Below are 72,089 nucleotides of genomic sequence, written 5' to 3'. Positions count from 1 at the left end.
AAGTACTTACCTCCTAACTTACAGCTGCGTAGCGTAAATGGGGCCGGCGTAAGCGCGCCTAATTCAAATGAGGATGGGGGGGCGTGTTTTATGTTAATGTTTGGTGACCCGGCGTGATTAGCATGCGCCGTCCGTGTACATATCCCAGTGTGCATTGCTTCAAAGTACGCCGCAAGGACGTATTGGTTTCGACGTGAACGTAAATTACGTCCAGCCCCATTCACGACGACTTACGCAAACGACGTAAAATTTTCAAATTTCGACGCGGGAACGATGGCCATACTTAACATTGGCTAGGCCAGAAAAAGCCATACGTAAACGACGTAAAAAAAATGCGCCGGGTGCACGTACGTTCGCTCGCTTGCCCCCACCCCCTTTCCTGACCTGCCGGGCTGTGTGCTCTGGTATGGATTTTGAGGGGGACCCCACGCATTTTTTTTCGGCGTGGGGTTACTCCTTAAAATCCATACGAGACCAAAGGGCCTGGTATACTCTTGAAGGGGGAACCCATGCCTTTTTTTTATTTTTATTTGGCATGGAGTTCCTGTTAAAGATCATCAGAGCACAAGTCGCATGCCAAAGTCGGATTAGTTAAGACGATGATCCGACTTTGATCCAACTTCAGCAATATTCATTGGGCTGATGTAGCATCAAAGTCGGACCAAATTAGTGCAGAGAACATTTTCAAAGTCGGACCGAATTGTGTCAGACCAGTTAAGACGGCTCTCATCTATCTATCTACATGTACATGTGAAAAACGTTATTTATACGCACACATGCGTATGAGTTCACACATATGTGTAAAGTAACACAGAAGTGGGTTTTCTTTTTTCTACAAAGTTTTAATAAATGCCACACTGAAAGTGGAAGTCTCTCTGTCCCCTTTTGCTTTTTTTTTTGCTTTTACTTTCGTGACCACTGGAGGGACTGCCACCTACTGGACATCCTACAGAATATCTGAAGAATTGCTGTTTTTAATCATTCCTATGTGAGTGCATCACCTTTTTTTTAATCCTATGTGGTTTAACATATGCTACACTTGGACTCCCCTGAAAGGTGCCAAATGTGACACCGGAGGGGGGGGGGGAGGGTTCCGAAAAGTGGAATTTCCATTTTTGGGTGGAACTCTGCTTTAAAAAACATCAATACACATGGACAGATACCAAAAAAAAAACTTCAGTTGGCACACGGACACTCAGGATCAGGTAGAGGTGGAAATCACAACGTTCTGGAGTAAAAACCCTTTATCACATGAGATCCACCTTTACCTGATCCTGAGTATCCGCCTTCTCTCTGTCAATACATCCGTTATCCGGTGATGATGATGTTTTATATCACCGTTTAAGCCTTAGGCCTCGTACACACGGGCAAACATGTCCGATGAAAACGGTCCGCCGGACCGTTTTCAGTGGTCATGTCCGCCCAGAGATTTCTGTATGATACAGAAATCCACGTGTACACGATACGCTGTGACGAGGCCGCACCGTCGCCACGACGATGACGCAGCGACGTGCGCGGTCCTGGAAGTTCAATGCTTTCACGCATGCGTCAAAGTGATTTGACGCATGCGAGGGAATGGCGGCCGCTCGGACATGTACGGTAAGGCCCCGTACACACGACCGAACATGTCTGCTGAAACTGGTCCGCGGACCAGTTTCAGCAGATATGTTCGGTCGTGTGTAGGCCCGAGCGGACAGGATTCCAGCGTACATTTGCGCGCTGGGCCTTTTTCCAGCGGGCAAATATTTCTGAACTTGTTTTAAAACAGCCCGCTGGAATCCTGTCCGCTCGGACATGTTCGGTCGTCTGTACAGACCTACCGTACATGTCCGAGCGCCCGCCATCCCTCGCATGCGTCGAATGACTTTGACGCATGCGTGGAAGCATTGAACTGGCAGGGCCGCCCACGTCGCCGCGTCATCGTCGCGGCGACGGCGCGGCCACGCCCCGCGTATTGTTTACGCGCGGATTTCTGTATGATGGTGAGTACAGCCACCATACAGAAATCCCCGGGCAGACATGTACGGTGAAAACGGTCCGGCGGACCGGTTTCATCATACATGTTTGCTCGTCTGTACACGGCCTAAGTCTGTACAGACGACCGAACATGTCCGACGGACAGGATTCCAGCGGGCATGTTTCTTAGCATGCTAAGAAACATTTGTCCGCTCGAAAACTGTCGGGCGGACAAATGTATGCTGGAAACCTGTCCGATCGGCCGTACACACAACCGAACATGTCTGCTGAAACTGGTCCACGGACCAGTTTCAGCAGACATGTTCGGTCGTGTGTACAGGGCCTTATGCGATAGGGCAAAATCCTCTGGCATGCATTGTATGTAATAGTAGACATGCAAAATGGGAGACAACTAAAGAGTCAGATTTTTCCTATTACTTGATTAGATCCTCAGTGTCCAGGCTTAATCCACAGTGTATGGGCCATTTGGGGGAGTTAATCTCTCATCAGTCAAACACAGAATAAATAAAAAGATGCCCATGTACCATCAAGGGTGTTTGGAAATGTGTGCACAATATGGCCATCTCCATATAATAGGTGGTTCCCATAAACATTTTTAAAAATAAGCAGATGATACTAGAAGAGGAGATCGGTTTTAACACCATATTACTGGAAGGAACAATGATGATTGGATTACCTTTTACAACCTACCTAATTAGTTCCTTGGCTCTTAGATGTGTGTGGAACTTGGCAAAAACAGGTCTATGGGTAGCTTAAAGGATATGGCCTACACATGGGCATGCAGCTTATACAACTGTGGGCCCAATAGCCATCCATAGAATATAATAAGCAACCTTCAGAGTAGAAACATACTGTGAACCAGGGGCGGCCCATCCATTAAGGGCTCACCGGCACCTCCTCCCCTTTCCATCGTCGCTGCCACCCCCTATTCATGTGTCTGGCCCCTTTCAGGGCATCAGGCACATGATCTACAGCGGCATGTTTTTTTTTTAAGCACCTGATTAGAGCCAGAGGCTTTAATAGGCTTCAAAATAGGGTGGGCTCCAGATGCAGAGCATTGTGTTCAGAGCCCACCCATGTGTGTTAGAATAGCAAATTTAATATTTGTGCGTTTCCTGATTGGCCGAAAGGAGAAGCCTTCTGATTGGCCCCCAAGGAGGAGGGAGGAGACGGAAGCCAACGAGCAGGGGAAGAAGAAGCCCGCTCGTGATGCCCTTGAAGGAGAGCTGGGGAAGCCGTCCCTGATTGAGGTAAGTCGACCGGCCGACCCGGGGGCTGTGGCGGGTGTACGGTTTGCTGCCTCCCCAAAAACATTACCATCAGCCACCACTGAACACTCCCCAGGGAAACAACCATTATGTAATTCAGAAGTTTATATTTCAATTGAACTTTTTGATAAGGAGATACTGTACATGAATTGTGGGACAATTGGTTAAACTGCACTTATCTTCTAAAATGTGGGCATGGATGCTATTTTTCGCTAAAGACTGTTTTATTTTATACTGTTTATTGTTTTAAGATCTAACAATATGTTTTATCTCATATTCTTTACAGTCGAAGACCTCCTCCATCACCCACACGTCTGGCTATTATTCGCCCAGCAGACTCAGCCATGATGATAGAATAAGACAGACTGGCCATCACCGCTCTGCATAGGAATGTCCTATATTCTTCAAACTCTGATTTTATTATCATCATAGATGTTTGTATGGACATGTTAAAATTGAAACACTGCTACAACATTTGTTACTTGTCTTTGCTGGGCTGTCGCTATATAACAAAGATATTTCCTAACGCTAGCTTCTGTGTTACCATGTAATGTGTATTGCAGATTTTAATTTATCTGATATCGTAAAACCACTTAAAGGGGTTGTAAAGGTACAATTTGTTTTCCTAAATAGCTTCTCTTTCCTTAGTGCAGTCCTCCTTCACTTACCTCATCCTTCCATTTTGCTTTTAAATGTCCTTATTTCTTCTGAGAAATCCTCACTTCCTGTTCTTCTGTCTGTAACTCCACACAGTAATGCAAGGCTTTCGCCCTGGTGTGGAGTGTCGTGCTCGCCCCCTCCCTTGCACTACAGGAGAGTCAGGATGCCCACTAAAACACAGCTCCTTTCTCTATCTGCAACGTAGAGAGCGTCCTAAATCTCCGAACTCCAGGCAAACGGCTAAGGGCCGGATTCACGTAGCACTTACACCGACGTATCTACAGATACGCCGCGTAAGTGTCAATGTGCGCCGTCGTATCTATTTGCCGTGCCCATAGAACTAGATACACCTGAAAATAGGCTTCATCCGACCGACGTAAGTTTCCTACGCCGTCGTATCGTGGGCGCATATTTACGCTGGCCGCAAGGGGCGCTTCCATTGATTTACAAATCGAATATGCAAATGAGGGAGATACGCCGATTCACGGACGTACTTGCGCCCGGCGCATTCATATACGCGGTTTACGTAAGTCGTACGTCCGGCGTAAAGTTAAGCCTCATAAAGCAGGGGTAAGTCATGTTAAGGTATGGACCAGGGAACAGCCGTCGTATTACGTAGTAGTATGTGAATAGGGCTGGGCGTAGGTTACGTCACGTCGTAGGCAGTGATTCGACATATCTTATGGAGTATTTTAGACCTGATTCTGAGCATGCGCACTGGGATGCATCCACGGTACGGCGCATGCGCTGTTCGTTCGGCCCATCATTTGCATGGGGTCACGCTTCATTTAAATGGATCACGCCCACCTTCCAGCTACTTTGAATTAGGCGGGCTTACGCCGACGAAATTACGTTACGCCGGCGCAACGTTGGGAGCATTTGCATTGTGAATTCGGTGCTTGGCTCTCTGCTTTACGTCGACGTAGCGCATATGAGATGCGCTACGCCTGCCTAAAAATGCACCGATCTACCTGAATCCGGCCCCAAATGTACAATTGAAATACAGATATGGAAGCTGTAAATAGATTTGTATTTTTCACAGTCCTGTCCTCACATTTACACGGCACAGCCAGCCAGGTGACCTAACGATTCTCTTCTGCAGGTAAGAAACACAGTAGATCTTCCTGCCCCCAGCTTGTGTTTGGTCGCCATCTCTCTGTTCTCTTCCCTAAAAGCATGCTCTTTATTAGAATATGCAAATGCAGCACACAGCATTGGCATCAAGTACTGCTGAAGAGGGGATTACAAGAGGCTAAAATCAAGTCGGCTGGGTTCACACTCGTGCGGGAACCCTGTGAATCCACTGCGATTCCCGCATCGCATGGCAGTTCACACTGGGAACTGCTGGGGGGAGTATCAATACATTGTTAATGACACACCCATTTCAGCTCGCATATCACACTGCAAACTGTCAGTTCGGACATGAATCGGGTCGCTTAGGTGTGAACACCCATGCGATCCGATTCTGGTGCGGACCAAAAAAATGGTACTGTGCGAATTTAGTCCAAATGCGATGCGATTTCAGCCATACTATCTATATGGCTGAAATCGCATTGAACGGACATCGCATGTGATTCGCACTGCAGTGCGGTGCGAATCACATGCGATTTTGCACCAAGCACCAGTGTGAACCGGCCCTTATTCAGATATGTGTGCTAGTGGCATTTACAATTCAGTTACCTTTTTGTTTTAAAACGTACATCATTTTATTCATTGGTGGGGTTTTTTCTGCCTGAAATTCCGCTTTAATGCATCTGGATTTGAAAAATCTATTTTCTATCTGCATTGCATGCCTATAGTGTCTATGTACAGATTTCCATTTTATGTACTGTAGTTCACAGTGTGTTTTTAAACTTAAATAAAGATGATAAAAAGTAGCATCAAATCTACTAACTGGTTATAAACGTTCATATATAAAAAATGAAACCACTTTGTTTTAAAGAGAATGGCCCAGATTCTCGTAGATGGGCGTAATACTGCGGCGGCGTAACGTATGTCATTTACGTTACGCCGCCGCAAGTTTTACAGGCAAGTGCTTTATTCACAAATAACTTGCCTGTAAAGTTGCGGCGGCGTAGCGTAAATCCCCCGGCTCAAGCCCGCCTAATTCAAATGAGCCGGGTAGGGGGCGTGGAGCATTTAAATTAGGCTCGTTCCCGCGCTGAACGTACTGCGCATGCGCCGTCCCTAAAATTTCCCGACGTGCATTTCGCTAAATGACGTCGCAAGGACGTCATTGGTTTCGACGTGAACGTAAATGGCGTCCAGCCCCATTCACGGACGACTTACGCAAACGACGTAAATTTTTAAATTTCGACTCGGGAATGACGGCCATACTTAATATTGGTTGCCCCTCATATGGCAGGGGCAACTTTACGCGTCACAAATCTAACGTAAACGCCGTAACTTCACTGCGTCGACCGCGCGTACGTTCGGGAATTCGCGTATTTTGCTAATTTACATACTTGACGGGGAAACCGACGGAGGCGACACCTAGCGGCGAAAAAAAATTGCATTTAAGATCCGACAGCGTAAGAGCCTTACGCCTGTCGGATCTAATGGTTATCTATGCGTAACTGATTCTAAGAATCAGTCGCATAGATACGACGGCCAAGATTAGGACTTACGATGGCGCACATTGCGTTGCGCCGTCGTAAGCCCTTTGAGAATCTGGGCCAATGTCTACTTTGATTGCGACCGCCGGGCACGCGCGCGGGAGTCAGGAGCGAGCGCGCCCCTAGTGTCCGCTTTGCGAGGTGACGTTATACTATGTGCTCTCTTCATTATCTTTTCGTAAAAAAAAATATTTTTTTTTTTTTCAAATCTCCCTATTTATCCCAAAATGCTATGAACTTTTCTTAGGCCATTCATGGTCTACTGGATCAAACTGTTACTATTTTAGATCCATACCAGAAGAGGTTTAGAGGCTTGCTTTCCTACCTTTTCACAAGAACGGTGAAATTTAGCCCATTCTGTACCCCAAGGCTGTAAACTGGTCTGCACACAATCAAAAGATCCAGGTGGAAACAATTTACTCAGTTATGGCCTCTTTTCCTAATTAAATCAAGTTGCTGCAAATAATTCTCAACAGCCATCTCCTGCTGTGGTATTTTGAATCATTCTGTTACTTCCTAGGAGACCAAGGCCGAGGAAAAAAACAGGTCAAGCAGTGAACCTGCTGTTCTGTAAAGAAATCTTGATAGAGATATCTGCATCTTGTCAATTTAGGTCCTTAAAAGAAGAAACATGCATGACAGTAAAGTCACCTTATTATGGTGATTGACCAGTAGGTCCTCCAAGGGTGGAGTGGTCCAATTCCTAGTATGGACTTCAGCAAAGGGACACAAAAACAACACACACCTGGGAACATGCAAAGGGCAGTCTGGATCTCTTAATACCTTGGCAAATAACTCCACAAAAGAAGGATGAATCTGAAAAAACGTTGCTGATCACTTCGATTTTTGAGATCTTAGTGAAACTGCCTTGCCTTCCAATGAATGGAAGTGAACGGGAGCCGTCTTGATGTACACTACTGAAGTCGCTCCGACTTCAGAAAAGGTTCCTGTGCTACTTCAATCCGACTTCTAGGCAACTTGTACCCATTGATTTCAATGGAAGTTGTGACGGAATTAGAATATCCCCGTCAAAGATTCCCTTCTTCCATACGAACATCACCCAATATTCCACGAGGAGGAATATTCCTGTGATCGCCCAATAAGCCACACATGAGTCAGAGCCTTCTAATGGAACAAGACAGACTTTAATGGTACAACACACAGCTTATATGTAATTTACAAAACTGTTACAATGACAATCTCCGCCCCCTCACACAGTGGGGGCTCCCATACAGATGATAGGTAGACACTTCGGAGTCGACCCTGAAAACATTTCTTTAGATAATGACATCAGTGAAGGTAATTACTAGTTGTAACAGAATACATTATCTAGACAGCCTGGCCCCGCATATAGAAGAGATAATTACCACAATGAAGCAATCAGAATAATTAACATGAGCCACTTCTAATCACAGTAAACAGTAAACGCAGGTCTCCTTCACACACACAATAGATCAATTCCCCTTTGAACTAGGGAGCTGGCTGAAGAAGGGTCATTAACATCTCAACAGCCTGTTAGCAGAGGAGTGAGTCCCACCTGAAATCACCTTCCCTCTAACACACACACACAGCATTAAACTGGCAGGGAGAATTACACTGAAGCATATCCTTCACAGAAGTCGCCTCAGAAGTCGGATCACTGTCTTAACTGAAGCAACAATACAGGAAGATAACATACATTTATCAGGTAAACCCCTCCCTCTCACAGAGCTGATTGTTGTTTGATTGGCCACTGGAAAGCCCCCTGTCCTGGAGGCGACTTGAAGTTGCCTTGTACTGTACTGGAGGCGACTTGAAGTTGCCTGATGATTCATACTCAAGTCGTGTCCAAGTTGCCTCCCAAAGTCGTGCTGGAAGTCGTGTTGCCCCTGTGTGAATGGGCTCTCAGCCTAATAGATACAACTCCCCAAAGACTGTTTAATAATAAAAGTCATCTGAAAGTTCAACATAACTCATGAATTGAGAAGATTTCGACAAAGAATGCTGAATAACAGGCAGTTAGGAGGACAGTTTGGGTGACCACAGAACAGGGTACTAGGGCAGATAGGCTGTGTAAATACCCACTAAGGTTCCAAGCAGTTAAGAGAAGTTAGCAGCATTATGCAAAGAGTGCAGTGTTGCAGTCCATAACCAGTGAAGCATGCTAGAGGTGATTCTTAGATTGCCACCTTTTGACTAAGTAAAAATTAAACAGAGGTGGGCTTATGGCATGGCATGGCATAAAGTTCCCCGTAAAACTAGCCATTGGTGGCACAAGGTCTTGAACCAGACAGCAGCTTAAAAAAACTGGACTGCCCAGATGGCAACACTGGAGGAAACCTACCAACTTCCTGTAAGGGTTCTAGTATCCAGGAGGAACAACAGATTGAAGGCATGAAGTGAGTGCAAAGATCTTACCAAGATGGTGGCCAGAAGCATGTTGAAAATTGGCCTAGAGCTGCTGACCACGGACAAAAAAAGGGCCTTTAAGTTACACTAAACTCTATTTTCTTTTTCATAATTTGATGTAAAATATCAAGTATATCATGACTCTGTTAAAAAATAAAATGAATGTTATTGTCAGGAAACTAATATCGGTACAGCTAATGCTCGTGCACAGCATAGATGGACCCTGGCCAGTGACCAATGTGCACTGACACGTTAGCTCATCTGTGTGCGCCTGTGCACATCTTTGTGTGCATTGATGCACTCCCGTACATGCCCAATGGTGCCAAGCTGACAATTTAAATGAGGCCCTGATGTGTACTAGTCGTTGGATGTTCCCCAGCTTCCCGTGACCTGTGTTCCTGCTCTGGTTGTCTGACCTGCCATTGCTGACCCCGACTAGCCCCAAAGGATATGCAAACCACAGCCAAGCAGCCTCCAATTGCTCTGAGAGTTGGATCCAAATGATCGCAGCAGTGTGAACCTAGCCTAATTGTCAGCATTTCCCCAGCAGCCAATAAGTATGCGATATGCATGTTTCCATTGCTCCAAGCAGGACCAACGTAAGCATGCAATAAAGATCATACCTGGAGTTCAGCTTTAAATTGAAAATAATAAAGAGCATAATAAAATAACAGCATAGGTAAGCAGGGTGTGAAAAGCTTAGATAACATTGTGGGAACTTTCTCTCAGTGTATATAGATATCGCTGTGTTCCTAACCTGTCATTACCTTGCTCCATTAGTTACTGTTTGTTGTGTTGTTCACAATCAGGAAGAGGACTTGTCCCATGCACTAAATCTCCTAGAATATCTGAGAATTCATCACCTAAGAGAAGTGTGCCAACCAACTTCAGCTGATCTCGGTTTCATTCCTAATGGCGGACAGCCTTGGCACTGCAAATACCAGAAAGGTAAGAAGCATAGCCAAGGGTTAGATGAGTTATAGACCAACAGAGCCGTCATTGGGCAAGGCGTGTCTATTTCTATGGTGACTATGTTTACTCTGCAGTTCTTGCTAGACGTATTTTCTGACCATAATAATATGGTATGAATGAGCCTATATACATATATGCAGGGGCTTTGGAATGTTTTTATACACAACCAGATCTTCTTCAGATGTTTTCCACCTGATAATGAGATTTTTGCTCTGTGCATGCTGAGAGAATGCTCCAAAGGCAGTGACGTGGCAGCACGGCACAAAGGGAAATTCTTCCAATCTGATTAAGGCTTTAGTGCTCTAAGATGCTGTGTCATCATGTTCCCCAATCATGTCATAGGCTGACTGCATACCTGTCCCCAAATTTGTGTTGTGTGACCATTGCACTTTGTTTAAGAATGGTTGCATTGTTTTCTTGTAGAAAAAACACAAATTTGATCATTGTTAACAATAGATTTATTAGTCTAGGGCAGGCGTATGCAATCTGTGGGTTAGAACCCCAAGACGAGACACAGGGGCAATTTTGGGGTTACTTCTCTTTCCCAACGCCAAATGTTACTATAATATGATGCAGCAGTGGAAACAACTCTTTCTTTCACCACATAGCATTATACAGTATACTTGGTAGACAACATTTGGGGTTATTTACGAAAGGCAAATCCACTTGAAATTGCACTTAGAAGTGCAGTCGCTGTAAATCTGAGGGGTAGATGTGAAATGTGGGGAAGCTGTGGATTTGCCTTTAGTAAATAACCCCCATAGTCACATATCCTTGTGATGTAACACTGACATGCACCCATTGCACACCCTTGTGCCTTTACTTGGTATTGACAAATGCAAGAGAATCTTTCCCATCACTGTCTCTTATAGTCCAATATTAGTTGTTTTTTGGAGGGTGCTGTAGTACAGGGCACCCGTGTGATGATAGCGAGGCCTGAAAAAAAAAAAACGACCGTATTTTCCGGCGTATAAGACGACCTTTTGTACTTAAAAATATCCCCCAAAAGTCGGGGTTCATCTTATACGCCAGTACCTGTAATGCAGAGTCAGATTGCGGGTGTCGATTGTTCATAAGCCTTCTCCTCGCCCTGTTCCGTGATAGGCGGAACACTCAGTTTCCCAGCAGAGTCTGTGTTCAGTGTTCCGCCTCCCATCCTCGCCTATCACGGAACAGGACGAGGAGGTGGCGTGGCTTATGAACAATGGACGGCCGAAGTGTGACTCTGCATACAGGGATGGAATCTGGAGATCGGCACAGTGAGGTATGCAATGGGCACAGTGAGGTACAGTACAGACCAAAAGTTTGGACACACCTTCTCATTCAAAGAGTTTTCTTTATTTTCATGACTATGAAAATTGTAGATTCACACTGAAGGCATCAAAACTATGAATTAACACATGTGGAATTATACATAACAAAAAAGTGTGAAACAACTGAAAATATATTTCATGTTCTAGGTTCTTCAAAGTAGCCACCTTTTGCAGCAGACACATCTCTAGAACTGTTAAGAGGAGACTGTATGAATCAGGCCTTCATGGTAGAATATCTGCTAGGAAACCACTGCTAAAGAAAGGCAACAAGCAGAAGAGACTTGTTTGGGCTAAAGAACACAAGGAATAGACATTAGACCAGTGGAAATCTGGTCTGATGAGTCCAAACTTGAGATCTTTGGTTCCAACCCCCGTGTCTTTGTGCGACGCAGAAAAGGTGAACGGATGGACTCTACATGCCTGGTTCCCACCGTGAAGCATGGAGGAGGAGGTGTGATGGTGTGGGGGTGCTTTGCTGGGGACACTGTTGGGGATTTTTTTCAAAATTGAAGGCATACTGAACCAGCATGGCTACCACAGCATCTTGCAGCGGCATGCTATTCCATCCGGTTTGCGTTTAGTTGGACTATCATTTATTTTTCAACAGGACAATGACCCCAAACACACCTCCAGGCTGTGTAAGGGCTATTTGACCAAGAAGGAGAGTGATGGGGTGCTGCGCCAGGTGACTACCTCTTGAAGCTCATCAAGAGAATGCCAAGAGTGTGCCAAGCAGTAATCAAAGCAAAAAGGTGGCTACTTTGAACCTAGAATATGAAATATATTTTCAGTTGTTTCACACTTTTTTGTTATGTATAATTCCACATGTGTTAATTCATAGTTTTGATGCCTTCAGTGTGAATCTACAATTTTCATAGTCATGAAAATAAAGAAAACTCTTTGAATGAGAAGGTGTGTCCAAACTTTTCGTCTGTACTGTATGCAATGGGCACAGCGAGGTGTGTCGGAAGGGGGTTGTCTTATACGGCGAGTATATCCCAAAACCAAATTTTTAGCTGGAAAATTAGGGGGTCGTCTTATACGCCGGTAAATACGGTATATGTAGAGAATGGGGGAGTAGTACTGAACACTGTATCACCCTTATCTCCCCAGAATAGGCAAGTCAGTAACAACAATGGTAAAATGTCAACTTCATGCCTATGACTAAAGTATAACTATTGGCAAAACTTTTTTTTTTCTTTAGCTTTGGATAGGGAGAGAGTGGAGAGGGATTAGAACACTTTCCATTTTTGATTGATAAAGCAGGAACAAAGATTGTCTCTGGACAGCCGCACTCTGAACAAATTGTAGCCTTTCATTAAAAGAAGGACAACACTACAAGTCACAGCAAAATATAATGAAATCTGACTGACGCGTTTCGCACTGAAACTAGTGCTTAGCCATAGCTATGAACCTGATGTATGAAACAAGTGTTAATAGATGGCTAAACAAGGGTTAAACCAATATTGCAAAATTATACAAAATAAATGTATACAAATAAAAAATGAGAAAAAGTTCCGAAATTGATGAATAAGAATAATAGGCCAGAAAGGCAAAAAAAGTATATAAGTAAAGTAAAGTATAAGTAAAAGCATATAAGTTGAATATGTAAAAAGAAAGAAGTCTTCTTCCACCAAAAGGACACCCAAATAGTGATAATGTAGTCTCCTTACCAGAGGTGGATGACCGCTATTACAGCGGTCTCTCTGAGCACAGGGATTTAAAGTCTCCCAAATAGACTCACTCCAAACGGTCGTTATAGGCAAAATCTCCCAAATAGACTCATTCCAGATGGTCGTTTCGTCATCGATGACGAAACACGTAGGTGTGGCGTAGCTGAGTCAACGTCATCACGTTTTGTATATGGAGTTATACAGCTACGGAGCCCCACGGACAGGAGAAAATTCGAGGAGACGCCGTATCCCTCCATTTTTGTACTCACCGCGAGATCTTTTCTGTTTAAGTGTATGTGTGAAACTTTAGTTGAATAAACTACTCACAAACGGGGCCTCTTTTCGTTTCTTATTTCATGAGACATTGAGTTACCACCCTGTGCCTAAACGACCATCTGGAGTGAGTCTATTTGGGAGACTTTGCCTATAACGACCGTTTGGAGTGAGTCTATTTGGGAGACTTTAAATCCCTGTGCTCAGAGAGACCGCTGTAATAACGGTCATCCACCTCTGGTAAGGAGACTACATTATCACTATTTGGGTGTCCTTTTGGAGGAAGAAGACTTCTTTCTTTTTACACATTCAACTTATATGCACCGATGTGAATCACAGTATATGGACTTTTTTTGCCTTTCTTGCCTATTATTCTTATTCACCAATTTCGGAACTTTTTCTCATTTTTTTTTATTTGTATACATTTATTTTGTATCATTTTGCAATATTGGTTTAACCCTTGTTTAGCCATTTATTAACACTTGTTTCATACATCAGGTTCATCACGTATTTTCACTTAGCGCTGTACCTCATTATACATATTAGCGGCGCATAGTTATGCTGGCGTAGCGTATCAAATATACGCTACGCCGACGTAGCGCAGAGCGGCGAGGACAGTATTCACAAAGCACTTGCTCCCAAATCTACACTGGGTTCCCTCGGCGTAACTTGTCGTAAGTGGCAGTGGGCGTGAGCCATGTTAATGAGGCGTGACCCCATGTAAATGATGGGCCGAGCGCCATCAAGATACGAATAACAAACGGCGCATGCGCCGGCTCATGGACGTATCCCAGTGCGCATGCTCAGAATCACGTCGGAACGAACGCCTTAGATACGTTGAATCACTGCCTACGACGTGAATGTAACCTACGCCCATCCCTATTCAAAAACTACTACGTAAACAAAGTAAAATACGACGGCTGTTCCCTGGTCCATACCTTTGCATGAGTTGCGCCTCATAGATGGGGAATAACTATACGCTGGACATAAGCCTTACGTAAACCGCGTATATTAATTCGCCGGGCGCAAGTACGTTCGTGAATCAGCGTATATCTCACTCATTTGCATATTCGAATCGTAAATCAATGGGAGCGCCCCTTGCGGCCAGCGTAAATATGCGCCCACGATACGACGGCGTAGGAAACTTACGTCGGTCGGATGAAGCCTAGTTTCAGGTGTATATCTTGCTTTCAAAATCAGGCGCATAGATACGACGGTGCATATGTTCACTTACGCTGCGTATCTCGAGATACGTCGGCGTAAGTGCTACGTGAATCCGGGCCATTGTTTCTAAACTTTTGGTATCCTAGGTTTTTGGTACTGGCAGCTTTTTATCCCAACATCATTGTGGGAATTTCTCACGTTTATACACATTTTTTTTCACATGTTTTTTCCTTGTTTGGAAAATATTTTCTTTATTGTTGTTTACATGATTGTTTCCATGTTCGTAGTGATTGTTAAATAACAATAAAAACATATATAAATTATACAAGACAGAATATTATTTTGGTTTAGATTATAACATACACATATACATTTCCGTTGAAACGGTAAAAGTTTTTGCTTCGGATCCATCGACATACGGGCCACGGTCGAAATTGTCTGTAAAGTTGTGTTCACTAATTGCATGATTGTTGAACAATCTTTCAGAAACCGAAAATGATTTGGAACCCCCAAACATTATATTTTTTAGCAGGGACCCTAGAGAATAAAATGGCAGTTGTTGCAATATTTAAGTCACACTGTATATGCGCAGTGGTCTTTCAAACGCAATTTTTTGGGGGAAAAAAAACACTTAAATTAATAAAAAAAAATAAAAAACTGAACAGTAACATTACCCATTTTTTTTTGTATAATGTGAAAAATTATGTTACACCGTGAGAATCGTGATCTTTATTCTAAGCAAAAAAATTGTGATTCTCATTTTTTCGAGAATCGCGCAGCTCTAATGTAGGGCATAAATGTCTATTGCTGGGGAAAAAACATGCAACAGGGCACATACTCATGGCTGCTATATTGGGTTGTCCCGATACCGATACTAGTATCGGTATCGATACGGAGCATTTGCCCGAGTACTCAGTCAGCGGTGATCAGTGTGGTGGGAGAGTTGCAAGCACCGATCTCCCTGTATAGGTTTCAAAGTCCAGCTTTCAGCTGCTTTAGTGAAACCAGCGGTGATCGGTGCTTGTAACTCTCCTACACGCGATCACCGCTGACTGTACCCGCATCCTCCTCCAGTCCCTCTCCGTTCTGCTGCTTTGCTTGTGTCCCCCTCCGTGCTGATCTGTGTCCCCCTTTGTGCTGCTGTCCCCCTCTCTTCTCCTCCGTGTCGCTGTCCCCTTTCTTCTCCCCCTCCGTGCTGCCGTCCCCATCCGTTCTACTCCTCCACCTCATCGATCTGTCAGGATGGAGAGCGGAGGTAGGAGCTGGTAAATCTGGCTCCTACTGTATTTTTCCTGAATGTAAAGAGTCAGTGATCACTGACTCTGTCCATTCACATAACTGAAATATCGTAAACTGTGTTTCAGTTTATGAAGGGAGAGGAGCCGCTGTCTTCTCTCCATTCATTTTCAGCGCAGCTGAGGCTGCTGAGAAAAGGGACTGGGGAATCTGTATCCCTAGTCCCTTTCCCTGTCTCAAAGGGGAGATGTCAGGGGTCTGTTAAGACCCCTGATATCTTACCAAAGCCCCCCAACAGGGCTGATAAAAAATAAAAAGAATTGCAACAAATAATAAAAAAAAATGAATTGTAAAAAATAATAAAAAATAAAAAAAACACACTGACACTGTCCACCCCCCCCCCCCTTAAAAAAAATGAAATACTGACACATGTGCCACTGTCACATGAGATTAAAAATATGTATATAGGTAATTGGTATCGGCGAGTCTTAAAAAAGTGGTATTGGGACAACCCTACTGTAATAGAACTTTTACTGGGAATAATGGGCAATTGCTCATCTGCATCACCACACCTCCTGGATCCCTCAAAAGGTTTGGCCAGTTTATGAATGTTGTGCTGATTGTTTTGTTTTCTACAGAGAAAGGAAAATTGTGCGAGAATGACCAGTGCTCAAAAGTGGTAATTATTGCATGAAAGTTAGCTCTTACATTGCTCAAGAGTCAGAAATGGCAGCTCATATCATTTTGTATTTGTTTTAAAATATTGGGGCACCTTACAACCTAGTTGGAAGTTATAAGGTTGCAAGCTGTAAAGGTACTCTAAGGACGGCCATAGATGGAGTACATTTCTTTCCTGCAAACATGGGTCGCCATTGTGTTTTCCTGGTTTGGGAAGCCATCCCTGCCGGGAGAACACAGCGACTATAAAAGCTGATAGCAAATTTAACATGTAAAAACTGACAGGCTGGTTGTACCCAAGTTAATCAATCGATCAATTTAGGTACATTCAGCCTGCCCATACATGGCTCGAATTTTGTCCGGCTCCTGCTGATTCGAACCGTCTATGGCCGGCATTATGCAAAAGGTTTAAAAATTAGATGAACATCAACTGTTAAACAGATTGGACAACCATTACATGTCTATTGCACCAGGAGACGACCCAGCTGACCCCACATGGAAAAGATGGATTAAACATGTTTCTAATAACTTGCTTTCTATCCATGCCTCCCTTCTCCAATGTGTATCTGTGTATGCTCAAACTAGCTGCAGACAGCAGTCTTGCAAAATAACTTTTTGGATAATTTCTGCACTCGTAGGGGCACCTTATAGTGGAACACGAGACAGACAGCTAAATATAAAACATAAATGTTTACTACAAATGGAGGTCTGTACCTCGCTCAAGCCATAATTTGCTTATTCTATGTGACAAGTACCACTTATAGTTTTACTTTCGTTTAAAAGCATCAGGGTGGTAATTATATAGAACCTCTACAATGCTTTTACCACCCACCTTTCAGCCCTGTGTAAGACCTTTACTAAAGCAGTCAAAATGTATTAATGCTCTCTCAGACCGCCATCCTGGCAGGGGAAAATTACAGTGCCTTGAAAAATATTCAAACCCCTTGAAATTTTGCACATTTTGTCATGTAACAACCAAAAATGTAAACTTGAATTGCAACATTGTATCAAGCACTGCAGGAATGAATAACATATTTTGAGTCATTACCATATATATGTGTATAAAGTGCACTGACATCTAGTGAGAGTTCTCAGTATTGCAGCCAATAATCCAATCATCCCGATATCCAAATATGCAGTTTAGTACGTCCTGATTTTATGTAATAGACCAACACAAAGTGGCACATAATTGTGAAGTGGAAGGAAAAAGATAAATAATTTTCAACATTGTTTACAAATAATGTTGTAATATATGGAGCTGCGCTCAAAATAAAATATATAATAAACTAGTGATGGTGATGAAAGAGAATATTGGATACAGTGACCACTCAGAAAAATGAAAAATTAATAAATAGTCCTCAAGGGGTCTATGGAGTAATCCAATAGTCCATAAATTAACTAAAATTAATTTGTGGATCACAACTAGTTGAATAGATGTGACAAAGAATGAGTACTCGATAATGACACCACCAGCACACGTGCCCCTCCACCACATGGTTGCACGGTTACTGAAAAGCAAGCTCAATGTAGACAGTAAAGATGATCTCTCTCTGGATCTGCATCCAACGGCAGCTTGCAGGAATAGGGAGGAAGGCGGACCAGATACACTCAAGTCTCCAAAAAGGGGTAGGCAATCAATCAAGTACCCAAAAGTATGAAAAAAAAACACCTCTCCATAGTGCAATTCAAACTTGGTATGAGATTTATTAATTTATAAATCTCATACCAAGTTTGAATCGAGAAACTTTGTAAACAAACAGCATCACGAAGGCCAAGGAACACACCAGACAGGTCAGGGGTAAAGTTGTGGAGACGTTTAACCACTTCCCATCCCTCCTATAGTCATATGACGTCCACAAGGTGGCTCTGTCAACCTGGGTGAACGTCATATGACATCCTCAACTCTCTAGGCCACTAGGGGGCGGGTGCCCGCCACGTGACTCGGGTGCCGATGTGCGTGCCTGGCGGCCACGATGTCCGCCAGGTACCCGCAATCGGCAGTTACACACGTGGATCTCTGTGTGTTAACACAGAGATCCACGTCCTGTCAGAGAGAGAAGACCGATGGTGTGTCCCTTGTACTTGTTAGAATCACTCCCTAGGGCACACATTTAACCCCTTGATCGCCCCCTAGTGTTAACCCCTTCCCTGACAGTCACATTTATACAGTAATCAATGCATATTTATAGCACTATTCGCTGTATAAATGTGAATGGTCCCAAAATAGTGTCAAAAGTGTCCGATCTGTCAAAAATCACAGATAACTGCCATTAATAGTAAAAAAATAAATAATCATACATCTATCCCCTATTTTTTAGGCGCTATAACTTTTGCGCAAACCAATCACTATACGCTTATTGCGATTTTTTTACCAAAAATATGTAGAAGAATACATATTTGCCTAAACTGAGAAAAATAAATGTTTTTTTTTTGTTTTTTTTAAATTGGGATATTTATTATAGCAAAAAGTAAAAAATATTGCGTTTTTTTCAAAATTGTCAGTCTTTTTTTGTTTATAGCGCAAAAAATAAAAACCGCAGAGATGATAAAATACCACCAAAAGAAATCTCTATTTGTGGGAAAAAAAGGACATCAATTTTGTTTGGGAGCCACGTCGCACGACCGCGCAATTGGTCTGGGCAGGAAGGGGGTGAAAATGCCCAGTATTGAAGTGGTTAGGGAAGCAGGGTTAAGTTAGAAAAAAAAATATCCCAAGCTTTGAACAAATCATGGAGCACTGTTCAATCCATCATCTGAAAATGGGAAGAGTATGGCCCAACTGCAAACCAACCAAGACATGGCCGTCTACCTAAACTGACCGGACCCGGGCAAGGAGAGCATTAATCAGAGAAGCAGCCAAGAGGTAACTTGGAGGAGCTGCAGAGATCCACAGCTCAGATGGGAGAATCTTTCCACAGGATAACTATTAGTGGTGCACTCCACAAATCTGGCCTTTATGGAAGAGTGGCAAGAAGAAAACTATTGTTGAAATAAAGCCTTAAGAAGTCCCGTTTGCGAGAAGCCATGTGGGGGACACAGCACACATGTGGAAGAAGGAGCTCTGATCAGATGAGACCAAAATTGAACTTTTTGGCCTAAAAGCAAAACGCTATGTGTGGCGGAAAACTAACACTGCGCATCACCCGGAGCATGAAAAATGGTGGTGGCAGTGTCATGTTGTGGGGATGCTTTTCTTCAGATGGGACAGGGAAGCTGGTCAGAGTTGATGGGAAGATGGATGGAGACAGATACAGGGCAATCCTAACAGAAAACCTGTTAGGCCTTGTACACACGAGAGGATTTCCGCTGGAAACGGTCCGCCGGACCTCTGGCGGATTTTGATCTGATAGCTGTACACACCATCAGATCAAACTCCCCGCGGTGACGTGGCAGCGCCGTCGCCACGACGATGACGCGGCGACGTGCGCGACCCTGGAAGGTAAATACTTCCACGCATGCGTCGAATCATTACGACGCATGCGAGGGATGGGATCGGACGGACTTATCCGGTGAGTCTGTACAGACGACCGGATAAGTCCGGCGGACAGGATTCCAGCGGATAGATTTCTTAGCATGCCAAGAAATTTTTATCCGCTGAAAATCCGTCGGCTGGATTTTTATCCGCCTGAAAATGTCCGCTAGGCCGTACACACGACCGGATCTATCTGCTGGAACTGATCCGCGGATAAATCCCAGCGGATCGATCCGGCCGTGTGTACGGGGCCTTAGAGTCTGCAAAAGAGGAGACTGGGGAGGAGGTTCACCTTCCAGCAGAACAACGACCTTAAAACATACAGCCAGAGCTACAATGGAATGGTTTAGATCAAAGCATATTCATGTGTTAGAATGGCCCAGTCAAAGTCCAGACCTAAATCCAATTGAGAATCTGTGGCAAGACTTGAAAATTGCTGTTCACAGACGCTCTCCATCCAATCTGACAGAACATGAGCCGTTTTACAAAGAAGAATGCGGAAAAATGTCCCTCTCTAGATGTGCAAAGCTGGTAGAGACATCCCCAAACAGACTTGCAGCTGTAATTGCAGCGAAAGGTGCGTCTATATTTTCCTTCCACTTCACAATTATGTGACACTTGGGGGTTGATTTACTAAAGGCAAATCCATTCTGTACTACAAGTGCACTTGGAAGTGCAGTTGCTGTAGATCTGAACTGAGGGGAAGCTCTGCTGATTTTATCATCCAATCATGTGCAAGTTTTTTTTTTTTTTAAACATTTGTTCAAATCTCCGATTGTTAGTGGGGTCCAACTGACGAACAGTTTTGATTGTAGTACTCAAAAAGCTTGACATTTATTTTGAAATTCTAACTGTGAATGTGGTTTTTGTTTGGATAAAGTTGTACAGATTGCCATGAGCATTTTATTGGCAAAAGAGAAACCCGGTTATTACATCTAGTATTCAGTTTAGATATCGGGTCCGATCAAAGGCTTTTGGACAAAATACTAAAGCCGGCCGTAGATTGAGCGAATTTCTTTCCTGCCATCACGTCAGTGTTGATCGAGGAATCTCTCCTCGCTAGCACAATAATCACATGTAAAATCCGACATGATGGCTGCACACAAGTTGATCGATTGATCGATCAACTTGGGTACATTCAGCCTGCCCATACATGGCTTGAATGGCATGTTGAAGCAGCCGAGATTCAAACCGTCTATGGCCCGCTTCATTGATGGAAAGATCTGATGCACTGATAAACATTCTTTCAGAGTTTCCGTATGAGGGTTTGAAAGAAATTCTACTGGTATATGGCCAACTTTATTTGGGGGAAATCTTTCAGAGCCCTAAATAGCAGAGGATTTATTCCTTCCCTGCTCTTTCCAAAACGAAAAGAAAACAAACGTTTTGGCTGGACATGGAAATACATCCACATAAACAGGCAACATTTATTCAGATAACAAATCCTGCTGTGATAGTACTATGGTAAAAGAAGCCAATTAAAGGGGTTGTAAAGGTTTGTTTTTCATTTTCTAAATCGGTTCCTTTAAGCTAGTGCATTGTTGGTTCACTTACCCTTTCCTTTGATTTCCCTTCTAAATGTTTTTTTTCTTTGTCTGAATTTCTCACTTCCTGTTTCTCCTCAGTAAGCTTGCCACCATCATTCATGGGGGTTAGTCAGCCAGAACAGCTTACTGAGGAGTAGGGATGAGCTCCGGCGTGTTCGCACACTCCATGTGCAGAGCCCGCCAGGAAGCCGGCACGGCGCTGCGCTAATCACAGGCAGGGAGACATTGTCCCGATGCTCGGCTGCAGAGATCGGGAAATGTCTCACTGCCTGTGATTAGTGCAGCACCGTGCTGGCTTCCTGGCGGGCTCTGCACATGGAGTGTGTGAACACGCCGGAGCTCATCCCTGAGGAGAAACAGGAAGTGAGAAATTCAGACAAAGAAAAAAAACATTTAGAAGGGCAATCGAAGGATTTCTTTCACACCGAAACGTTTTTCAGGCCTAAATACCGTCTGAAAAAAATCCTGACCTGCAGTCTTCAGTGTGAAAGCCCGAAGGCTTTCACACTGAAGCGGCGCGCTAGCAGGACCGCTCCAAAAGTCCTGCTAGCCGCATGTTTGGAGCGGCGAAGGAGCAGGGTTTTTACCGCTCCTTTCCATTGAAAGCAATGGGAAACAGCGGTAATACCGCTGGCAATGCGCCTCTGCAAAGGCGCATTGCCGGTGGTATTAACCCTTTTTTGGCCGCTAGCAGGGGTTAAAACCGCACTGCTAGCGGCCGAATATCGCAGTAAAAACTACGGTATAGCGGCGCTATTTTTAGCGCCGCTATACCGTAGTTTTTACTGCGATATTCGGCCGCTAGCAGTGCGGTTTTAACTGCCAGCGCACCTCCTGTTCTTCTGTCTGTAACTCCACACAGTAATGCAAGGCTTTCTCCCTGGTGTGGAGTGTCGTGCCCGCCCCCTCCCTTGGACTACTGGAGAGTCAGGACGGTCTCTACGTTGCACATAGAGAAAGGAGCTGTGTGTTAGTGGGCGTCCTGACTCTCCTGTAGTCAAAGGGAGGGGGCGAGCACGACACTCCACACCAGGGAGAAAGCCTCGCATTACTGTGTGGAGTTACAGACAGAAGAACAGGAAGTGAGGATTTCTCAGAAGAAATAAGGACATTTAAAAGGAAAATGGAAGGATGAGGTAAGTGAAGGAGGACTGCACTAAGGTAAAGGAAGCGATTTAGGGGAAAAAAAATTTAACCTTTACAACCCCTTTAATAAGGAATACTTTGTTAACCATAATGTATTAAAATGGATCTGCGCAGGAAATAATATTTAAATTGACAACACAGCCACTTTTATTTACCTTTTTCATTGTGAATAAAATACAGAATGAAGTGAGGAAATGGTTCCCTCTAGTGGCAATATTTATGTATTGAAAGCCAGCAGTAGGTAAAAAAAGACCAATATGATTTTATTACTCTTCTGATAAGATACATTCTCATTTGTTACTTTAAAACATAATTTAACATTAAAATACAATAAAAGTTGCATGTTAAAACGTTTTAGTCAAGAAAGCGGGAAAGGTCTTCCTTGATTTCTGCCTCATCCCAAGGCCCGTGGATGTTATCTTTGAACAGCTGTAGTCGGATGAGGATGTAGGGGCACAGGAATGTCACAGATCCAAGCAGCGAGAAGAAAAGCAGGGCTCCAACACTAGATATACTTAGCAGCCCTGTCACAGAAAACACAGCAAAGAGAAATGTGACGCACGTGTAAGTCCGCGGAGTGTAAGCTCTTAGCTTCCTCTGCAGGCTTGGCCAAAGGGCAAAAATCTGGATGGCAAAAGTCACCATAGTAAATGCATGCAGTGAGCGAGGAAGGCGCGAGGCCAAACAAACGGAAGCAAAAATGGCCATATTAATGGACAATGTGTTAGAGACCACTGCTGCATTGGCTCCATAATCGAAGAAGACGAGATGTCCTATGAGCATGAGCACAGACATGGCATAGATGGTATCTGTGCTGATGGACTCGGTCAATGTTTTCAGCACTGGAGAGAAACCATAAGTGAAAGCTACAAACACCAAGGAACTCTTCAGATCATACCAGCGAGTCCGTCCATTGTCCTTCCGCCCAGCTCCTTTGTCCACTGCATCAAATATGAGATAGCCAAGGAGTGTGAAGGCCAACCCAACCCCACATAGCTTCTGAGGGGACAACAAGTCCTGGTCCATATACCACCAAATCACTGAAAAAGAACAGACACTACATAGCTGGTGGATTACAACCACAGATTCAAACACCACAGCCCAGTAGCTGTAGCGTCGGACATAGATATTCTTCCTTAGCTCTTCCAGGAAACTTTTATCAACGTAATTGTCGGGGAATGGCTGTCTTTCATAGAGGACCTTCTTCCAAGGAGGGTGGCCATCCACCGGATCTGGTGAAGAAGAGCTCCGTCTCCATGTTACATCTGTATAGGCACCAGACTTAGAGCTATGCCGAACTGGGCTCATATCTTCCTACTTCCGTGTACAACTAGGTTCCAAATGGAAATCCAAATGTCATTGCCTGTAAAAAAAGAACACAATAAAATGTAAAAAAAAAAGTTATGGTTGTGAAAAAGAAATTTTTTGAAAATAAAAAATTATATTGAAAATACTTGTAGATTTAGGTAACTTTTTATCCATTTGCTATTAGTTGTTTCCGGTATATGAATCTACCCAGACAATTATTCAAGGCCAACTCATTTTTAAAGCTATGGATAAAGAGGGAGAGAGAGTTATGTCGCATACACACGACCGTTTTTAATGTCCTAGAAAAAACGACGTTTTTCCTTGACGCGATTCTTGTCAAGCCTGCCTTGCATACACACGATTGTGAAAAACGACGGCATACAAATTGTCATACAAATATATATTTGAAATCAAATCTTTATTATTTTTTGTCATTAACATGGTGTGGGTGGATTTCTGCCAGTCACAGGCTGTGTCACGCCCCTCCAGCCTGTCTTAGAATCAGAGGGAGGTGAAGCCATCATTAATCTACATGTAATTTCCCACCCCTATTGTGTTTAGCTGGTCAAGGGGCATGGAGGAGGAGGGAGGGAGTGAGCTGTCATTTACCACTGTTTATACACACACACACACACACACACACACACACACACACACACACGTGTGACTCTAGTAACATGGGCTGCTCAGATGTGATAGGGAGGAAATGCTCAGAACAGAAACCCACGCAAACTGAGTATGTGCAGAGCTACCAACACTGCTCTGGAAAATCAACAATTTTTTTGCAGAATGCGGAAAACAAATTCCATAGTGAGTATAAACAGCATGTAATAAAGCGTTTGATAGCTTTTTATCATTTGGGTTTAGTGACACTTTAAAATGACAAGCCAGAGAGAATGTATTTAACCCTTTTATCTTCCTTCTAGGTGTCAGTACTAAACATTGACAGTGTACCCAAACCAGATGGGTTTTATCCACACACAAGATGCAGCACAGTGCCCATCACTGTACAGTACAAGAGGCGGTGAGTCCATTCAGCACAATGCTTCTTATAAAAAAAAAAAAAAACTGGAATGTGCAGTAATTCACAAAAAAAAAAAAAGAAAAAAAACACAAAAGCACATCTTTTAGGTTTTATTCACACCACACAGTGCATTAGACCCCTTTCACACTGAGTGGCTTTGCAGGCGCTATATCGCTAAAAATAGCACCTGCAAAGTGCCCTGAAAGAGCGGCTTCATTCACTCCAGTGGGCTTTCCCACTGGAGCGGTGCGCTGGCAGAGTGTCAGAAAAAGTCCTGCCAGCAGCTTCTTTGGAGTGCATTAGGAGCGGTGAACTCAGCGCTCATAAAGCGCCCCTGCCCTCTGAAATCAATGGGCAGTGCCGCCGAACCACCAGAAAAGCGCTACTGTAGCAGCGCCTTGCCAGCAGTTTTAACCCTTTTTCAGCTGCTTGCTGGGGTTAAAAGCGTCCCGCTAGTGGCCGAAAAGTGCCACAAAAAGATGGTAAAGCTTTTAGTGTAAAAGCAGCCTTAAACAGCACAGAAAAAATACATATTACCACTTAAAGGACCGGCTCACGTATATATACGTCACCACTTTAAGAATCCGGCCCTCCAGGCCATTTAATGTGGCTATCGCACCTCTCCTGAGCTCCAGCCCTCCTCTGGTCTTACTACAGACCCTTACACTTTCTGCTTTCAAGCAATGCATTCAGCCTTCTTCCCAGCAGCTGCATAAAGAAAGGGGGGTGCACTGTGATGTAAGAGAGAGTGGGGGACTCAACTTCTGATGGTGGGGTGGCTCTTGACATCTAATGTAAGGGGAGGAGATGCGCTGGACATCTTATCTTACAGGTACAAGCGGCCCTTTTGAGGACAATCATAATGCTCATGCGGCCCACAATGAAATTGAGTTGGACACCCCTGCTCTAGGGTGTTAGAAAAAAAAAAATATATATATATAATGTTTGGAGGTTATAAGTAATTTTCGAGCAAAAAAAAACTGTTTTAAACTTGTAAACACTGAGTCTGAAAAACAGGCTCGGTCCTTTAGTGGTTAATGTGCATTGACATGCATTTTTAATGTGTTGCACTAAATTTTACTGGGCCAACATTCTCACTCTTTTTATTAATTTTTATTGTTGAGCCCACTGCAGTGACCCAAGTTTCCATGCATTTCTGTGCATTGTGTTATGTAACACTGCAGACATACACCTCTATATTGTGAGCAAGGCAGATAGAAAACTATTATTTTCTATGTATCCCTGTGCTGACCCTCTGTTGATCAGTGCAGATAAATGAACATGGTGTGACTGAGCCTCACTGTTCAGACTGCACTAAACAACCACTATCCCAAGATAACTGTATTCTGATAACTGCGTGCAGTAATGATAGTATTCAGTATATTGATTATACTTTCTATTTCCCATAACTTTATTTATATTGATCTTCATGTTTACCTGCAGACAACACTGTCCTGCTAAAGTGACAATGACAGTGGCGGGAACAAACTATAACAATTTGATCCTGATCACGTGATACCATGATAATCAAACACAGTGATCACATGGATTTGTTTACAAGAAAACATCCGCTGGCTCTAGCTGTCACTGCGTCCTGTACAGAGAGAGGCACGGTGATAGCTGCCACGGTGAAATACAGTGAATTAAAAATAAAAAAGTAATTTTAAAAGAAACCTTTTTCTTTTATCCTGCAGTTTGCTTGTAAATGCACAGCTCTGAGCTCCGATTGATCTTTTACTATTATGAATGAACAGGCAATGCTACAGAGCTGTGTCATACATGGCATTGGCCCCCGATATCTCCGACTTTTCAATTTATAAACTGTAAACACCATTCAGTGCTGGGTGTTGTGTAATCTATATGACGGTGATCTGGCGATATGGTTCCGGCTATTGAGATGGTTCCTGTAAGGACTGCGCAGGCGCAATCCTTGCCGACGGAAATCACCGAACCTCCAGGGCGACGTGGAATTTGAGGTAAGGGGCCAGTCGGCCTCCTGGCTCTTTTTTTAACATCCTCCAATCCACGGGGATGTTAAGAAATGAGCCTGGATGCCGGCCGAGGTTCGGAGATTTCCGTCGGCAAGGATTGCGCCTGCGCAGTCCTTACAGGAACCATCTCGATAGGGGAACCATACCGACAAGTCACCGGGGATGTGAATGTTCAAAAGCAACTGCAGAGGCGCAAAGCTGTCCGATTTATTACTATCATGAACAAACAAGCAGCGCAGTTGGGGCTGTGTGATGGAGCTGCCGGTGCGGAGCCTGTGTACTAGATGGAAGCTCTATCGCACAGACTTGATTGTTTATTCATAAGAGTAAAAGAAAAGTCAGCCTAGAGAGGGCAAGGGCAAAAAGTGTAGCTGCCGACTTTTAATAAAACACACACTCACCTGTTCCTCGCTTCTTTCCCTCGCCTCTCCGTGGTGCCGGTGTCCCGTCGAGAAATGCTCCCTATTGAAAAATGCCCAGCCAGAACTGCTCATGCGCAGAACGGACCCTCCGGACAGCCGAGTTTACATGTAGGAGAGGGGTGGATACTTACATGAAGGGGGCAGATTTTTAAATGATGGGCAGTGCTGGGGCAGAATTTTTATTGATGGCCACACAAATCTACTAAAGATATCTTTATCTAATATAGAAAAAGGCGCCCTTCAATTGACTAAAGATGCCCCACAAGCATTCAAAATTAATAGCAGATAAAGATTTCTTTTGCAGATTTCTTTGGCCATCGATAAAAATTCCACCCCCCAGCACTGCCCATCATTGAAAAATCCAACCCCTTCGAGTAAAATATCTGCCCCTCACCTATATGAATGTGCCTTGGCCACACAAGATCGTAAACTCAGCTGTTCTGCGGCTCCGTGCGGCACATGCACACTTCCACCCGGGCACCATTCGATAGCCTGGCACTTTGACAGAACACTGGCATTGCAAGTGTGGGCACCCGGCTGTGACAGCTTGCAGGTTCACAGCCGGGTGCACACTGCGTGTGCGCCAGTCACGCAGAGCTTCCCTATTGGTAGGGCAATCTGCAAGGAGGGAGAGGGGGAAAAAAAACTTCCGCTCGAGCAATCTAGGCAGCCCGAGCGGAAGTGGGAGCAGGTACCAGTCAAAACTAGGTACCCACTCCTACCCCAAAAATGACATGCCGTATGTGGCATATATGGGGGGGGAGGGAGTGCTTAAAGCGGAACTTCCCCTTTAGGGTGGAACTCCGCTTTAAGAGCAAGGGGCCTAAAAATTTAGAAAGGCCACTCTAAAGGAATTCCCTTTCTTGCCAATATATACAGGATATTGTACATGCCAAAACTGTACACTATTATATACATACATTGCTTTATATCATAACTTGATGGATTTAATCAAATATATAATTGCAGCTTTTTTTACATTGACACTAATACTAAATGTAACGTTGACAATAATAATGATGTGCTTACATATCGGAAGCGCTCCAAGATTACGCCGGCCACTCCAAGACTTGGCTCACAGTGATCAGCTCTCGGGAAACCTGCAATCCAACTCCCAGCATGAGCTCAGATTCTTAGTGACGTGTCCATTCAACCACAGCCAAGTAGAGCAGGTATGCGGGCGAGATGATATCCCCCTCTACACGTAATCCTAACGCTACTACATTAAAATGTGATCTACTAGGGGAAATCAGTGGCACTTTAACTGATGTTACCAATGCTCACCAATGTGCCGTTTTGATACCTTTTATTTAAAAGTTGACTTTTAACCAATTTTTGCACTTTCCCCTCCATACACTTTTTTTTCTACATACAGTATATACCTTCTTTTCTGATACTTTCAATACTTGGGCTGGCTGTATTTAGTTTGGATAGGTAGCTGGAAGGTCCTCTTTTAAAGTGTATGTCTGGGTAAGATTAAAAACAAAAACGTATTCAATCCATTTCTGAAACACATTTATACACATGCACATTTCCATATGTTCTATCTCTGCACTGCAAGTACAAAAAATGCCAGCTGATCCTGGCAGAAATCCAGTGAGATCCTAACAGTGCACTCTGCATCACTAAATCCCAAGCCCTGCGCAGTTATTCTCTGTAAACTACAAAGCATCTCCTCTTTATGTTATGTCGATGAGAAGAGAGGGAGGTGTTATGCAATTCAGTAAAAGAGAATTGGGCAGTGGCGACAACACTGCTTGGAATTTCAGTGCAGCAGAAAAACTGCTTTCAGCTCTAACAGGAAGTTAGGAGCATGATAAGGATAGAACCTGGGGAAATGTGAAGGTATTGCAGAGATGTACTGAATAGGTTATTTATTTTGTTTTGAAGTATACCGTATTTATTGGTGTATAACACGCACCTTAATTTTAAGAGGGAAGTTTCAGGGGAAAAAAAACATTTTTTAAATAAATAACTTTAAAGAAAAATAAGGGTCAGTGCCATCGAAGTAGCCTTATCAGTGCCCATCTGCGGCCTCAATGCAGCCTGATCAATGCCCATCTGCAGCCTCAATGCAGCCTGATCAATGCCCATCTGCAGCCTCAATGCAGCCTGATCAATGCCCATCTGCAGCCTCAATGCAGCCTGATCAATGCCCATCTGCAGCCTGATCAATGCCCATCTGCAGCCTGATCAATGCCCATCTGCAGCCTGATCAATGCCCATCTGCAGCCTGATCAATGCCCATCTGCAGCCTGATCAATGCCCATCTGCAGCCTGATCAATGCCCATCTGCAGCCCCACTATCTCTCATCAATGCAGCCTGATCAGTGCCGGAAGTCAAAGCCATCATCTCCTGTTTAGTCGACTCTCACAATCACAGAGTCCCAATTCCGCCACCGGCATTGGACCAGCTCTTATGATAAACACAACACTGGTCCAATTCTGATGGTGGAGGTGGGGATGTGTGTGACTGCTGAGTGAAAGCCGAGTAAACAGGAGGTAACATATCGTGTATAACACGCACCCATGATTTGCCCCCTATTTTCAGGGGGAAAATACGGTACTTTAAATCTTAGCCCTGGTTCACACCGGTGCGATTTGTCATGCGATTTGATGGTTCAAAGTCGCATGACAAGTTGGGATGTAAATATACAACAGAGGCATTAGCAGTTAGATCTTAGTAGGTTATAAATATCTAGAGAGGGTGGGATCTGTTAGCTCAGGGCATAAGCATATTTTGTTTTCAAGTGCATCTTTCCTTTGCAGGGCATGCTAGCTAGGGAAAAACTTTGTTGATCTCCATCCCCTTGGTGGTTAATTGAGTCCGGGTCACACCATTTGCATCGATCAGGCCATGTATGGACAGTTTCTATATAAACTGCAATACACAACATGCATCCTAAATAATATGATTCACAAGGAAGATTTACAGAACCAGCCGACACCTTCTAAGTATGTGATACATTTCGTAGATCTGGTGCCTAACAATAATTATAGGATAAGACCTCTAATGAACCTGCCCTTTGAATGTGTTTATCTTTCACATACATGTACAGGTCTGCCAAAGTCAGTATTGCTTTGTCAATGCAATGCACATAACTGGCCAGCAGGTGGAGACAGTGTATCTGTGCTTACACAAAATCATGCACACATTGATTTAGCAGGTACTGTATATTGGAACTTTGTTATGTCTTTCATTAAAACCATTTGTACTTTGCAGGAATATGTAATAAGAACTGAGCAGTCTGAAGACCCCAGAGATGTGATGCATCGCCAGCAGGGGCGTCTGCTGAAAGCTCGGTAGGTTTACTACGCATTACGTATTGCAGTTTAGTCATATAAAAAATTGCTAAAGACACACAAACCAATTTCTGATGATAGAAACGGCTATAATATTAGATTCTGGATTCAGTAAACAGTTGGAGTAATAAAGTGACCTGAAAGTCATTTTTAAACAACTCAAAAACTAAAAATACCCCATACCTACAAATGGAGATCGGTGACGCAGGGTGATCAGTATGACAGTGTTGCCTACATACTATGGGGTAGGTTGATTTACTAATGGGAAATAGACTGTGCACTTTGCAAAGTGCAGTTTCTCCAGAGCTTAGTAAATGAGGTAAAGCTTCACTTTACAAAAGAATACCCAATCACATGTGAGGAAAAAAAAAATGCATTTTTGCTTGCATATGATTGGATGATTTATGATTTATTAAGCTATGGAGCAAATGCACATTGCAGAGTGCACAGACTATTGGCCTTTAGTAAATCCACCCCAATGAAACAGATCTTTGGTTTACCTACCTTTTCAGGACTCATACACAAGCTTATTTTAGTTCAGGTAAGAAAGCACATAAATCAAAGTAAGCAAAAATATGCATTAAAGGGTTGTAAACCCTCCTGTTTTTTTAGTATGCATTAAGGTAAAAAAAAGGTTGACAGTCACCGTCCCCCCAACCCTCGCCCCCTTCCTTCCACCGTTTTACTTACCTGAGCCCTGGAATGGAATGTCCCACGGCAAGGATGCGCCGCCTCTCTGCCCGGGGTTCTCGATTTTTGATTGGATAGATTGATAGCAGCGTAGCCATTGGCTCCCGCTGCTGTCAAACAAATACAATGACACGGGCGCTGGTGGGCGGGGACGAGTCCTGCATTCAGCGGCTATGGATGCCAAATGCTGGACACAGGAGTGCACCTGCAAGGTAACCCCCCAGGAGAGCGCTTCTCCTAGGGGGTTATCTGATGTGGGGAGGAGCCGTGAGAGCTGCTGGGGGACCCCAAAAGACAGTGTTCAGGAGCCACTCGGTGCAAAACGAACTGCACAGTGGAGGTAAGTATGACATGTTTGTTATTTTTTTTTTATTATTTGAACCTTTGGTATCACTTTAAGGACAAAGCAATAGCACATAAGTTGTGAATAGGTGTAGGAGCAATGGCTTATGGTGCTGGACTTCTTCCTTCTTTTAGATCCATTCTTTGATGCAACCACAAAACGCCTATCCCCGTGTTTCTGGAGCAGTGGGAGAGTGGTGGTGATAATGTTTAATATGTAAATGACCGTTCCTCTGTCCCTCTGTAAACTACTGCCCCACACAGGTTCTGATTTGACAGTTGAAATTACAGTACTCAGCCCTTCCATTACAGGGGTAGAGTTCCGATTTGGACAGCTGCTATTTTGTTACTTTGTTGGATTTGGTTCAGAAACACACTGGAGGTCAACTGCCATTGAGTGAGCCTAAGCTTCTGGTGTGTTGCTGTACCTTTAAGAAGCACGAGTCTTCCTCCAAGCTATGGCCTCTCAAATGTGTGCAACAAAAACCCCCGTTTTACCCAATATGGTTAAACAGATCATTCCTTTTGTGTTGAGGGACCTTGTATATGGGTCTGCAATTGTCCATAACAATGCAATCTGAAAAAGGAATAGAACTGCTAGTTCTCAGAAAGATAGTAGATTGACCTATTTCAGCACAGTAACAATTCCCAAAAGCCTAAGGCCCCTCTCACATGGAGTGGACTTCATTCTGATCAGCAGGGGATCTGTCCGCTGATCAGAGCAGAGCGGGCAGGTGACAGGTGTCTGCTCAGTTTATACAGAATGGAGCCCGTTTTGCTATATGGGCATCCAGGTGTAAATGGACTTCGCTGTTCATTTACACCTGACTGCCCTCCATTCTGATCCGCCTAGACAGAAAAGGATGGATCCCCTTCCGTTTTTCTTTTTGCAGATGGGATCAGAGGTAAGTGGGTGTATACAGACACAAGTCCGTTTAGACCTGCTGGGAGAATAGACCATTCAATCAGGTCCACCTGAAAAACTGACAGGCGGACCTTATCAGGACGGCCGTGTGAAATGGGCCGTGACAGTGCTTCTAAAGGTTGAAGTTTTTTTTTACCTTTATGCATTCTATGCAAGAAATCTTCAGTATGCAGCTCCCCCAACACCTACCCGAGCCCATTCGCGATCCAGTGATGTGCACAAGAGAAGTTGTTCTCCTGGGTCTCTGCCTCCTCATTGGCTAAGAGACAGCAGCCTCCTGCTGTCAGTCACAGCCAGTGAAGAGGGAGTGGGGAAGGGGCCTTATGGACACACAGAGCGAGGCTCGGGAGCTAGCATGCATGAGTACCCCACTTGCAAGCCGCTTGCGATGGGGGGTACTCGTAGAAGAGGAGGAGCACCAGCACCAGCAGAGGACCTTAAAGCGGAGTTCCAACCACAATTAGCATTTTTTAAATATATGTCCTTTCATCCTGCGTTTTTATAATATAAATCTGGTCACTTTCTATTTTACAATCTGCCGCCGATCCGCATAGATATTCAAAAAAGATAGTTTATAAAACTATGTCTACACCGTTGTCATTTTGCTTGTGGGCATTGTGAAGCCTACAGGCATTTACTTCCTGGAAGTCTTGGATAGGGAGTGATAATTGGACAGCGCACTGCATCCTGGGAAATGATGACACACATTTCCCAGGAGCATTAGAGGGAGATGATGTCAGAATCCTAGGTGCTTTCAAAGGCAGATTTCGTGGGACCGCATAGCAACAGGCATTTCCAGATGAGTAAAAACATTTTTATTTAATTTTTTATTTTTTAGTCGTAAGCTACAGTTTAAAGCAAAATAGTTTTTTTGATGGAACCTCCACTTTAAAGGGGTTGTAAACCCTTGTGTTTTTTCACCTATGCATCCTATGCATTAAATGGACGGCCGCTCTTTGCAGTCCTATGGAGCGTTGGATGTCAGCGGAGACATGTCCGCTGACATCCAACCCGATCAGCCAAAATCAGACGGATTGGAAATACGTCCCCATACGTCCATGGCGGATTGGATCGGGCGGGATCTGATGAAAACGGACATGCTGTCCGTTTTTATCGGGTCTCTCCATAGGAGACAGCACTGCTGCACAAGCCCCTCCCCCTCAGTGAGCAGAGAGGGACTTGTCATCCGCCGGCTCAGCAGAGATCAGTGGAGAGATCTCCCGCTGAGCCGGCGGACTCAGTAGCGATAGAGTGCGCCTTTTGTGGAAAAGGGCTTACAATCACTTTAAAAGAGGAGGATCAAAGCTGCTCTGTACAAAACTATTGCCAAGAGCAGGTATAATCATTTTTTAAGTTAACTTTAATATCACTTTAATCTACAGACTGTTGTCATCAAAAAGCTGGATGTAACTTAGTAGCTCACATACAGCCTAGGCTTAAGCCGTATGCAGCTTGAATTTTACCCAATTTCTGCTGAATCAGCCAAAATATGAGCTGCATGTGACCTTGTCAGCACCACCTGGCTCGACAAAAGTCAATTTAAAAATCGTGTGAGCGGAGTGGAAAATTAATAGCCGGACAGTGGCCCAGATTCAAAGAGCAATTGCGCCTGCGTAACCATAGTTACGCAGCACAATTGCTTACTTGCCCCGGCGTAACGACTTCTCCTGATTCAGAGAGCTCGTTACGCCGACTGCAGCCTAAGATATGCGTGGCATAAGGCTCTTATGCCCTCATATCTTAGGCTGCATTCTTACGCAGGCCGCTAGGTGGCGTTCCCGTTGTGGTCAGCGTATAGTATGCAAATTGCATACTAACGCCGATTCACAACGTTACGCGAGCCCTGCGTACGCAGTTTATGTCGTTTGCGTATGTCGGGTTTCGCGTAAGGCTGCACATGCTAGAAGCAGGGGCAGCCAATGCTAAGGATACCCGTCGTTCCCGCGTCGCGAGGTTTACATTTTACGTTGTTTGCGTAAGTGAATCGTGAATGGCGCTGGACGCCATTCACGTTCACTTTGAAGCAAATGACGTCCTTGCGACGTCATTTGCTGCAATGTACGTCGGGAAAGTTTCCCGACTGAGCATGCGCCCTACGCTCGGCACGGGAATGCGCCTAATTTAAATTATTCCCGCCCCCTACGGGATCATTTAAATTGCGCGTGCTTACGCCGGGCATTTTGCCGGATCGCCCACGCAATTTACAGAGCTACTGCTCCGTGAATCTAGGGTAGCGCAGAAAATTTGCAGGGGGCGCAGGGCAAAAACGGTGCCCTGCGCCTACGTAAAAAATGCGCAAATGTTACTGAATCTACCCCAGTGACTATAACTTATCAGATGCAGTCACTGTTTGGGTACTCAGCCAGCTGTTTTAATACAATAGTTATAAGTCGCACATATATGAATTTAAAGGGGATGATTCTTTTCTGTACCTGCTGTATATGAATGGTTATTATTGGGAAAACATGGGGTACGACTTGTGATGTCCAAAGTCGCATGACAATTCGCAGAAGTGTGAATGAGTTGTAAACCAACCCCGGTGTTGCATTTCTGTATTTTCAGTGTACTGTTGCTGTAAGGGTATGGCTAGATTGATTGATGGATATACATTGTCAGTACTTTCCAACCCGATACAGGAAAATAAACTCTACCTAATGGAAAAGCACACAGATGATTACAGTGAGCATGACAGGCACATGAGTGGAAGCAAATATACTCAATCATTGCCACGTTGTTTATTTCTATAACCTACAACAGCAGCAAAGCTAATGTGGGGAGAATCAATTGCAAAGCATTTCCCATCTACACAAATTCAGTTTTACTGTCTTACATATTTGCCATTTGCAACTTGTGTTACACAAATTCAAAAAGTAATAGAGCAGCTGACCAATAGGTTTACTCAATAAAGAAATACAGAGCCAAGAAACTTCTCATTAACTTATTTCAATACAACTACAGTAAAACCTTGGTTTGCGATCATAATTCATTCCAGAAAATGCTTGTAATCCAAAGCGGTTGTATATCAAAGCATTTTTTTTACAGGGTATAAAAGAGAAGAGAGGCACCTCTAGGTGTAGCAATACGTTGCTAAATGTTGTACCTTCATTAACCACTTCATCCCCTGACCATTTTGCTGGTCAATGACCGGGCCACTTTTTGCGATTCGGCACTGTGTCGCTTTAACTGACAATTGCGCGGTCCTGCAACGTGGCTCCCAAACAAAATTGGCGTCCTTTTTTTCCCACAAATAGAGCTTTCTTTTGGTGGTATTTGATCACCTCTGCGGTTTTAAATGTTTTGCGCTAGAAACAAAAATAGAGCGACAATTTTGAAAAAAAATGAATATTTTTTACTTTTTGCTATAATAAATATCCCCCAAAAATATATAAAAAAACTTTTTTTTTCCTCAGTTTAGGCCGATACGTATTCTTCTACATATTTTTCATAAAAAAAAAAAAATCGCAATAAGCGTTTATTGATTGGTTTGCGTAAAAGTTATATTGTCTACAAAATAGGGGATAGTTTTATGGCATTTTTATAATTTTTTTTTTTTTTTACTAGTAATGGCGGCGATCAGCGATTTTTATAAGTACTGCGACCTTATGGCGGACACTTCTGACACATTTTTGGGACCATTGGCATTTTTATAGCGATCGGTGCTATAAAAGTGCTTTGATTACTGTAAAAATGCCACTGGCAGTAAAGGGGTTAACACTAGGTGGCGAGGAAGGGGTTAATTATGTTCCCTGGGTGTGTTCTTACTGAAGGGGGGGTGGGACTGACTAGAGGAAATGACTGATCTTCTGTTCATACATTGTATGAACAGACAAACAGTCATTTCTCCCCCTGACAGGACCGGGAGCTGTGTGTTTACACACACAGCTCCCGGTTCTCGCTCTGTAACGAGCGGGTGCCCGGTGGTGATCGCGCCCGCCGGGCATGCGCATCGGATGGTAAGAATGCGAAATTACGTATACCTACGTGATTTTGCGCAGCCGAGCCAACTAGTGGTTAAATGTAACCATATTGCTACACTTAGAGGCGCCTCTCTTTTTTATACTCAGTTGTGACATGACACTACTCTTATATCAAGACATTGCTTGTATATGAAGGCAAAATTTGTTAAAACATTTTGCTTGTCTTGCAAAACGCTCTCAAACCAAGGTTTTACTGTAACTTCAGCCCCAGTCTAACCCTTCTTCCCCATCTAATGCTGTAATGTGAGATCAGTGACAGAGGACTTCTAATTGAAGGGTACAGGCACTAGACTTCATTAATATGATTATAAGCTCTATATATATATATATATATATATATATATATATATATATATATATAAGAAAACTTTTAATAAGCACACTTACCTGTCCAGGTTGCCCGCAATGTTTTTATTAATTTTTTGAGCTTTTTTGGCTATTTTTTTTTTAGGGTGGACCTCCATTTTAAACAAAAAAATGCTGAGGGTTTAATACTACTTAAATATTTTGCCTCCTACTAAAGAAGACTGACAAATTGGAATAAATTAAATCTACTGTACAAAAGAGTTTGACAGTCCACTTGTGTATTGGAAGTTATGCAAATGTTTATGAAATGACAGCACAGTCAAGTTCTAATCCAGTTTTCTCTGTTGTAAAGGATGAAGCCTCTATGGCCAGTTCATATCGGTGGTCCGACTGCAGCAGCATGTCAGGGTATGGTACCTGGTAAGACTTCCGCAATGCAAAATCCATGCAACTGTAATTTATGTTTAAAAAGTCGGAGAAAAATTCCCTTTCTTGATTTTTACCTGAAAGGTAGGCCTATAAGGTTTTCCTATAGGTACATTAAAGCGGAGGTTCGGTGTTTAAAAAAAAAAAATCAGCCGCTACAAACACTGTAGCCGCTGACTTTTAATAAGGACACTTACCTGTCCAGGGTGCCCGCGATGTCGGCAGCCAAAGCTGAGCAATCGCTCAAGTCTCGGCTGCCCCGCCGCCATCCTCGGTAAGGGAATCAGGAAGTGAAGCGTTGTGGCTTCATTTTCCGGTTCCCTATTGCGCATGTGCGAGTCGCGTAGCGCTATGTGAATGGGCGGATGTCTCCTGGGACACACACAAGGTCCCAGAAGGCACCGCTCCCCATTTCCCAGGAGGCAGCAGAAGGAAGAGAAGAAAGAAGACCACCGCAGACAAGAAAGTGGCAGATTAGGATGAACTGCCTAGTAACAGCCACTCCTGGTAAGTATATATATTTGTTTTCTAATTTTTTGTAGCCTTTTTGGCTATTTTTTTTTTTTTAGGGTGGACCTCCACTTTAAATATCTCCCAAACATGTGTGTTTAGGAGATATTTACTTTAGAAGTGGCCAGTGAAATCACTGGGGCATGCACACTGGGCTTTGGATGGACCGTTCTGTCCATTCAGAACACTTTTCTGTGGCCGTGACTCATCATGGCTCCACCATTCATACGGCTGAAGCCCACAAACCCAGAAGGAAGGCCCGGGTGAAGATGGAAGTACCTACAGCTGTGACAGTGCGCCGCTGGAGGGCTTTGTTTTCAGGTAAGTTTGTCATAATGTGCTAGTATGCGTTGCATGCTAGCATATTATGACTTATGCCCCGTACACACAATCGGAATTTCCGATGGAATTTTTCATCGGAATTCCGTTCAAGCTGTCTTGTATACACACTGCCAGACCAAATTCCGACCGTCCAAAACGCGGTGATGTAAAACACTACGACGAGCCGAGAAAAATAAAGTTCAATGCTTCCGATCATGCGTTGACTTGATTCTCAGCATGCCTGGGTTTTTTCTCCGTCGGAGTTGCACACAGACAATAGGAACATCAAAAAAAAAAAAAAAACTTGTTCTATTTCTAAACACCGACGGAAATAAGTCGGATGGGGCCCACACACGATCGGAATTTTTGAAGAAAAACTTTTTTCATCGGAAATTCCGATCGTGTGTACACTGCATTAAACTGCCCAGGGCCTATTTTTTTATGCTGCCGTTTACTACTGCTTTTAATAAATTTAAAAGACAATCTGTATTGCGCTAAAGTGTGAAAAAATCCTAAAACTCTTTGGGCCAGATTCACAGTGGAGATACGACAGCGTATCTCCTGATACGCCGTTGTATCCCTGTTTCTATCTATGCGACTGATTCATAGAATCAGTTACGCATAGATAGCCCTAAGATCCGACAGGTGTAATTGTTTTACACTGTCAGATCTTAGGATGCAATACCGCGGCCGCCGCTGGGGGGAGTTCGCGTCGTAAACCAGCGTCGGGTATGCAAATTAGGAGTTACGGCGATTCCCGACGGTTTTTCGCGTTCGCTACGTCGCCGCTAAAGTTAGTCGTTTTTTTTGGTGCCTTAACTTTACACAGCAATCGTATTGCTGTATAAAGTATGGCCGTCGTTCCCGCGTCGAAATTCAAAATTTAACGTCGTTTGCGTAAGCCGTCCGGGAATACAGAAGTAGGCTACGCGCGTCGCTGTTCGAAAAAAATTACGTCACTTCGCGCAAAGCACGGTGGGAGTTAGGAAATGGAGCATGCGCAGTAGGTCCGGCGCGGGCGCACGCCTAATTTAAGTGTCAGCCGCCCATTCGATTTGGCCCACCTTGCGCCGGACGTATTTACGATACACCGCCGCAAGTTTCCAGGTAAGTGCTTTGTGGATCGGGCACTAAAACTGAAAACTTGCGGCGGTGTAACGTAAACGGCTTACGTTACACCGGCGCTAATGTACCTGAATCTGGCCCTTTGTTCCTAAAAATGCTGAAATCTAAATAGAGGGCCAGATTCACGTAGCGCAGCGGATCTATAGATCCGCTCGATCTACGTGAATTAAGATCCGCTCCCGCAAGTTTAGGAGGCAAGTGGCTAATTCACAAACAACTTACCTCCAAACTTGCGACGGCGGATCCTAACTCCCCCGGCGGAATTCAAATTCCGCGGCTAGGGGAGTGTACTATTTAAATCAGGCGCGTTCCCGCGCCGATTTAAATGCGCAGGCGCCGTCCGGGGAATTTCCCGGCGTGCATTGCTCCCACTGACGTCACTAGGACGTCAGTGGTTGCGACGTGAGCGGGACTTGCGACGCGCGTGTTCGTGAATCGGCGTACGCAAACGATGTAGGAAAATTCAAATTCGACGCGGGAACGCCGGCTATACTTAACATTGGCTGCGCCTGATAAAAGAAGGGGTAAGTATACAACGGAAAACCGCTACGGAAACGACGTAAGAACACTGCGACGGGTCCGCGTACGTTCGTGAATTTGCGTATCTCGCTGATTTACATATTATTTATCGTAAATCAGCGGGAACGCCCCCGGCGCCATTTTTAAATTGAAAAAAAGATCCGACAGTGTAACACATTGTAACACTGTCAGATCTTAGCCCTATCTATGCGTAACTGATTCTATGAATCAGGCGCATATAGATAGGACCAGTTTACGTCAGAGATACGATGGTGTATCTGTAGATACACCGTCGTATCTCTTTGTGAATCTGGCCCCTAATCTTCAGTAACAAATACACAACAATGTCAATACTAATGAATATAGATAGCCGTGATCACAAACAATTGAGTATAAAAGCTGTGCTTGCAATGTAAATTAGAGAGATAGTTCAAGTCTTTTCTTCCCATTTTAGAATGAAGACTCCCCATTGTCTCAGAGAAAGACAAGTAGGTGTGTTCTAGATGTTGAAGATCGGCTGCGCCTATATTGTCCTCAGGGGGTAGTGGGTGAGGTTCATTAGTGGGAATTTCAGTAAACAATTTTGATCAGTTAGAATAATCTTGGAACAAAAAACAACACTATGTACAGTATATATTTACATAAGAGTAACAGCGTGTAATTGTGTCGTTTGTAGAAAGGATGCAAGGGAACCCAACCCGGCCAGGTCTAATGAGACTTCAACATGAGCTATTTGGGAAGACAACTCCTCACCTCCATAAGCCTTCAGATTCGATTCATTACACTTCCCTCGCCTCTCTGACTGGGCCAAGAGCCAAGTAAAGACTTGTCACAAAAATGCTATCAGTCTGGATCCGGTTCATTGAAATGGGAGGAATTATTCCCCGCGGTAGTGAGACGACGAGGCTGTGCACAACCAACAGCGGCAGTCTGATGGACATAAATCAAGATCTGGATCTGGGGAACTACATGAACCGAAATGAAAGAAAAGGGCGCGCATTAAAAAGTCTTTTTTATTCCATTAGTAATTCAACACAAAAGGGAGGCACGTCATTACGGCCTGTTGAAAAGAAACAAAGTTCAGCACTAAAAATAAAATCTATCACTATGTGGCCATAAAAATGATGAAAAAGAAGGAGGAATGTAGTTTAGGATAACATTTCTAAGAGCTTAACTGCACCTACATTTCCTTTATCTTTGGTCTGACACCAACCTGCTAATGTCTAAAGCCGGGTACACACCATCAGATTATCGGACACACTGGCCCAGATTCAATAAGATTTGCGCGATATTTGCGTGGGGGCAGGGCAACGATTTTGCCCTGCGCCCACGCAAATATTTTGCGCTGCCCTCGATTCACGGAGCAGTAGCTCCGTGACTTGCGAGGGCGCGCCAGCAAATTTGCCCGGCGTAAGCGTGCGCAAGTTAAATGATCCCGCCGGGGGCGGGAATCATTTAAATTAGGCGCGCTCCCGCGCCGAGCGTATAGCGCATGCTCCGTCGGGAAACTTTCCCAACGTGCATTGCGGCAAATGACGTCACTTGCTTCAAAGTGAACGTGAATGGTGTCCAGCGCCATTCACCAAGCACTTACGCAAACGACGTAACATTTGAACGTCGCGACGCGGGAGCGGCGGTATACTTTAGCACAGGCTGCCCCTGCTATTAGAAAGAGCAGCCTTGCGCTAAAGTAGCCGTACGGAAACTCCGTACCTGGCTTGCGCGGGGCCCGCGCAAGATTGTGAATCAGTGGTAGTATGCAATTTGCATACTACACGCTGATACACAATGGGAGCGCCCCCTAGCGGCCCCCGCAAGAATGCAGCCTAAAATCTGCGAGGCATAAGAGCCTTATGCCGCGCAGATTTTAGGCTGCAGCCGTTGTAACGAGGTTCCTGAATCAGGAGCACTCGTTACACCGGAGCAAGTAAGCAATTGCGCCGTGTAACTCATGGTTACACGGGCGCAATTGCTTCTTGAATCTGGGCCATTATCGGCAGTTTTTTGTTGCATGCTAGTCTCACGCCCAAGCGTGTCGAGATCCTGCGGGGTAAAATGACCGCACCAGCCAAGCAGACACTGGCTGGAAAAAGCGCCTAGAGGCGATTCAGTTCGCATGTGTAGCGCTATACAAGTCATTCATTCATTCATATCGAAAGCGAAGAGGTTACTCAACATACAAAAATTCTCGTACAACCAAATTCAACTTCAGAAGTGATGTAATGTGTTAAATTGTTTTGTATGTGTGTATGTGTTCTTTTGTTTCTGCGCATGCATAGTCTTGCTCTTATGACGAAAACTCTACTAATCAAACGTTGTTTTCACATACAACAAAAATGTTATAGCCCGCACATCCAGTTTTTGTCATCCGAAAATTCAGAAATCGACTGCCAAAAGCACCGTACTAACAGTCAGAAAATCGGCAGATCATTCATCGGACAAAATTGTACTTCTGGTATTCTGATCGTGTGTACGGGCCTTTAGTGACAGACTCTTCAGGTCCACATTGCTGCAAGATCACTTTAACTACTTCCCGACGGCCGTACGACTTTATACGGCCGCAGGGTGGTTGTAATTCTCTAACTCGCCGTGTTTTTACGGCCTCCGCTCCTCCTGACCACTGGGGGGCGCGCGTGCCCGCCGCATCACTGAGATGCCGATGCGCGTGCCTGGCGGCCGCGATGTCTGCCAGGCACCCACGATTGGCGGTTACAGAGACAAGGACGTGGATCTGTGTGTGTAAACACAGAGATCCACGTCCTGTCAGGGAGAGAGGGAAGCGATCTGTGTCCCTTGTACATAGGGACACAGATCGGTCACCTCCCCCAGTCAGTCCCCTTCCCCCACAGTTAGTAACACTAGGCAGGGTACACATTTAACCCCTCCCTCACCCTCTAGTGTTAACCCCTTCAATGCCAGTCACATTTATACAGTAATTAGTGCATATTTATAGCACAGATCGCAGTATAAATGTGAATGGTGCCAAAAATGTGTCAAAAGTGTCCGATGTGTCCGCCATAATGTCGCAGTCCCAATAAAAAATCGCAGATCGCCGCCATTATTAGTAAAAAAATATATAAATAATAATAATAATTATGTCCCCTATTTTGTAGGCGCTATAACTTTTGCGCAAACCAGTCGCTTATTGTGATTTTTTTTTGTTTTTACTAAAAATATGTAGAATACGTATCGGCCTAGACTGAGGAAAAAAAATGAGCTATTTATTATAGCAACAAGTAAAAAATATTATTTTTTTCAAAATTGTCGCTCTATTTTTGTTTATAGCGCAAAAAATAAAAATTGCAGAGGTGATCAAATACCACCAAAAGAAAGCTCTATTTGTGGGGAAAAAAGGACGTCTATTTTGTTTGGGAGCCACGTCGCACGACCGCGCAATTGTCAGTTAAAGCGGCTCAGTGCCGAATCGCAAAAAGTCCTCTGGGCAGGAAGGGGGTTTAAGTGCCCAGTAAAAAAGTGGTTAAGGCTCCTTTCACACTGGGGCCTGGCACAGTGTCGGCGGTAAAGCGCCGCTATTTTTTTGGCGCTTTACCGTAATTTTGCGTCGCTAGTCGGCCGCTGGCGGGGTGCTTTTATCCCCCACTAGCGGCCGAGAAAGGGTTAAAACCACCGCTGCAGAGGTGCTTTGCTGGCAGTATAGCCACGGTACCCCATTGATTTCAATGGGCAGGAGTGGTGGAGAAGCGTTACACACACCGCTCTTTCACCGTTTCAAAGATGCAGCTAGCAGGACTTTTTTTTTTTACCGTCCTGCTAGCGCACCGCTCCAGTGTGAAAGCCCTTGGGTCTTTCACACTGGAGAGACAGCAGCGGCTGTTTCAGGTCGCTTTGCAGGTGCTATTTTTAAAGTTATAGCGCCTGCAAAGTGACCCAGTGAAAGGGGTCTTATCGGCGGTGGGAGAGGGGCAGGAGAGGCGCGATCAGATCCTGTACCCTCTGTGGTATGGAGCCGAGTGAGAAGAAGATGGCCCCCACCCGCCTCCGTACCATTGCAGGTATGACATTGCTTCCGCCCATACACGCAGAAGAGAAGGAGCCTAGAGTCAAAGCAGGGTACCCCAGAAGAGGAGGTGTGGGCCACTCTGTGCAATTCTATTGCCCAGGCCAGGCAAGCATAACATGTTGAAATTTCTAAATTTCTTAAATTTCTAAATTTCTAAATGATTAAGCACACGTGAAGTGTGCAAAATGCGTCACCCCAGCATTCTGATTCCTGTAGTTTTTGGGATGTCCAAATAAAAGGATTTTGATCTACAGTGTTGTGCGGCCATTTCTTCTAATTTCATTGTGTGCGAAGGCGAGCCGAGCACCTACTGGATCATTAGGCTTCTTGGTCTCACCTGGAGTGGCGGGTGTTTCTCTTTCTAAGCATAACATGTTTGTTATATAAAAAAAAAAAAAAATAATACAATTTTAACATTAACAACCACTTTAAGTTTCACCCTAAAAGTTTTTTTTTTTGTTCAACCCAGCGTGTTGAAAGAAAAAAAACTGACAGCTCAGATCAGAGCTGATGTACCAACAATTGATGTTAGTACAGAGATCTCTTCTGCCGAGTTGTGTTCTGACAGGGGGGTGCCCCCTACCAGAACAGTCCGGTCAGCACTCTCAGCCATTGGTTGACAATGCAATAAGGAGCCAGTCTTCTGGCCTTTTTTGGCATTTGTATACACGGGCCGAATGTTGGCCAGTTTCTATTGAACCGGCCGATGTCGCCTGACAGTTGGCCCGTGTGTACTAGGCAATAGATAGACACAGATATTAGATCATGGTTGACCAATTGGGGCAGTTTGTCTGGATCCACAGAGGATCATTACACCTATGCCAGTCTTCAGACACACATGATCGAGATGAGAGCCCTTGCTGAATGTTTCCATCTGATCCATTACAAGATAAGCTGGTGCCTTGACTGCTCAATACATAGATAGTTATCTTGCTTGCTTTATGTTTGTGCCTAGCTGAAGTATAGCAGGTAAAAGACTGTTCAAACATTATAGAAGCACAACTCACACTTTGGCAAATGATACAAGTCCTGTAAGTGGATGCTATTGTGATAGGCGCAGTAGTGTGTACTATCTAGGCAAACACTTGCAAATCACTTTGGAATGTCAGCCTGTCGCAGGTATGATGTAAAGTATGAAAAAAGGCTGCTCTAAAGCCTGAAATCAATAGATCATTGCCTTTATACAATGTGTGTTAAAGTGTTAGTTGATCTTTACAGAAATAAAATGTAAAGGTGAACTAACAAAGCACAACCTCCCCCCCAGTCCCTACTGCATATTAGCCTGGGGATGCAGAGCTGTCTGTGCCCACACAGCTGGTCCAGCACTCCTGGGATTTGAAGTCCCCGTCCTTCTCCCTCTTCTTTGTGCAGAACAGACCAGATCGATTCTGACTGGTCAACGGCATCACAGTGAATCGCTCTGGTACGTCCTGGAAGCGCGGCATGGAAAAGAGGGAGAAGAGTGGGGATTTCACATCCCCGGACTGCTAAACCGGCTGTGTGGGCGCTGACAGCTCAGCATCCCTGGAGGTACGTACAGCTAGGATCGGGGGGTCTGTTAGTTCACCTTTGTATTTTCTTTTTCCTGTAGTGAACTAACCCTTTACAGCAAAACTCCAGAAAAAATTGTATTTTGTCTTAGGTTTAGGGACGGATAGCGCTAGGGTGCCCACGAGTCCCAGGTTGCCCTGCAATTGACATGTCTGTCCTGGGTACCGGGCACCTTCCTTTCCGGGACAACACAATGTCCCGGAATGAAATAGAGGACACAGCCACCCCCTACTAACTAATAACTACATTTCCAGAACTGATAGCTAGGGCCAGAGCTGCCTGGCATCTTGCAACCAGTGACAATGTACTCTCAGACAGTGAGACCAGGAGCGAGGCCTGCGCCTAGTCCAGCAATGCTGTCCCCACCCATCTCGGCATCTCCTCCTTCTCTGACACCCAGCGGCAAGCAGCAGGGACTGTTGTGATCTTCACTCTCCAGATGGTGACGCCACTATATTCCTTCTACGCACGTGGCTCATGCAGAGGGAGAAACCGTAGCACTGCGTCTGGTGGCAGGCTATGGGTGGCAAGCGGCACTGCATCTGGTGACAAGTGGCACATTCACCTGACAAATAACCTGACGCCATTTCCCCATCAACCCCCGAGACTACATTGCCCCCCGCCCCCCCCCCCATCTTTTTTTGGGGAAGGAGAGAGGGGGTGTGTCCCTGAATGGCAGTTTGGAAATGTGGTCACCCTAGATAGCGCCCGATTTAGGGTCCTTTCACACTAGCGGACCGTTCGTCCGCACATTACAAGTCCGTTAACGGACTTGTAATGAATCCCTATGGGAACGTGTCCGTTAGCGGATGGAGCAGGAGGCTAAGATCAACACAGATTCATGTGCTTACGTTTTCTTTTCAGACTTTTCATAAATACATCAACTAATTAAATGGAGTTTGTTTACGCCTGCATAAAGTTTAGCTTTAAAATCATTACTTCTCCTGAATGAATAAAAAAAAAACTATAGTTATTAGCCTCCATTAGCAGAGTCCTCAAAAGGTTCCTAATGCAGCCAGTCATAATGTGCCAGGTCACAAAACAATCTGGACAATGGTTTGAGCGATACACATTCTAAGCCCATCTCTATTCAGATGCCATAATTCCTACCCTAATGAAGTTACCTTCATAAAAGTTGGTCACGTGAATGCATGGGAAGATACCAAGCACTAACTTTAATCCTAAACCTATACTACAAGGTCCAGATAGCTAATGGGACACATTAGATCTCGTAAGGCCCCTTTCACACTTGTGCGACCTGAAAGACGCATGACTTTGCCACAATCTTTGACGCGACTTGAAGCAATGCCTGTGTAATCTTGAGGTCTATGTACCTCAAGTCGCATCAAAGTCAAACCAAAGTAGTGCAGGGACTACTTTAAAGTCGCTGCAACTTGAAGTTGCACAGATATGAACGGTACTCATTGGAAATCATGGGGTATGACTTGTCGCAGAATAAGTTTCACAAGTGAAAATGGGAGAGTATAGCCTCTTTTAGAATAATGGTATAAATGGTAAGATGTGCCAACATCCCATTTGATATGTAAACAGTGAGATCAAGTTACAAGGATACTGATGGTTGCTTGAGGCCAACGGTATCCAAACTCAAAATACAAGGGGAATAGGGGGCGGAGGAAAGGGGATTTTGGTTGGGACTTTCACGGCACTGATAAGACATCAGTGCCGTGAAAGTCCCAACCAAAATCCCCTTTGCTCCCCCCCCTATTCCCCTTGTATTTTGAGTTTGGATACCGTTGGCCTCAAGCAACCATCAGTATCCTTGTAACTTGATCTCACTGTTTACAAGTTTCACAAGTGTGAAAGGGGCCCAAGTGAGATCCATATCATGTTTGGTCTCTAACAAATCATGAAGTCCTTATGTTCAACAATATGTTTGTTTTCAGATTGTGAAACCTTATCAGATTCAAGTAAAGATCTATTTAGAATAACTGTCAGTAAGAGTGTTTCCGCTGAACATAATAAAATAATTTCTATCGCCCTTTGGCGCACCCCCGAGACCCTTTGATTGGGTTTAGTTAGATCTGCAATGTTCTCGTGAGGTCCAAGAAAGACCTGCTGCAGTTGAAGATCCGAAGCTCTTGCTCGCCATCACAACTATGAAGGAATGCCGAGAGTTAATTATGAGAGCCGATGACTGATATTTAAGATTTGATTTACTCCTCAAGTGAACCAAAGACCACATTTTTTTTTTTTTTACTTTTACTCCTGCATCTTTACTGTTGCTTATTTTTTGTTTTGTATAATTTTTTGAATATATTGGGAGTGTCCCTCTCCCTGTAGGCCATCTCTTGCGCATACACAGTTTAGGAATTGCTGCGAGTCATCAGAAGTCACAGCTGGTGCCCGAATTTTAGATGGCAGCATGGGATGCCAATGAGCTGTAAAGACTTTGGGCCAGATTCACATAGACTTACGATGGACGTATCAGTAGATACGCCGTCGTAAGTCCGAATCCCAGCCGTCGCAACTTTAAGCGTATGCTCAAACTGAGATACGCTTAAATGTTGCTAAGAGACGACCGGCGTAAGTCTCCTATGCCGTCGTATCTTAACTGCATATTTACGCTGGCCGCTAGGGGCATGTACGCTGATTTACGCCTAGAATATGCAAATCAGCTAGATACGCCGATTCACGAACGTACGCCCGGCCGTCGCAGTAAAGATATGCCGTTTACGTAAGGGGTTTTCAGGCGTAAAGTTATTCCACCAAATAAATGGCGCAGCCAATGTTAAGTATGGCCGTCGTTCCCGTGTTGAAATTTGAAAATTTTACATTGTTTGCGTAACTCGTCCGTGAATGGGGCTGGCCGTAATTTACGTTCACGTCGAAAGCATGACGATTTTCTGACGTCATTTGGAGCATGCGCACTGGGATAGGTCCACGGACTGCGCATGCGCCGTTCATTAAAAACATAAAATACGTGGGGTCAATAGTATTTTACATAGAACACGCCCCCTACCAGCCTATTTTGAATTAGGCGGGCTTACGCCGGCCCAGTTACACTGCGCCGCCGTAAGTTTCAGCGCAAGTTCTTTGTGAATACAGGACTTGCTGCTCAAACTTACGGCGGTGTAGTGCATCTGAGATACGCTACGCCCGCCTAATTCTACCTGAATCTAGCCCTTTGGGTTCTTGTATGACAGTGCTGGATGTCTTTGCCTGATAAGTATGTGATTTTTTTTAATCAACAGCTACAGTACTCATAGCTGATGACTTACTTTTTTTCAAAGCAGGTGAAATTCCTCTGTACCCTTTCTGGTGCTAGCCAAAACAAACTAAAAATGATTGGGTGGAGTTGCACTTTAAATTATTAAAGGACAATGACTCTCCGATAGTAAGGGAAGAACAAACAGCTTAGAGTGGCTCCAATCTCTATCTCCTCTACTGATAAGGAAACACTGCTTAGTATTTGTTTTTAAAAGACTTGCAAAATTCGCAGCCCCTGATTCATTTTCTTATCACAAGTGGACTTGCACTCTACGTGGCCGGGACATGTAACCAGCCATGTTTAATGTGAAGGTGCTAAATCTCTGATCAAAGGCTACTCGTACAATATGACATCATCACCATGTCCTGGACGAAGAGCAAGTAGCAGTCAGAGTATTGCATTACATATCTATCACTGTAGGATATAATTAGATGGTTTAATAGGCAGCCATTCTGCACTGAGCCTCCAGCTTCTCCAGCGCCATATCTCCTTACGTTACATTTTTTGTTACCCAGGAACATGTTACTCACACCAATATTTAAAGGTGTCTTTAATATTTATGACAATCAGGAAAAAAATTATATAGATATTCAGATTACACGTCCCAATCGCAGAAAGCTCTCAGAGTTTTCTGCGACTAGCGGTAGACCTAGATGGAACAGTAGTACATCTACAGTTCCAAGCCCCGCTTGGTCCTTGCAGAACCCATGGCGTTTCTGCGACTCCAGGGAGTGTCCATCATAGCTTACCTGGACGACCTGCTTCCATTTGCAGCATCTCCAGAGCAGCTAACCAGAGACCTGGAAATGACAAGAAAGGTCCTAACAGACCTAGGGTGGCTACTGAACTTGGAGAAATCCAGCCTTATCCCGTCACAACGTATCACCTACCTGGATATAGGGTTTCTGATGAAATGAGGTGCAAGTCAAATACAATCATTTCCAGGCAATCTAACTTTAAAGCTCATTGTACAGATCATAAATTCCATAAAAAAAATGTTTGTTAATAAAACAAAAAGGAGAAAGTGCTCTCTATATAGCTAATTATTTTTACATCGACACTCTGGAAGAGGAGGAGTTTGGATTTAGGGATCTGGAAAGTTTCTATTTGTAGAACAGAGTGACGTGTCTTTCAATCCCTGTCCTGATAATATCAAAGCCAAGAAGTCGAGTGAGCTTATGACTAAACTCGGAAGGTTGTTTGGATTTAATAGAATCATCTCCCTTCAAAATGCCACTTCTCAAAGTGATCTATTAAATTCCTAAGATGAACAACTTGTAATACAGGTGTAATTGCATGCCATTTAAAATAGAATTACCCGGCTTAATCAATAATCTTCAGAGGCCTTATTATGTTGTCTCCCTAAACTTGAAGGGTCACCCCAGAAAACGAATATTGTAAACTTCAACATTCAGCCTTAGTGGACCTATTTTCCACGCAGTACAGAATAAAAGGATACGCTTAGGCTGGTCATACATTATTCAATTTTCTTGTACAACTTTCCTTTAGATTTACCAAAGCCATATAATAGGAGGTCAAACCTAAAACACTTTCAATTCATTTGCAATCAGACAGGCCCATGTACTACACAGTTGAAGGTAAATCGAAATAAAATTGAATAAGAAAACTTGTATGGTGTATGGCCAGCTTTAAAGTGGCTATAAACGCAGAAGGCTTTTTAACACATTCTATGGATTAAAGTGGAGTCCCACCCAAAAGTGGAACTTCCACTTTAAGCACTCCTCGCCCCCCTACATGCCACATTTGGCATGTCATTTTTTTTGGGGGGGGGGGAGTGGGGGCTTCGTTAGGAGTGGGACTTCCTGTCCCACTTCCTACTTCCACCCAGGGACTGCCTAGGTGACTCCTCCTCTCGCCTTAGGCGGCCCCTCCCTTTAGGCGATCTCCTGGGACACGTGAAAGGTCCCAGGAGATCGCCTGCCCACTCATGCATGTGCAGTGAGTGCCCAGCCGTGAGCCGAAAGCTGTCACGGCCGGGTGCCCACACTATCAATGGAGGTGCCGGTGGAGAGGGGGGGGGGAGAGGAGCGGAGCTCCGGGCGGCCGCGGGGTACTGGACCGTGAAGCAGGTACGTGAATGTTTATTAAAAGTCAGCAGCTACACGTTTTGTAGCTGCTGACTTTAAATAAATAGTAAAAGGCTGGAACTCCCCTTTAAGGTAAAACACCTTCTGCATGCAGCCCTCTTAAATACTTACCTGAGCCCAATCTCAATTCAGTGATATGCACAAGAGTCTCTCTCTCCCTCCTCATTGGCTCCCACTACTGTTAATCACGAGAGAGCTGGGGGCAGGACCAAGTCCCTATAGTCTATAGCCAAGTCTATAGACGCAGAGGCTTGGGAGCAAGCCGGCATTAGTGCCCCCCTAGCAAGTGGCTTGCTAGAGGGGCACACGGTGGGGGGAGGTGCACTTGCAGTGCACTTGTAGTGCAGAGTGGATTTCCCTTTAGTAAATCAACGCCATTGTGTTTTTTTTCAAAATTGTCTCTCTTCTTTTGTTTATAGCACAAAAAATAAAAACTGCAGAGGTGATCAAATACCACCAATAGAAAGCTCTATTTGTGGGGAAAAAAGGACGTCAATTTTGATTGGGTACAATGTCGCACAGCAACACAATTGCCAGTTAAAGCGACGCAGTGCCGTATCGCAAAAAATAGCCTGGTCAAATCTTCCGGCGCTAAAGTGGTTAAAGAAAATAATATTTACATTTAGAATCACTTTAACCCTAAAAAGCTATTTTTTCAGTCCTGCACCAATGGGGTGCGAGTATGTGCTACTGGACCTAATATTGTCACATTGGAATGGAACAGTGAGCCATATGCCCATCTTACATAAAACTAACAAACAAGGTACACTTTTTTCTACTATGTTTAGGACAAGTTTAGTGTTACATACATAAAATGTAGGGCCGAAACAACTAATCGATTATGAAAATGGTTGTCAACTATTTTCATAATCGATTAATCGGCCAATTGATTAGTTGGCCTGCATACAGAATTGGCCTGCATACAGAATGCATTATTTGTTTACATATCAGGAAATACAGTGCAGCACACATACAGCTCAGTACACCATCCCATACATGTCACTAAGTGCTTGAGAATTTGTGAATGTGAAAGTGTGAGGAGCAATGCCTCATGGGATATGTAGTCCTGGGCAGGAAGTGAGTGGTTCTAAAGGCAGAGGTTTTGTTTACCTTGCTATAGCGGGCACTCTATACTATACTTTGCAGCTTGCTTTTGAGGCACTCTGAAGGCAGGAGGAGCCAGAAGCATCGATGAGGGACCCCAGAAGTGGAGGATCTGGGCTGATCTGTGCAAAACCATTACACAGAGCAGGTAAGTATAACAAGTTTGTTTATAAAAAAAAAACACACTTTAACCACTTCCATACCAGGCACGTATACACCTTCCCGCCCAAGCCAATTTTCATCTTTCAGCACTGTCGCACTTTGAATGGCAATTGCGCGGTCATGCTACACTGTACCCAAACAAAATTGGCGTCCTTTTTTCCCCACAAATAGAGCTTTCTTTTGGTGGTATTTGATCACCTCTGCGATTTTTATTTTTTGCGCAACAACTAAAAAAAGACTGAAAATTTTGAAAAAAAATACGTTTTTATTTTTTTCTGTTAATTTTTTTGTAAATAAGTAAGTTTTCTCTTTCAATTACGGGCACTGATATGGCGGCACTGATGGGCACCAATGAGATGGCACTGATGGACATCGATGAGGTAGTACTGACGGGCACAGATGAGGTGGCACTGATTGGCGGCGCTTGTATGCGGCACTGATGGGCACACATAGGCGGCACTGATGGGCACACATAGGCGGCACTGATGGGCACACATAGGCGGCACTGATGGGCACACATAGGCGGCACTGATGGGCACACATAGGCGGCACTTATGGCTACTTATGGGTGGCACAGATGGGCACTGATAGGTGGGCACTGGGCATGGATGGGCACTGTGGGGTGGCACTGATGGACACTGTAGGGTGGCTTTGATGGACAATGTGGGGTGGCACTGATGGACAATGTGGGGTGGCACTAATGGACACTGGGGCGGCACTGATTAACCTATGTTGCCAGTCAGTGCCCATTTGTGGGCACTGATTGGCATCTTTTTTTTTTTTTTTTTAGCCTTTTATTTTTTTGATCTGCCCTTCCCTGGTGGTCCAGGGTGGGCTTCCCTGGTGGTCCATGTGGCGATCCGAGGGGGGGCTGCGCTGATAAACAATCAGCGCGAACCCCCCCTGTCAGGAGAGCTGTCGATCGGCTCTCCTCTACTCGCGTCTGTCAGACGCGAGTGAGGAAGAGCCGTCAACGGCTCTTCCTGTTTACATCGTGATCAGCCGTGATTCGACACGGCTGATCACGTGGTAAAGAGTCTCCGTGAGAGACTCTTTACCGAGATCGGTGTTGCGGGGTGTCAGACTGACACCCCGCAACAACGATCGCCGCGATGCGCGCCCCCGGGGGTGCGCAGCGGCTCAGAATCCTGAGGACGTCATACGACGTCCGTTCAGGATTCTACAACCACTTTGCCGCCGTCAATCTGTCATTGGCGGGCGGCAAGTGGTTAAAGACTGTGCAGGGGAGATCAGCATCTGAACCCAGAGAAAGTGGAGGTAATAGAAGGCATTACAATTACTGTAGTTGGTTATTTATATTTACCACTGCATATGGATATTTAACCACTTAACCCCCGGACCATATTGCTGGTCAAAAACCAGAGCACTTTTTGCGATTCGGCACTGCGTCGCTTTAACTGACAATTTCGCGGTCGTGCGACGTGGCTCCCAAACAAAATTGGCGTCCTTTTTTCCCCACAAATAGAGCTTTCTTTTGGTGGTATTTGATCACCTCTGCGGTTTTTAGTTTTTGCGCTATAAACAAAAATAGAGCGACAATTTAAAAAAAAATGAATATTTTTTACTTTTTGCTATAATAAATATCCCCCAACAATATATAAAAAAACATTTTTTTTTTCCTCAGTTTAGGCCGATATGTATTCTTCTACATATTTTTCGTAAAAAAAAAAAATCGCAATAAGCGTTTATTGATTGGTTTGCGCAAAAGTTATAGCGTTTACAAAATAGGGGATAGTTTTATTGCATTTTTATAAAAAAAATTTTTTTACTACTAATGGCGGCGATCAGCAATTTTTTTTGTGACTGCGACATTAAGGCGGACACTTCAGACACGTTTGACACATTTTTGGGACCATTGGCATTTTTATAGCGATCAGTGCTATAAAAATGCATTGGATTACTATAAAAATGCCACTGGCAGTGAAGGGGTTAACACTAGGGGGCGGGGAAGGGGTTAAGCATGTTCCCTGGGTGTGTTCTAACTGTAGGGGGGTGGACTCACTAGGGGAAATGACTGATCTTCCGTTAATACATTGTATGAACAGAAGATCAGCATTTCCCCCCCCCTGACAGGACCGGGAGCTGTGTGTTTACACACACAGCTCCCGGTCCCCGCTCTGTAACGAGCGATCGCGTGTGCCCGGCGGCGATTGTGCCCCCCGGGCACACGCACGAGCTCAAGTGGCCTGCGCTAGAGCCGACGTATAGCTACGGGCTCTCGCGCAGGGGAGCCGACCTGCCGCCGGAAAATGACGGTGGCTGGTTGGCAAGTAGTTAAGAGTAAATTGCCTTTTTTTTTTTTATTTACATATTAACTAAATTGTACACCGCAATTTTTTTTTTAAGATTATCCGATTAGTCGATTAATCGAAACAAATCGGCCAACTAATCGATTATGAAAATAATTAGTTGTAGCCCTAATAAAATTTATACATTTTAATGTCTCAAAGATACTAAACTATTTTTGAAAATGCAGATTTGTTGACTTTCATTCTTCTGCATATTCTTATACCCGTCACAAGATGCCAACTGATCTGGAACAAGCTTCTACATATCAGGTGTCAGGATGTCTCATGCGCTTGTTCTGGAGCTCAATGCACAACGATAGGCTTTGGGAGAAATAAAGTGTGACCGGCTCAACTGTCATTCAGCATCTCAGAATTGGAAAATGACAACCAGCCTGGATAGAAACACGAAACTGTCACTATAAATCCCAAGGTCTGATTTCACCTAAAGTCTGAGGCCTCGTACACACGACAGAGTTTCTCGGCAGAATTCACCGAGAAACTCGGTCAAAACCCGGATTCTGCCGAAAAACTCTGTCGTCTGTACAGTTTTGGCTCGATGGAGCCGCCGAGGAACTCGACGAGAAAATAGAGAACATGTTCTCTATTTTCTCGTTGTCCTCGTTGTTCTATAGGAGAAGGCGGCCCGCCGAGCTCCTCGGCGGCTTCATCCCAAAACTCGACGTGCCAAGCACGTCGAGTTCCTCTGTCGTGTGTACGGGGCCTGACAGTTTTTTTGTCATTACCAATGCAAAAATGGACCGTTTGTCAGTTTACATGCGTTTCTCGCCAATTCTGCTTTTTTTCAATCAACAGAACAAAAATATGGCTTCTATCCGTTTCAAAAAAACTGAAGCAGGTGTAAATAGATGGTCATCCGTTTTTTCCATAGAGATGCATTGATGTCCAGTTTTCACCTGTCAACAGATGGATGAAAAACGAACAAACAGAAGGCCGTGTGAAAGGGGTCTTTTAGGCAGCAGACAGATGTGAGTAAGATAAAGTCGAACTAAACCCTCCTATCCTTTATAACCAAGAAAGCTGCCATCTTAGCCCCCATTCACACCTAGGCGTTTTTATGCCTGTAGTGCTACGCCGCTGCCGCCAGAGGGATGAAAACACATGTCCCTCTATGGAGATGGTTCACATCTCCACGCTGAACGCCGGACGCCTGCCGCCTGAAAAAAGGTCCCGGACCTTTTTTTCAGGCGGCTTTCGGCGTTCGGCTAGGAGATGGGAACCATCTCCATAGAGGGGGTCAATCTGGGGCACATCTAGGTGGACAATACCGGCGTTTTGTCGTCGCAAATCGCGGTACAAAACACTGCTATTTGTACCGCGATTTGCGGCGACAAAATGCCGCGAATTTGTCTGCCTAGGTGTGAATGGAGCCTTAGCCTTCATTTGATCTGCAGTTGCCATGGTTCTGCACATGTGATCAGTTATGACACCAGCCATTTGATGGCTTGACGGTTCAGTTGAGAGCACAAGCAACTGTGGCATTTATCATTTGCAGCATGCCTTGAATAAACTGCATTTTTTGCTTGCACGTGATTGGATGATGGAAGTCAGCAGAGCTTCTCCTCATTTACCAAGCTCTGGAGTCTATTTGCCTTTGGTAAATGAACCTCAATATGTCTTTTTTTGCAATGAATGCCTCTGTCGCAGTTGGCTGCCCAGGAATACAGGCACAAAGGTTGCACATACACTGGAGATATTTATTAGCAAAACAATTAGTTGCAGATCAGGCTGCCTCTCATTCAGCAAAGTCTTACAGTATATGGCCCGTATTACATTGTATACCTGTATTCTGGGGCAGCCAACTGTGACAGTTTTCAAAGTACCTTAAAGTGGATGTAAAGCCACTCTCATCCTTTCTAAACTACTGCCATAGTGCTGATCTATAAGGATATAGATGCCTCCTGCATGTATCCTTACCTGTCAAATGTCTCCCCTCTGTCTGTTATAAGAACTGAAAAACTGCAGATTCTGTGGGTGGATCTGTTGTCTGGAGCTCGTGGGTAGAGTAGTAATGTCAGTAGACTCTCCGCCCTCCTCTACACTCCCCTTGTCAACATGCTAGTGCATGAGATATGTCAGGGCTCGACAAATCCCGGGCGCCAGGTCGCCATGGCGACTAGAAATAGGGTCCTGGCGACTTGGCTTGGAAGGCTTCATCTGGTGGTGAGCCATTGGTATTACAAGTTAAGCATTACAAGTTAAACAGCAATTCTAATGTAATTTTTCACTATTTTTCACTATTTTCACTGCCATCTTCTTCCCTCTAATTAGAACCCCCAAACATTTATATATATTTTTTATCCTAACACCCTAGGGAATAAAATGGCGGTCGTTGCAATACTTTCTGTCACGCCGTATTTGCGCAGCGGTCTTACAAGCGCAATTTTTTGGGAAAAAATTACACTTTTTTTAATTAAAAAATAAGACAACAGTAAAGTTATCCCCATTTTTTTTTAATATTATGAAAGATAATGTTACGCCGAGTAAATTCATACCCAACATGTCACGCTTTAAAATTGCGTCCGCTCGTGGAATGCCGACAAACTTTTACCCTTTAAAATCTTCATAGGCGACGTTTAAAAAAATCTACAGGTTGCATGTTTTGAGTTACAGAGGAGGTCTAGGGCTAGAATTATTGCCCTCGCTCTACCAATCGCGGCAATACCTCACATGTGTGGTTTAAACACCGTTTACATATGCGGGCACTGCTCACGTATGTAGGGCCGAAACAACTAATCGATTAATCGACAACTAATCGATTATGAAATTAATCGATTACAATTTTCATTATCTAGTAATCGGCCAGTAACATAATGGGGTTAAAAAAAACAAAAATTAGCCCTGTAAAGTACAAAAAAGCAAATCGCTACTGTAAATATTACTTTCACTGTCCCACAGTAAAAAAAAAACTGAACCCCTTACAGTAGTGATTATTTGCTTTGTTTGTACTTATCTTTGTTTTTTTAACCCCATTATGTTACTAAACATCTCAGGCCGGGTCACACCTTTTTGGTGTTTTTTGCAGACTACAGTTCATTTGCATGTTTTCCTATGGGACACGTTCACATCCATGATTTTTTTTTCAGCTGCTGCGTATTTGGAAAGGGAAGGACTATTTTTTATTTATTTTTTTGGTTCTATATACTTCAATAGAGAAGCTGCAGAAAAGCATGGAATGTGTTTTTGAGGCAATTTGAGTTTTGTAATCTGCCCAACAACAAATTGGCCCATAAAAAAAATTAAAATGCATTTTTTTTAAGGCTATTATGCGATTAATCGATTAATCAAAACAATAATCGGCCAACTAATCGATTATGAAAATAATCGTTAGTTGCAGCCCTACACGTATGTGTTCGCTCCTGAGCGCAAGCTCGTCGGGACGGGGCGCGTTTTCTGGCTCCTAACATTTTTAGCTGGCTCCTAGATTCCAAGCAAATTTGTCAAATCCTGAGATATGTAAATAACCTGTCATTCACAGCAAGGGGGGAAAACGGACAAAAGTTTTCTCCTGTTTGTCCGTTTATCTCACTGAAAAAATAAAAGAGGATTGCTCAGAGCTGGATTAACTATTTGTGGCAAGACTGGGCACAGATGATAGGAAATCTTATACTCTACATTGTGACAGCAAAAAGAAAAAAAAATGGGTTTACATCTACTTTAAAGTGCAATTCCAGGCTCTAATTAACAAAACTTAAAACGGCTCCCCTTCTAAATCCTATTCTAACTACCCTGTAGAAGAAGGGAGCTTATACTACTTACCTATTATGAGAGCATTCGGGTCGGGTCACATGATCAGCACCCAGTGGCAGCTTCAGGGGAGAGGAGGGACAGCGTACAACGAATGTCCCATAGTAAGCCTATAAGGGACATCACTGCCTAGGCATTGTAGTCGTTGTCAGCGCTCTCTCCTCTTCCCCTGAAGCCGGCCACTGGGAAGATCATGTGACTGGACCAAAGCGCCCAGAGAACAGGTAGTTCTAAGCATCTTCCTTTCACAGGGTAGTTAGAACAGAAGTTAGAAGGGGGGTGGAAGCCATTTTAGGCGTAGTTAGAGACTGTGGTTATAAACTCAAAATTATTTTTTACTTTCATTGTCTGAATGTAGGTAAAAAAAACTTCCAGTCCATCTTACCCCTACTCCTCTTCCTAAACTTTCACTTGAGTCCTCTCACCGCACCAACGCTGTCCCATCTGCAGCACCACTCTCCTCTCTTCCTGGTTTCACAAGAGACTCTGAGAACAGTGGGAGCCATTGGCGGGAGTGGGGGGCATGGCTGAGACAGGCTGTGTGTGTCTATGCACACACACAGCCCAGCTCGGGAGTGCAACACACAACTTGCTGAGTCGGCACCCCCAGGGAATAAGCAGACAGCACCGGTGGGGAACTCCAGAAGAGGAGGTAGGGGGGCCGCCCTGTGCAATACCACTACAAACAGCAGGCAAGTATAACTTTTTTTATTTTAATTAAAAAAACAGCCTTTACAATCACTTTAAATATTTCTTAAAGACTTTGCTAAGTAAGAGTAGAGCTGCACGATTCTGGCCAAAATGAGAATCACGATTTTTTTGCTTAGAATGAAGATCACGATTCTCTCAAGGCCTAAAATCTTTTACATTTATACAAAAAAAAAAATGGGCTAGTAAAGTAAGTAAAAGAAAGAAATTTTTTCCCAAAAAAATGCATTCTAAAAAGACTGCTGCACAAATACAGTGCAACATAAAATATTGCAACAACCGCCATTTTATTCTCTAGGGTCTCTACTAAAAAATTATATAATGTTTGGGGGTTCTAAGTAATTTTATAGCAAAAAAAAATAATGATTTTAACTTGAAAAGAGCTGTCAGAAATAGGTTTGGTGTTTAAGTGGTTAAATGTTCCTAATTTACATACAGAAGTTTATTCCTTTGATGTAAAAGTCAATGTGATACAATGTTTAGACTTAACTTTCCACTGATGAAGAATGTTTTCAAAACTTGGCAGGCTGCCCAGACTGACTTTTGGCTGAGAGCAGAGAGGAAATTCTTTTCATGTCAAAGATCGTGAAACCCTGTGTCAAGAATCGCAACGGGAAGAAGATCGCGATAACGATTCTTGGCGATTAATCGTGCAGCTCTAAGTAAGAGGTAGCCTGATTTGTGTCAAAGGCCTTTTTCTCACAGGAATATGATAGCATAGGCTCGTGCGAGGACTGAGGGATGCACAGGTGTTCCGTGCATCCTCATGCAGGAAGTCCCATTCATGCTGATTAGGATGCAGTGGCTGCATGGACACACCTGCTTCTCCCAATGTGTTAGGTGTGCAAGTGCGGGGCCTTGAACGCATTGTGCCTTCTTGGCCATGCTCCCGCACGGCTGTCAAATTGGGTGCAGTGCCTATGTCCATGAAGTCGCTGTGTGCCAACTGACACGAATGGGACTGCCTGCAGAGGGATGCACGGAACACTTGTGCATCCGCATGCAGGCAAACACAGCATACACTATAGGTAGATTCAGGTACGGCCGTGCAATGTTAAGACGGCGTAGCCTAGCGTGTTTACACTACGCCGCCTTAAGTAAGAGAGGCAAGTACATGATTCTCAAAGCACTTACCTCCTTACTTAGGATGGCGTAGTGTAATCGCGGCGGGCGTAACGGCGCCTAATTCAAATTGGTTGGAGGGGGGCGTGTTGTATGGTAATGAGGCTTGACCTCACGTTTTTTGACGATGCTTGCTACTGCGCATGCGCCGGGCGCCTACATTTCCCAGTGCGCATTGTGGCCAAGTACGCCGTACGGGCCTATTGATTTTGACGTGGACGTAAACGACGTAAAATATTCGAACCTCGAGGCGGGAACGGCGGCCATACTTTAACATTGTTATTCCACCTCATAGGTGGAATAACTTTAGGCCGCCTAAGGCCTTACGGAAACGACGTAATTCGACTGCCGGGCGTACGTTCGTGAATCGGCGTACAAGCTCATTTACATAATCTACGCCGGGCGCAATGGAAGCGCCACCTAGCGGCCATCCGAAGAATTGCAATCTAAGATAGGCCGGCGCAAGCCGTCCTATCTTAGATATGTTTAAGCGTATCTCTGTTTGAGCATACGCTTAAACATACGGCGGCGTAGATTCGGAGTTAGGTCGGCTTATCTACTGATAAGCCGGCCTAACTCTTTCTGAATCTACCTATTTAAGTCTCCATGTGAACAAGGCCTAACTGTATTGCTACAGTAACTGGCTTAATAAATAGCCTCCTGTGTATCTTGCCAGGACTGCACCCAGTTAGTATGACATGGGCCCTGTGTTGTCAACAACAGGAACTTGGCAGAGGTGCAACCTTCAGATTCCAGCTGACCTCTCACCTCTAATTCCCGAAGCCTATACCCAATCTGACAAGGGAAGGTACACTAAATAAGAGCCTAATCCCCATCTATTATAGGTCATTTAGCAGAATGTGAAGCTGAGGTTTAGGTTTTCTATTCTTGGATATAAAGAGCGCACCCATCAGTTATGAGTAATGCCGTGTATCTCATTACCTGCAGGCTGCTGCTTCTGGTAAAAATCCCAACCACAGTGCCTTCTTCATAGACGCTGGCTGGATACTGATCTATACAGCTGTCTGGTGCTGTGATTGGTAATAGCAAACTTTGTACATGTAAACAGACATGCCGGTTATGGGCATTCCTTTCCTGATGTCACAGCTTGAGGAAAGGACAGCCAGTAACTGATAATTCTGACAGAGCACACTTACACTGATCACCAGTGCCCTGATGATCAGTGTAGCCTATCAGTATAGCCTATGAGTGCCACCTATTAGTACCCATCAGTGCAGCCTATGAGTGCCACCTATCAGTGCAGCCTAAGAGTGCCACCTATCAGTGCCCAGCAGTACAGCCTATGAGTGCCACCTCATTACTGCACATTAGTACAGCCTATGAGTGCCCATCAGAACAGCCTATGAGTGCCACCTATCAGTGTCCATCAGTACAGCCTCATTAGTGCACATCAGTACAGCCTATGAGTAGAGATAGACCGATATATCGGTCGGCCGATATATCGGCCGATATTTGGCCGTTTTTGTGAAATCGTCATCGGCCGATTTTTGTGAAAGAATCGGCCGATTCGCGGCTAAAGTGTCCGGCCCGCATGGCCGCCTGCCCTGCAGTACTGACCCTGCTCCCATGTATCCGATTCCTCCTATCTGCACGGCCACCACAGAAGGGATATAGATTTCACTGGCATCACGCCGCCCGCCGTGCCCCGCCCCCTCGGCGTGCTGTATTAGGGACAGGGAGAAACAATCATTGGCTTACAACTGCCGCCTGACTAATGTAACTCCCCCCAGCAGGAATGTCTTCCTTCCCTGCTGAGGCGGAACCTGCTGGCATTACACCAAGTTCTAAACAATGATTGGCTGATCCGCTCATCAGCATGCACCTAGCCTATTAGGTGCATGCAGATAGAATTGGATTATGATACCCAGCATGTATGGAGGGTAAGTTGCCCAAATTATGTGCTACTGTGCCCCCCTGCAGAATTTATTTAAACTCCTTTTAAAAGGGAAACCTGGCTGAGGCTGGCATTGTGAAGATGGATGAGGATGACTCTGGGTGGATATGAGAGTTACATTGTGGAGATCCTCTTCACAATGTAACTCTCATCCCCACACAGAGTCATCCTCATCCATCTTCACAATGCAACACAATCATCTTCATCCCCACCCAGCACCATCCACCCACTACAACGCATTCCCTGCACCATCCATCCCTTTCCACAACACATCCCCACCCATGCCCAGCACCATCCATCCCTCTCCACAACTCATCACCACAACGCATCCCCACCCACGCCCAGCACCATCCATCCCACTCCACAATGCATCCCCACCCCTCTCCACAATGCATCCCTGCCCATGCCCAGCACCACCCACCCCTCTCCACAACGCATCCCCACCCACACCCAGCACCATCCATCCCTCTCCACAACGCATTCCCATCCACCCCTCTCCACAACTTATCACCACAACGCATCCCCACCCACACCCAGCACCATCCATCCCACTCCACAATGCATCCCCACCCATGCCCAGCACCATCCATCCCTTTCCACAACCCATCCCCACCCAGCACCATCCATCCCTTTCCACAACACATCCCCACCCACCCCCAGCACCATCCATCCCCTCTCCACAATGCATCCCCACCCATGCCCAGTGTATTTTTTTTCTTTTTTAATAATTGAGGTGGCACTGATGGGCTGCACTGGTGGGCACTAATGAGGTGGCACTGATGGACACTAATGGGCTGAACTGGTAGGCACTGATGAGGTTGCACTGACAGGCTGAACTGGTGGACACTAATGAGGTGGCACTGATGGATACTGATAGGCTGCACTCCACCTCTCCACCCTAAACAATAACCTCCTCCCCAACCTAGATTTTCTGATATAATGGGAAAAAAAATAAAAAATCGGCCTAAAATATCGGCCGCAAAAATCGGCCTAAAATATCGGCCATCGATATTGGAATATCAGCATCGGTATCGGCCAGAGAAAAACCCATATCGGTCGACCTCTACCTATGAGTGCCACCTATCAGTGCCCATCAGTACAGCCTATGAGTGCCACCTATCAGTGCCCATCAGTACAGCCTATGAGTGCCACCTATCAGTGCCCATCAGTACAGCCTATGAGTGCCACCTATCAGTGCCCGTCAGTACAGCCTATGAGTGCCATCTATCAGTGCCCGTCAGTACAGCCTATGAGTGCCACCTATCAGTGCCCATCAGTACAGCCTATGAGTGCCACCTATCAGTGCCCATCAGTACAGCATATGATTGCCACCTATCAGTGCCCATCAGTACAGCATATGAGTGCCATCTATCAGTGCCCATCAGTACAGCCTATGAGTGCCACCTATCAGGGCGCATCAGTACAGCCTATGAGTGCCACCTATCAGTGCCCATCAGTACAGCATATGAGTGCCATCTATCAGTGCCCATCAGTACAGCATATGAGTGCCATCTATCAGTGCCCATCAGTACAGCATATGAGTGCCACCTATCAGTGCCCATCAGTACAGCATATGAGTGCCACCTATCAGTGCCCATCAGTACAGCATATGAGTGCCACCTATCAGTGCCCATCAGTACAGCATATGAGTGCCACGTATCAGTGTCCATCAGTACAGCCTATGAGTGCCCATCAGTACAGCATATGAGTGCCATCTATCAGTGCCCATCAGAACAGCATATGAGTGCCACCTATCAGTGCCCATCAGTACAGCCTATGAGTGCCCATCAGAACAGCCTATGAGTGTCACCCTATAAGTGCAGCCTCATCAGCGCACATCAGTGAAGAAGAAAAATATAGTTTTTGCAAAATTTTTAAAGACTAAGAATAATGTTTCCTTTCTTTTCAAAATTGTCAGTCTTTATTTAGCAAAAAAAAAAACAGCAGTGAATAAAAATCACCAAAAGAAAGCTCTATCGGTTTAGAAAAAATATATAAAAATGTAATATGTGTACAGCGTTGCAAGACCGTTCATTCAAAGTGCTACAGCGCTGAAAATTGTCCTGGGCAGGAAAGAGGTGAAGGTGTCCAGTATCGAAGTGGTTAAACAACGTTTATTGAAATGTCACATTCCATTGGCTGCCGTGGATTGCATCTCACTGTGCTGGAAAAGGTACAGCTGCCATATTTTTGCAGCACTGTGGTGTGAAGGATGCACATAGAAGAAGAGGCATGTTGTTCTATCTTGTGGTGGGACTGCACTGGAATACACACCCAACACAGGCCCGCCACACCTGCTGTGAGATAGAGAAAGCAGCAGCCATGGAGGAGGACACATGACAGCTCAGTACAAGGAAATGAGGAAAACATGCACAGAGCTAGAAGTTGCCAGGCAACCAGAAGCCCAGCGATAGGGGGCGTGACTATAAGGACCCCTCAAGGCTGTCCTGGCCATTGCCTGCAGTACGTAGCTGTCAGTGTGCCAATTCTAATGGAATGACAGCTTTGCTAATCTCTTCGTTATAACAATAAAACGTGAGGGACCGACATCCCACACCTGTACATACACTACACCGCACCTGTTATCGGCATGTGTGACAGCCAATCCTCCGTAACCTCCCCGGGGTGTCACTAGAGGAAGCGGCCCCTCTGACAGGGGGGGCTGTACGTCTATACGACTCCTTCCTTCCTCTTACCTGCACTGTACGGACAAATCACGGGGTTCCCTGTAATCACCTTCTACCGCAACACAGTCCCTCCGTGGAATACTACCACTCCCGGCATGCACCACTCTCACTTCCGGACTCCCGGGATGTGTCACGTGATGGAACACGCGGGCCAATCAGGGAGATGGGTCAACATTACTGTCTCTGCACTGTACAACTCTATGAGTGGTGACAGGGACTAGCTGAAAGGGAAATATATACAGGGAATATTATGGTGGGTGGTTATGCTGGGGGACATAAGGGCACTATATGGAGACACTTATGGGGTGCAGGATATGGAGACACTAAATGGAGTGCAGGATATGGGAGCACTAAATGGAGTGCAGGATATGGAGACACTAAATGGGGTGCAGGCTATGGGAGCAATAAATGGAGTGCAGGATATTGGGACACTAAATAAATGGGGCGCAGAATATGGAGACACTAAATGAGGTGCAGGATATGGAGGCACTAAATGGGGTGCATGATATGGAGACACTAAAATGGGGTGCAGAATATTGAGACACTAAATGGGGTGCAGGATATGGAGACACTAAATGGGGTGCATGATATGGAGACACTAAATGGGGTGCAGGATATGGAGACACTAAATGGGGTGTGGGATATGGGGACATTAAATGGAGTGCAGGATATTGGGACACTAAATAAATGGGGCGCAGAATATGGAGACACTAAATGAGGTGCAGCATATGGAGGCACTAAATGGGGTGCAGAATATGGGGACACTAAATGGGGTGCAGGATATGGAGACACTAAATGGGGTGCAGGATATGGAGACACTAAATGGAGTGCAGGATATGGAGGCACTAAATGGGTTGTGGGATATGGGGACATCTAAACGGGGTGCAGGATATTGGGACACTAAATAAATGGGATGCAGAATATGGAGACACTAAATGGGGTGCAGAATATGGAGACACTAAATGGGGTGCAGGATATGGGGACACTAAATGGGGTGCAGGATATGGGGCACTAAATGGGTTGTGGGATATGGGGACATCTAAACGGGGTGCAGGATATTGGGACACTAAATAAATGGGGTGCAGAATATGGAGACACTAAATGGGGTGCAGAATATGGAGACACTAAATGGGGTGCAGGATATGGAGACACTAAATGTGGTACAGGATATGGAGACACTAAATGGGGTGCAGGATATGGAGACACTAAATGTGGTACAGGATATGGAGACACTAAATGGGGTACAGGATATGAAAGCACTAAATGGGGTGCAGGATATTGGAGCACTAAATGGGGTGCAGGATATGGAAGCACTAAATGGGGTGCAGGATATTGGAGCACTAAATGGGGTGCAGGATATGGAAGCACTAAATGGGGTGCAGGATATGGAAGCACTAAGTGGGGTGCAGGATATGGGAACACTAAATGGGGTGCAAGATATAGGGAAACTGTATAAGGATGTGGGGATGCAGAATATAGGGCTATGTTATATGGTTATTCTATATGGAGGGTATATATAGGGGTGTAGAATATGGGGACACTGTATAAGGATGTGGGGAATGCAGAATATAGGGCTACAGTCACGGCCAAAAATCTTGATACCCCTGCATTTTTTATTCCTTTTCCGAACTGCTGTTTTGAGATCTCTCCACAGGTGCTCTATGGCAGTGGTCCCCAACCTTTTGGCACCAGGGACTGGTTTCATGGCAGCCGGGGGTCAGGGGAAGAGGGGATATTCATGGAGTCTGTCCTCAGCCCAAAGTCCCCCTGTTATATCAGTGTCCTCAGTTCTCCTTTACATTACAGTGCATCCCCTTTACATCACAGTGCCCCTTTGTAACGGGGACGGCTCTGTAGGGCCCCTTTCAGATGGAGCAGGCGGATGACAGGTCCATGTCCACTCCACTTTGCAGACTAGACACAGACACAGGCTTCTCTGCTCTATGGGGTGGTCAGATGTAACAGACTGCATGTCCGTTTCCATACAATTACCATCCGTACGGTTAACATATCCCCATCTGTCTGTTTTTAGCAAACCGGTTGGGTCCACCTGAGGCCCCGTACACACGACAGAGGAACTCGACGTGCTTGGCACGTCGAGTTCCTCGTCTCGTTTTGGGATGAAGCCGCCGAGGAGCTCGGCGGGCCGCCTTCTCCTATAGAACAACGCGGCCAACTAGAAAATAGAGAACATGTTCTCTATTTTCTCGTCGAGCTCCTCGGCGGCTCCATCGAGCCAAAACTGTACAGACGACAGAGATTCTCAGCAGAATCCGGGTTTTGACCGAGTTTCTCGGCGAATTCTGCCGAGAATCTCTGTCGTGTGTACGAGGCCTGAAACGACCCGTTCGGTCTGCTGGTGTGAAAGGGGCCTAAAGGGGGCACTGTAATATAAAGAGTACACACAGGGTAGCACCGCTCTACTGTGATAACCTCCAAATATGCATGTTGGGTACTGGTACCTTCTCTCCGGGTGCCAGGTTCAGACGACCCCCAACTCGTCACAAACTCGGAATATGGATGTATAAAAAAAAAACCTGCACTCTGGAATCCGTCCAAATTCTTTATTGGATAATCACCAAGAACAAAGTAACTTCGTACTTGGTGATTATCCAATAAAGAATTTGGACGGATTCCAGAGTGTGGGTTATTTCCATATAGTGATATAAATGGGACTGCACTATAAAGGGGCACTGCAATGATTACAGTGCAGTCCCCTTTATATTACAGTGCTCCTAGCAACCACAGCCTCCTCCATCACAATGCCCCTGAAGTCTGCCCCCATTCCACCCTTTCCTCTGTAACACCACACTTTTGTATTCTAATTTCTGCCTCCCCTGCACAAGACTCGTACCTTAGGCACGGCAGAGGCTGCGATCAGTCCATGTATCCACTCCCGGGTTTTTTGTTGAGATGGTTCCCCTATCGGATAGGGTCCGGCCTCGACTGCGCAGGTGCCGCACATGCCCAGTCGAAAGGCTACGGAAATCTCAGAGGCCCAACAGCTGTTTGTCAGCTGTAAACGGAGCATGCGCAATGAGCAATGAACACTGGGCTCGCTCACGATGCTCGGGGCTGGTTATACTCGCCCCCTCCGCTCGCTGGTTATACATGCTCGCTCTATACAGCAAGGGGCATCAAGGGGCAGATACTTTTCTCTAAGGGGGGGATATGCTTATAAGAGGCCGCATGATGGGCGGAGGGGGGGTGTATAACCAGCGAGCAGAGGGGGAATGTATAACCTGTCCCGAGCATCATGAGCAAGCGTAGTGTTCATTGCTCATGCTCCGTTTACAGCTGACGAACAGTAGTTTGGCCTTGGAGATTTTCCTAGCCTCCGACTGTGCATGCTCAGTCGAGGCCGGACCCTATCCGATAGAGGAACCATATCGTTAGAACATCGGCTCCCCTGCCTGCCTGGCCAATATATATCATCCTTTCAGCAGGGCAGGGGGCAGCAGGAGCTCTCCATTCCAATCTGCAGCTCCTACTACCCCCTGCCCTGCTGATTGAATGACATCGTCGGCCGAGTGGGCAGAGGAGCTGGGAGAGGACACAGAGGCATGGCCACACATCAGTAGGAGGTGGAGGATATGGAGACAACCGCAGTGTGTGATAGCCCTGTCCTGACTGCATTTGCCGCTCATCTGCTATGTGGCCCAGTCATCAACAGGCCATGGAACGTAACCGGCCCGTGCCCGGGGGGTTGGAGAGACCCCTACTCTATGGGATTTAGATCTTGACTCATTGCTGGCCAGTTCAGTACCCCCCAGCTCTTTGTCTTAACCAGTTCCCTACCGAGCCATAATAATATGACGTCGGCAGGAACTGTCCGTCCTTCAGAGTGGACGTCATATGACGTCCTGTGCATCGCGGGCGCTAGGGGGTGCGCGGCAAAGCTCGCAACCCAGTGCGCGTGCCCGGCATTCACGATGTCCGCCGGGCACCCGCGATTTCCGGCAAACACGGCAGGAGTGTGGATCTGTGTGTGTAAACACACAGATCCACCTCCTGTCAGAGGTGAGGAGACCGATGCGTGTTCCCAGAACAAAGGAACACAGATCGGTCTCCTCCCCTTGTGAGTCCCCCTGGCCCTACAGTTAGAAATCACTCCCAGGGAGCATATTAACCCCTTCAGTGCCCCCTAGTGTTAACCCCTTTCCTGCCAGTCACATTTACACAGTAATCAGTGCAGTTTTATAGCACTAATCGCTGTATAAATTTGAATGGTCCCAAAAAACGCGTCAAAAGTGTCCAATATGTCCGCCGCAATGTCACGGTCACAATAAAAATCGCAGATCGCCGTCATTACTAGTAAAAAAATAAAATAAAATAAAAATGCCATAAATCTATCACCTATTTTGTAGACGCTATAACTTTTGCGCAAACCAATCAATATACGCTTTTTGCAATTTTTTTTTTACCAAAAATATGTAGAAGAATACATATCGGTCCAAACTGATTTTTTTTTTTTTTTAATTTTGATATTTATTAAATCAAAAAGTAAAAAATATGGGGCCAGATTCTCAAAGATTTACGATACGCCTCCGCAACTTAGACGGGCAAGTGCTGTATTCTCAAAGCACTTGCTCCGTAAGTTGCGGCGGCGTAGCGTAAATAGGCCGGCGTAAGCCCGCCTAATTCAAATTTGGAACAGGGGGGCGTGTTTTATGTTAATAACTTGTGACCCGACGTGATTGAGGTTTTTCACGAACGGCGCATGCGCCGTCCGTGGAATATCCCAGTGTACATTGCCCCAAAGTACGCCGCAAGGACGTATTGGTTTAGACGTGAACGTAAATGACGTCCAGCCCCATTCACGGACGACTTATGCACACGACGTAAAATTGAAAAAATTTGACGCGGGGACGACGTCCATACTTAACATTGGTACGCCGCATGTACGCCACCATATAGCAGGGGTAACTTTACGCCGGGAAAAGCCTAACGTAAACGGCGTAACTGTACTGCGTCGGCCGGGCGTACGTTCGTGAATTTGCGTATCTAGCTGATTTACATATTTCTAGGCGTAAATCAGCGTACACGGCCCTAGCGGCCAGCGTAAATATGCAGTTAAGATCCGACGGCGTAACAGACTTACGCCGGTCGGATCTAATAGAAATCTATGCGTAATTGATTCTAAGAATCAGGCGCATAGATACGACCGCCCAGACTCCGAGATACGACGGCGTATCTGGAGATACGCCGTTGTATCTCCTTTGAGAATCTGGCCCATGGTGTTTTTTCAAAATTGTTGCTCTTCTTTTGTTTATAGCGCAAAAAATAAAAACTGCAGAGGTGATCAAATACCACCAAACAAAAGCTCTATTTGTGGGGGGAAAAACATAAAGATTTCATTTGGGTACAGTGTTGCATGACCGTGCAATTGTCATTCAAAGTGCAACAGCGATGAAAACTAAAAATTGGTCTGGGCAGGAAGGGGGTGAAAATGCCCTGTATGGAAGTGGTTAAACCATTTCTGGGTGCTTTTTGACGTGTGCTTTGGGTCATTGTCCTGCTGTAAGACTCATGACCTCTGACGGAGACCCAACTTTCTGCCACTGGGCCCTACATTGCACCCCAGAATTCTTTGGTAGTCTTCAGATTTCATAATGCCATGCACACGGTCAAGACGTCCAGTGCCTGAAGCAGCTAAACAATCCCAACACATCAGTAAACCTCAACCATGTTTGACTGTATTCTTTTGTTTAAATGCCTCATTTCTTTTTCTGAAAACAGTAGAATTATGGATCACTGCCTTTAAAACACACTCTATTTGTGATCTGCAGCGAGTGTCAATAGGTTAATGACACCCCAAACGCAGGTTGCAAACACGTTGGGGGTTATTTACAAAAGGCAAATCCACTTTGCACTACAAGTGCACTTGGAAGTGCAGTCACTGTAGATCTGAGGGGAAGATCTGAAATGAGGAGAAGCTCTGCTGATTTTATCATCCAATCATGTGCAAGCTAATTATGTTTTTTATTTTCCGTGCATGTCCCCCTCAGATCTACAGCGACTGCATTTTCAAGTGGATTTGCCTTTAGTAAATAACCCCCAGTGTCTTTGCCCCCATTGGATCCCCTGGTACAAAACTACCATGCAATCCAGATGCAGTGTGTTTCCAAACGTAGTGGATGTGCTACTTTTGGTGTAATTTGAACTCATTCAAAATGAATGGGCTAAAATAGCACTGCACAGAGCTGCATGTGGACCGTCCAGAATTCTTGTGTGATTCACTTGGAGCAGGGGCGTCGTTAGGGCCAGGCTTGGGGGGCTGGAGCCCCGAATGGGCCCTCAAAAAGCCCCGAATCTATTTACCTATAGTTTGTATTGTTAGCCCCGAGTGCCGGGACCGATCGGATAGGCGAGTGCGGCTGTGGCCGAGTTCGGCCAAGTGCGGCTGTGGCCGAGTTCGGCCGAGTGCGGCTGGGGCCGAGTTTGGGCGAGTGCGGCTGGGGCCGAGTTTGGGCGAGTGCGGCTGGGGCCGAGTTTGGCAGAGTGCGGCTGTGGCCAAGTTTGGCCGAATGCGGCTGTGGCCGAGTTTGGCCGAATGCGGCTGTGGCCGAGTTTGGCCGAATGCGGCTGGGGCCGAGTTTGGCCGACTTCCGCTGGGGCCGAGTTTGGCCGAGTGTCATAGGTCCCGTCCCGCCTTCTGGAGCCTGCAGCGCCAATCCAGGAGGACCATGGGACGTGGTGCGTCCTGGCGTCCATCATAGCCTGCAGAGTCTCCAGAAGGCGGGAATTTCAAAATGTAGCCGCCAAACAATATCCCTGCTGTCCTCCCTCTGCTCCTCAGCTCGGCAGCTCCTCTCCTCCTCCTCGGCATGGCAGCTCCTCTCCTCGGCATGGCAGCTCCTCTCCTCGGCATGGCAGCTCCTCTCCTTGGCATGGCAGCTCCTCCTCCTTGGCATGGCAGCTCCTCGACCTCTCCTCTCTGACAGTGACTGACACCATGGCTGAGCTCTGCTCCTCAGCTCGGCAGCTCCTCTCCTCCTCCTCGGCATGGCAGCTCCTCTCCTCGGCATGGCAGCTCCTCTCCTCGGCATGGCAGCTCCTCTCCTTGGCATGGCAGCTCCTCCTCCTTGGCATGGCAGCTCCTCGACCTCTCCTCTCTGACAGTGACTGACACCATGGCTGAGCTCTGCTCCTCAGCTCGGCAGCTCCTCTCCTCCTCCTCGGCATGGCAGCTCCTCTCCTCGGCATGGCAGCTCCTCTCCTCGGCATGGCAGCTCCTCTCCTTGGCATGGCAGCTCCTCCTCCTTGGCATGGCAGCTCCTCGACCTCTCCTCTCTGACAGTGACTGACACCATGGCTGAGCTCAGGTAAGTCAGTGTGTGTTTGTGTATCTATACCATTGTCAGTAGGTCAGTGTGTGTTAGGTCATGCAGTGCAGGTAGGTCAGTGCACTGGTAAGTCACACAACCCCACCGCCCAGCCCCAAAAAAACACTACTCCACATACAACACCTCTAATTCCGCCGACCCCCCCCCCCCTGGTTCCGGCTTTGGACATCGGGCTGAAGCCCCTGGTCTTTTTGCCACCTAGCAACGCCCCTGACGTGCAGATCCAAGTGTGAACTGGCTCTTAAAGCGGAGTTCCACCCAAAAGTGGAAGCTCCACTTATCTGTCTCCCCCTCCGGTGTCATATTTGTCATGGCAAGATCACTCGGAAGTTCGGCTCCCCTTCTCCTCCCCCCACCGCAGAAATCACAGCGCGATTTGCGCATGCGCAGTAGGGAAAAGCCTAAACGCTTTGCTGCCAGTTTCCCCTAGAACGAATGGCGGCGGCAGCACCCAAGGGCTGATTGTAACATAGGTTGCGATGCCGACATGG

At 45.2% G+C, this 72,089-nt stretch overlaps 2 protein-coding genes across 5 annotated transcripts in view; one reads left to right on the top strand and one right to left on the bottom strand.

The window, feature by feature from the left end:
• The window catches only part of DNM3 (dynamin 3), a 414,911-nt gene extending 411,006 nt beyond the window's left edge, over positions 1–3,905 (top strand). Inside the window, exon 22 of the mRNA XM_040360124.1 lies at positions 3,532–3,905. Within this exon, the coding sequence (XP_040216058.1) occupies positions 3,532–3,604 (73 nt within the window). The 3' untranslated portion in view covers positions 3,605–3,905. The remainder of the gene's footprint in view (positions 1–3,531) is intronic.
• An 18,600-nt stretch (positions 3,906–22,505) lies between these two features.
• PIGC (phosphatidylinositol glycan anchor biosynthesis class C) lies at positions 22,506–67,212 on the bottom strand. 4 transcript variants are annotated; one of them, XM_040360122.1, is made up of 2 exons: positions 67,107–67,212; positions 22,506–23,745 (listed from the first exon to the last, which is right to left on the bottom strand). In XM_040360122.1, the coding sequence occupies exon 2, from the start codon at positions 23,688–23,690 to the stop codon at positions 22,737–22,739; it is 954 nt and encodes a 317-aa protein (XP_040216056.1). In that variant the 5' UTR covers positions 23,691–23,745; positions 67,107–67,212; the 3' UTR covers positions 22,506–22,736. The 4 variants fall into 4 exon arrangements, with proteins under 4 accessions (XP_040216056.1, XP_040216054.1, XP_040216057.1 ...); XM_040360120.1 differs by lacking the exon at positions 67,107–67,212 and adding an exon at positions 64,262–64,422; XM_040360123.1 differs by lacking the exon at positions 67,107–67,212 and adding an exon at positions 64,145–64,241.
• Between the last annotated feature and the right edge of the window lie 4,877 nt (positions 67,213–72,089).

The sequence above is a fragment of the Rana temporaria genome, chromosome 7 (assembly GCF_905171775.1).
Source record: "Rana temporaria chromosome 7, aRanTem1.1, whole genome shotgun sequence".
NCBI lineage: Eukaryota > Metazoa > Chordata > Amphibia > Anura > Ranidae > Rana > Rana temporaria.
Note: the sequence above shows the minus strand (reverse complement) of the source record. Positions and strands in the feature narration are given on the sequence as shown.

Bases quoted from the DNA above. Each gene is read 5' to 3' on its own strand.
- PIGC (XM_040360122.1), bottom strand. From the start codon at position 23,690: ATGAGCCCAGTTCGGCATAGCTCTAAGTCTGGTGCCTATACAGATGTA.